Below are 60,948 nucleotides of genomic sequence, written 5' to 3' on the forward strand. Positions count from 1 at the left end.
AAAATGTCAGATAATGACTCCATGTGTGGAAAAAATATTTGGTCCCACAGGTAAGTGCTTGGAAATCCAGTAGCCTTTTATTTTTCATGAAAATGTATTTTGTCATTTATTGTTTAATCACGGTTAATAATTTAATGACATAAAACATGTGACTTAAAACATAATTCCGCACAAAAGCAGGAGAATTCAATTTGCCAAGAAACAAAATCAAAATGCAGTATAGTTCAAGCATACACACATTTATGTCTTGTGCCGAATAATAAATATGGTTGTTCAATGCAGAATATGTCCATGGAAATATTGTATTTACAATTTAACTTTATTATTATTTCTAAAGCAGCAGCAGTCCAAAAATATAGTTTTACTCATTTAATTTATATCTTGTTAAAATATAACATTCCGAGTATTGTTCATGGAACAAATGGAACAAAACAACAACCAAAAACATCTATCCAAGAAAAATATTAAATAGAATTGTTTGCACATTTGGCATTTTCTTGTCAGTAAATATGTTTTATTTGTGTAATATTATCAATTGGATTTGGAATTTCCTACAGCAGTGCAGTTTTGCCTTATAATGTCAATATGGTGTTTTTGCACCATTCCAGTGTTATTTTATTAATTCACTGGCAAAGCAATTTACCAAAGGTCATGCTGCAGGATATCTCGTTCCCAAAACCATTAAATAACCTTGTTAAACGAATGTTTAGCATATCAACTAATAAAATCCACTTTGCCACATAGACAGCTCTGCTGTAAGACTTAGAATCAGATTAATAAAAAAACACATCAGTACCGGCAAGTGTTGTATCAATTCTTTATGTCTAATTATTACTGTGATAACAATGGAGGCACAAAGGACAGTTCACAGTTATGAACTTGATGACCCGGGAGCACACACACACACACACACACACACACACACACACGTAACAGTCTTAAAGCAGCCCTGTATTACATGTATTCATCTGTTTTACCACTGCGACAACATGCGTTCCTCTCGCCCTCCGTGCAAATCATGTCATCTTTTAAATGTGATTGTGATTAACAGACAGTGGGGGGGGACTAGGTGGAGAACAGGCCATGCAGAAGGTGATCAATTAAAAGATTAAGCGTTTTACAACACATGGACGCATCTGCATCGGCCCTAATAGCAGGGCCATCAGCTCATTTTCAGGAAGCCTGCCGTCTGCTGAAAGCGTGCTTCTCACATCAAAGCCTCCTCGTCCGCCTTAGCTTCCCAATAGGCAGAAAGGGATGCTAATTTGACCCCCTTCATGTATAGCGGCAAGAGACTCTTTCAATTAACTGGATTTCAATGGCAAAAAATGAGTAGGTGGGACCCAAAAAAAGAAGCAAAGAGACTCAGTCTGGATAGGCGGCGTTTCTCATTAAATTAAAAAGGGCTGTCATTTGTTTCCAACCATGCATCTGAGGACTTAACACTAAAAACACAGGGCTTCAAAGAGTCCATGATGGGTTAAATAGAGACTATAATCTCATTAAAATATTGCACAGAGGTAAATAGTGCTTTGATAATGATCTGAGGGTTCAATTAGTAAAATGAGCTGCTTGAGAGAGTTTTGTGTTGGGGAGGAGTTACTACTTACAATCAGGACTGCGAGCAAATCAGGGAGCTTCAAAGTGTCATCTTCATTTGAGCAGGTTTTCTCCTCCGGAAAAAAAAAGGAAGACTGTGACCCACAACAAAGGCCGTGTGGAATATTCAAAGTTAAACATGATGGGGAGAGAGGAGACCAGCTGATAAGAGGGCAAAAACAACAATATGCGGGGAAATGAAAAATAGAGAGTGGGCATTAGTGCTGTGGGGTAGGAGGAGGAGGTCTGAATTATAAAAATGAAAAAGGCTTTGTGTGGTCAGCGACATACAACATCTGACTATTGAGACATACAGTTATGTCTGGTAATATTGCATAAGTACCCAAATCCAACAGTATACTTGCACCCATGTCTCTCTTCATGTAGATAAGGGTTCGTCCCATCAGGCATATAATGAGTGAGCTTCACTGACATGCAGCTTCTCAAATATCGAGTAACTTACCAGGTACCAGAGTCTCCAATAACTGTGACGGATTTGATTTGCCATATCTTTGGTAGCAGAAATGTTTGCGTATAGATAAGTCAATATCAAGATAATATAAAAATGCTATATTTTGGATTTTGCAACATAGCGTCGCCATTTCCGACATCACACTTGATTACTCAGTCAAAGCACTACACTGCCTGATCGTGCATGACAGGAGCATTAGTACAACTATACACAACGATAAGCCGGTCCTGCGCTGCAGACAAGTCAATGCAAACATGCCAATGAGGTTTCATTCACACCAAATGAGGCGATGAGCTGAGCAGGAGCCCGGAGCTACACCTAGAGAAGCAAATGCCAACATGCTTTAAACTGTGGCAGCAGACACCAGTTTCAAAAAAAGCTTAGATACAGTGTGAGTCCATCAAAGATGTTAGGATCTCAGAAGTTAATTCCTCTTCTCTTTATCGGCCTCGGTGGCTCCAGCAACAAATCTGAGCTTCAAAGCGACCGCTGTGAACCTCTCGGGCATCAATGAGTAACTGAGTCTTCTCAGAGATCTTTATTATGACTTAACTTTTCGCAATTATTATTTTATAAAAAAATGTGAAAACGTACGTGGGAATGCTGCGATACTGGGCCGAACAAATTGAAAGGTTGTGTCCTACATCTGGGAATCCGAATAGCTGTTTACGGGAAGTGCACCTTGCCTCAGACTTTTCCGAAGAGCGCCACAGCCTGCTTTTCTTCTTCATGCCGTCTTCGAAGGACTTCCAGTGTGTCCAGCTGGGAGAAGACCGAGTGAGAAGCGTGCTCAGGGAAGCCTTTGGACCGGTGTCTCTGTGCTTGAGACCGGACAGGGGGTTTGGCTATGGTCCTGGCATAGTCCAGGGCCTGAGAGAGAGAGAGAGGTTAATACTGGACAAACTGTTGAACTGCACATCAAACTCAAAGTATCAAACTGAAATCTCAAACTCAAAGTAAGGAATAAATAGATCTGGACCAGTGAACATCAGACGAGTGAAAGGTTTCTCACGGCCATCAGCTGCAGTTCATGATGTGCTTCACTTCTGTCGTTATTAATCCGACGACATTGTCCGGGTGAATATAATCATTAGAAAGAGAGTATCCCAAAGTCTGATTGGATGGATCACACAGTTGGATTATGTTCCGTTTGTGTACAGTGAGCTATGCGCTCCTCGTGGTTCATGGTCAGATTACTTCTGTTGCATGTCCCGTAACATTGTTAAATACCACTCTTCCAAGCCGTTCATGCTCCTGGAGTATGGTTGGTCCTAGAGAGTGTGATTCATTTCATGGTGAATAGCTACGTGGCTGATTATTTGGAAGAGAGAACGGCAAATTGGTAAATCGGTTAACGCCAGAGCCCACAAAAATGGAGGGAGGGAGTGGGAATGTTTAGTGTTGGCCGAGTTGAAACCAAACTTTGCACATATACTCCTAACATATAGAGATGCTGAATTTAATATATAACATTAAATTCAGCATTCATTAATATGGGTACGATAAGATAAATCTTCTTTTCTGTGTACAATCATAAACTAATAGACCACTTGCACATATATTAAACTTATTATCTATGTTCACAAGGGTATTCTGTATATTTTAGCTTTTTAAATTATTCAAATAGCCCTTGTGGTTGAGGAGATATTCTGTATTTAGTATGGATATGCAAACCATTCAGAATTTGAGCATCTGATAGCGCTGCGTAATATATTCAAGGTAACATGTGTCACGGGACCACATGTTCTCGCCGGAGAGGAACATGCACTGAAGGTTTTGGAGTTTTTATGGTGCGGAGAAAACATTCTGTGGTCTACATTGAAAGACTTAATTTAAAGTCTGTCACACATGTATTGCTGGAGTGTTGACTTTGTCACTGGGAATTTATTAAATTAAGTTACACATTACATGATGGTGATATTATTTCATTTTATTCAGTGGCCTTTTAGTGTATTGTAATCATTGTTTTTCCTATTGACTCGGTACCCTTTGACCTTTGAGACTTTAGGTTTTCAGACTTCAAGGTTTATCAATCCAAGCTTTCATCTGCTTTCTCTACACAACTTCCTAACTTTAAATCATCATTGTGTTTTGTGCATGTTCTATTTATTCACAATGAGTATGTCATTAAATACACATACAGTAAGAGCACAAATGTGAACGTATTCATTATTTTCTTTAATCAGTATTTCCCCTTAATGGATACTTACCGTAAACGTCGGGTTACAAGCCGCTACTACCTTCGGTCAGAGTCCCCGTTAGCTCCCCACTGTAGCCAGCTGGGGCTCCTGCTAGCGCTCCGTTACTTCCCCGCTAACTTCCGCTAGCTCCCCGAAAACCACCGAAGGTAGCGGGACCAGGCTCGACACCCGACTTGGGCAGAGGGGTCGTAGCAGCAGCAGCGGCCGGTGTTACGGATTAACAGGCGACCATGTTAACTGGCAACTTTCGGCCAAAAGCGTCTACTGTTGTCGTCGTTACAGCAGATGTTGAGAATAGCAAGAGAACACGCAGCTGTCCTCGTGAATGCCGCATTGTTTAATTCTGCAGTTCAATGTCTAACATTCTCGTCTAAAGTCTCTGGTCAAAACAAACCGGACTAGACGTTGTTGAGTCTTTTCTGGGAAATAATCCATGCGAGTGGAAACATCGCTTGTTGTTTATGTGTTGAAACAGGAAGTCAGCAAATTGCCTTTCCTTTGAAATAAAGTTGTTACAAATAACACATAATGACTGTGGAGTCTGTTTTGTGCAAATATCTGTCACGTAAATTATCTCTATAGTACACGAAAAAAGAAGAGACAAAAGATATAAGTTTAATTAACCGGATTCAAACTCATACCATTGGGTGGAAAAAGATCACAGGTCAGTGGCATTCCCACTACACCAGGATAGACACAGTGGATTTACAATGAAATCATGTACCACACAGTCAGCAGTCACATTTAAACGGCAGAGATCCACCAGATCAACTTGCGACCAACTGCGACTCCATGGAGCATGTTGACGTGACCTGGAGCGCTTTACAATATCGCTGCTTTCTCAAACTAATAGACAGCTGTTTAATATCAGACCATTCAAAACGTCTTGCTACAGCGGGGACACTGACCGGAGGCAGGAGCGTCTTGTAACCCGACTTTTACGATAATTTGCTAACCAGCTGTGACACCGGTTATCTAGGGTGACCAGACGTCCTCTTTTTCCCGGACATGTCCTCTTTTCGAGACCTAAAAAAAGCGTCCGGCAGGGATTCCAAAAACGTCCGGGACTTTGCCTCGTTGGATATTTGTGTTTCTCTGGGTCTTTCACAAACGAGTCATTACGCCCTTACAAGTTTTGGAAATGGTATCTCCCTCAAGCTCTGACTGTAGAGAGAACTGTCATTGGTCGCCAGATCTCAGTGTTGCCAGATGCACGATAATGATCCTCCAAATACGACCATTTTGAGCCTTTGGTACGATACTTCGCCATTTCCAATCTGGCAACACTGAGCACCTTGCCGCCTCCACTAGGTGCATCGTTTACAGCAGCACATGACATCTGCAGCCATGCCGAAACGTAAATGTAAGTCCACGAACGAACTAAAAAAAAAAAAAAACATGTTTTCGCCTCGGCCGTGATGCTTCGGAAGCTGAGTGCATGACTTGCAGAGCAGGTACAATTCCAAACACATGACCTGCAAGGACTTTCACACCTATTTGATAGGTAATCGCCGACTCTTGGGAAAGATTCAGTCTTCAGAGAAATATGCCCAACCACATGAGGAGGACTGAAAAGTGTCTTCATTTTCTTATTTTAATATGTGGCCATATTAAGAATTTATTATTTAGAATGTTTTATTTGTTATCATCATTGCTTCAATATATGGACAAGACACATTAAAGAAGCACTGGACTAAAGGCCACACATTTTTTTTTACATTTGCACTTTTGTTAAAGTTCAATAAACAGATGTTCATATAGTCATTTGTGTCATTTTTGTCATTTCATTTGTGACATTTGTATGCATTCACATATATTCATATGCAGCATGCTATACACACACCTTCATCCTGGGAACTTTCTTGTCATTGCCTTCCGGGTCCTTGGCGAGTAGAAAGGGAATCCTACTTATCTTTTTGTTCTGCTCGCGGATCACATTTGAATACAGCTTCTGTCGTTTCAGTTTCTCAGCCTGATGACGGTGAGAGAGCGAGAGAGAAATAGAAGCAGATTATAAAAGAGGGTTTTAATTAACTGAGCCATTTCTCCCTTAAGGCCCTTCTCTTTGTGCTCCCCGGCAGAGCCTCTCCACGCAGCCCAACAAAACCAAACACAGCCATTCAGCGGGGCCATCAACATTTACACATATCGTTCACTAATGGGCTCGGACCTGGAGATGCCCAGGGCTCAATCTAAGGTAAATTGGCCAAACATGCTCACTTTTTCCAACTGGGGATTAACAAAAGATATATCCCAGCATAAAGCACTTAACTTCTTAGAGGTATCCTCATTTGCTTTGTAGATGTCATGTTATCTGTGGAGCAGCATGGGAGCCTTTAAATGGAGGACTAGGACAAGAGGGTCAGTGGACACGGTGACACGAGTCATCAGGATGTTGTTTCTCTTACTGCTTACATCTGGTTTTGCCAAACGGCACATTCATATAACATCAAGCCAGCTTTTGTATTGTGCTCTTTTGTGTCACCTTCTATTTTTTTGCTAGGAAGAAAATATTAAAGAGCAGAGAGGCTTCGAAATAAAAAGCAGAAAATGTGTCTCATTAGCATAAATGCATATGAAACATGTAGCAGACAGATGACATGGAAGCTACAGGGGCAGATGTGTGACTTTCAATTTATATTATAGCTTCTACACGAAGATGTGAGGACATGAGGACATGAGGACATGAGGACATGAAAACATGAGGACATGAAGACATGAGGACATGAAGACATGAAAACATGAGGACATGAGGACATGAAAACATGAGGACATGAGGACATGAAAACATGAGGACATGAGGACATGAAAACATGAGGACATGAAGACATGAAGACATGAGGACATGAGGACATGAAGACATGAAAACATGAGGACATGAGGACATGAAAACATGAGGACATGAAGACATGAAAACATGAAGACATGAAAACATGAAGACATGAGGACATGAGGACATGAAGACATGAGGACATGAGGACATGAAAACATGAGGACATGAAGACATGAAGACATGAGGACATGAAGACATGAAGACATGAAAACATGAGGACATGAGGACATGAAAACATGAGGACATGAAGACATGAAAACATGAAGACATGAAGACATGAGGACATGAGGACATGAGGACATGAAGACATGAAGACATGAGGACATGAAAACATGAAGACATGAGGACATGAGGACATGAAAACATGAAGACATGAGAACATGAAGACATGAGGACAGATAACATGAAGACATGAAGACATGAGGACAGAGGACATGAGGACATGAAGACATGAGGACATGAAAACATGAAGACATGAAGACAGAGGATATGAGGACATGAAGACATGAGGACATGAAGACATGAGGACAGAGGACATGAGGACAGAGGACATGAGGACATGAAGACATGAGGACATGAGGACATGAAGACATGAGGACATGAAGACATGAAGACATGAGGACATGAGGACATGAAGACATGAAGACATGAAGACATGAGGACATGAAGACATGAGGACATGAAGACAGAGGACATGAAGACATGAGGACATGAAGACATGAAGACATGAGGACATGAGGACATGAGGACATGACGACAGAGGACATGAAGACAGAGGACATGAGGACATGAAGACATGAGCACATGAAGACATGAAGACAGAGGACATGAGGACATGAAGACATGAGCACATGAAGACATGAAAAGACAGAGGACATGAGGACATGAAGACAGAGGACATGAGGATATGAAGACATGAAGACATGGGGGACATGAAGACAGAGGACATGAGGACATGAGGACATGAGGACATGAATACATGAAGACATGAGGACATGAAGACATGAGGACATGAAGACATGAAGACAGAAGGACATGAAGACATGAGGACATGAAGACACGAAGACAGAGGACATGAAGACATGAAGACATGGGGACATGAAGACATGAGGACATGAGGACATGACGACATGAGGACATGAATACAGAAGACATGAATACAGAGGACATGAAGACATGAGGACATGAAGACATGAAGACAGAGGACATGAAGACATGAGGACATGAAGACATGAGGACATGAGGACATAGGACATGAAGACATGAAGACAGAGGACATGAAGACATGAGGACATGAAGACATGAGGACATAGGACATGAGGACATGAAGACATGAAGACATGAGGACATGAAGACATGAAGACAGAGGACATGAAGACAGAGGACATAGGACATGAGGACATGAAGACATGAAGACATGAAGACAGAGGACATGAAGACATGAAGACAGAGGACATGAGGACATGAGGACATGAAGACATGAAGACAGAGGACATGAAGACATGAAGACAGAGGACATGAGGACATGAAGACATGAAGACAGAGGACATGAATACAGAGGACATGAGGACATGAAGACATGAGGACATGAAGACATGAAGACAGAGGACATGAAGACATGAGGACATGAAGACATGAAGACATGAGGACATGAAGACATGAGGACATAGGACATGACGACATGAAGACATGAAGACATGAAGACAGAGGACATGAAGACATGAAGACAGAGGACATGAAGACAGAGGACATAGGACATGAGGACATGAAGACATGAAGACATGAAGACAGAGGACATGCAGACAGAGGACATGAGGACATGAAGACATGAGGACATGAAGACATGAAGACAGAGGACATGAAGACATGAGGACATGAAGACATGAGGACATGAAGACAGAGGACATGAGGACATGAAGACATGAGGACATGAAGACAGAGGACATGAGGATATGAAGACATGGGGGACATGAAGACATGAATACATGAGGACATGAAGACATGAGGACATGAGGACATGAGGACATGAAGACATGAGGACATGAAGACACGAAGACAGAGGACATGAAGACATGAAGACATGAAGACAGAGGACATGAAGACATGAAGACATGGGGACATGGGGACATGAAGACATGAGGACATGAGGACATGAAGACATGAAGACATGAAGACAGAGGACATGAAGACACGAAGACATGAGGACAGAGGACAGAGGACATGAGGACATGAAGACATGAAGACATGAGGACAGAGGACATGAAGACATGAAGACATGAGGACATGAAGACATGAAGACAGAGGACATGAACACATGAAGACAGAGGACATGAAGACATGAGGACATGAGGACATGAATACAGAGGACATGAAGACAGAGGACATGAAGACATGAAGACATGAGGACATGAATACAGAGGACATGAGGACATGAATACAGAGGACATGAATACAGAGGACATGAGGACATGAAGACATGAGGACATGAAGACATGAAGACAGAGGACATGAAGACATGAGGACATGAAGACATGAAGACATGAGGACATAGGACATGAAGACATGAAGACAGAGGACATGAAGACATGAGGACATGAAGACATGAGGACATAGGACATGAGGACATGAAGACATGAAGACATGAGGACATGAAGACATGAAGACAGAGGACATGAAGACATGAAGACAGAGGACATGAAGACAGAGGACATAGGACATGAGGACATGAAGACATGAAGACATGAAGACAGAGGACATGAAGACATGAAGACAGAGGACATGAGGACATGAAGACATGAGGACATGAAGACATGAAGACAGAGGACATGAAGACATGAAGACAGAGGACATGAAGACATGAGGACATGAAGACATGAAGACATGAAGACAGAGGACATGAAGACATGAGGACATGAAGACATGAGGACAGAGGACATGAGGACATGAGGACATGAAGACATGAAGACAGAGGACATGAGGACATGAAGACATGAAGACATGAGGACATGAAGGCATGAGGACATGAGGATAGAGGACAGAGGACAGAGGACATGAGGACATGATGAATTAATGATCCTGACAGGTGTCTGTGTTCTTCATTATTTATAAGCTTCACTCAGAAATGTTATTTATTCAACATTTTTGGTTAGTTTTTGGTTAGTTGTTTTCGTGAGTTATGAATGACTTTATATCGAGACTTTGTTGTTACTTTTGCTGCTCTAGAAACAATATTTAGATATATTTTAATCTATTATTATCATGTCATGTAGCACTCCGAGGCAAATTTGTAATTTGTGATTTTGGGCTATCCAAAATAAACTGAATTGAATGTAGAAGAACAGAGTATTGATCAGAGTACCTGAAGGCCACCGTAGTTCTCTGACACTCTTAGAAAGGGAGAGGGTGTTGGTTCCAACCTGCCACTAAGACTTAATACTCACTGTCTCTTCTATGGCTGTGTAGTCAGGACCCAGGCCTCGCAGATTTATATCTGACTCCAGCTGCTTGTAGCTTTTAAGACTGTATGCCTGAAAGAGAGAGAGAGAGAGAGAGAGAGAGAGAGAGAGAGAGAGAGAGAGAGAGAGAGAGAGAGAGAGAGAGAGAGAGGATGGCAGTCAAAGTGGCACCATGAACAATACCTTCCTGACTGCAATTTGGATCCTTTTTTATGTCATTGGGCACAAATGGCACACTGAGAAAATAATAATATTAATACACCAAATAATAGACAAAGGCCTGGCTGAAGACATAGCGGGACAGTCTTCACCAAACGTTCTGTAACACTTCTTGTGTGGCCTCCTCTAGCTGGCAGAAACAAACCCAGAGACATCCCACTGTAGTTCAGTGAGATCGCCTCTCAATCAAACAAGTTGTTCAGTCACGTGATTCTTCTTCTTAAAATGTTGATGGCAATTGTGTGTACGTGGTGTTTCGTCCGATAGTTGCTATCTAAGTCTTGCTAACCACCCAATTTGTTCCAAAGGAGCCAGAAACCTATTTCTCCTGTATGTTAGTTTGTGTGCATCAGAGGTTGTTAAATACCATGACACACACACACACACACACACACACACACACACACACACACACACACACACACACACACACACACACACACAGCAGCCACTATGATGGTGGTGTGTGTGTGTGTGTGTGTGTGTGTGTGTGGGTGTGTGTGTGTGTGTGTGTGGGGGTGTGTCTGTGCGTGTGTCTGTGCACATCTGCGTGTGTGTGTTTGCGTGTATGTGTGTGTGTGTCTGCGTGTATGTGTGTGTGTGTGTCTGTCTGTGTCTCTGTATGTGTATCGGTGTGTGTGTCTGTATGTGTGTGTGTTTGTGTGGGTCTGTGTGTATGTGCGTGTGTGTGCATGTGTATGTATGTGCGTGCGTGTGTGTCCGTGCGTGTGTGTGTGTCTGTGTGGGTCTGTGTGTATGTGCGTGTGTGTGCATGTGTATGTATGTGCGTGCGTGTGTGTCCGTGCGTGTGTGTGTGTCTGTGTGTGTCTGTGTATGTCTCTGTATGTGTGTGTGTCTGTGTGTGTCTCTGTATGTGTGTGTTTGTGTGCGTGTGTGTGTGTGCATGTGTATATGTGTGTGTGTGTGTGCATGTGGATATATGTGTGTGCGTGCGTGCGTGTGCGTGTATGTGTGTGTGCACGTGTATGTATGTGCGTGCGTGCGTGTTTCTGTGTGTGTCTCTGTGTGTGTGTTTCTGTGTGTGTGTGTGCATGTGTGTATATGAGTGTGCGTGTCCATATGCACATGGGCGCATGCAATCCACAAGCTGCTCCAGACAAAAGGGAGCTAATCATTCCAGATTTCACTGGCTGCTTTTCGGAAGGAGGATTTCAGTTTGCTTTGGCCATTGGCCGCGGACACAAAAGGGAACCTTTCTTTCCGAGCCCTCTCTCCTCTCACTCCACCTCTAAGTCACGCTCATCTGCTTTCATGCCCAGGACTGCTTTACAAACTGAGCCTGTAATCTCGTCAGACATGACGGCTCACACGGTGAGACGGAGGTCAGAGGGTGAGGCGTGCTGGGCACCGCAGGGCATATATGTGAAGTCTAAACCCCTCATCGTACTTCTAGCCTTCCTTGGGTCTAGCTAACTCAATTGTTCGTAACAAAACACATGATACACTCTACTAGCGGTGACCCAGACTAAGAATAGATACTCCAATTTGATTGGTCAAGTCTAGCCGGTCGTTGACTGATTTGCTCTTGATCCCTCTCTGTTTCAGCGTTATATATTTGATGGTAAAATCAATAAAATGATTGGCCGAGATACATGCGACCATCGTCTAGCTGTTGTTTCACAATGCCGTGCTGTTTATTGTACGTATCGTGCAAACCTGCTTGCCTTTCATGGGAGTAAATACAACTTTAATTTCTAATTACATCTCACTTCATTGTCTCAATCCAAAGACCGACGGGAAACAACAAGGAAGGGAAGGGACATTCGACGAGAGAGATAAGACGCTAACATCCATAACCCTATAGCCCCCTGCTGATTTTAGAGATCGTTCATGAATTCATCAAACGTCTAGAGCTCTCGAAGTACTCTGTTATTATGTGAGCACTCTGATTAATTCATATCTTCTTTGATTTTCAAACAGTAGCCTTACGTTGTTGATATTTTTGCCTTACTGAGGCCATGATTCTGCTACGATCGTCCTGCACATTTGAATAGTGTAACTTAGTCTAGATTTATTCACACACACTAAGAAGATTAATTAATACACTTTTTTGGCCACTTTTTACTATTATTATTATTATTATTATTATTATTAAGTATCAATAGACGGATAACTAAAGCAAGATAGAATATATCTCAGGATATAATGGGAGAAATTAAGTAAATGAAGTACCGTAAAAGTTGGGTTACAAACCGCTCCTACGGCTGGTCAGTGTCCCTGCTGTAGCAAGCTAGGAGCAGCGCTAGCGGGAGTGGGGAGCTAGTAGCAACGCTAGCTAGCGCTGTTACTAGCTTGCTACAGCGGGACACTGAACGGAGGTAGGAGCGGCTTGTAACCCGACTTTTACAGTATATACTGTATATCGCATATGCTCATCTGTTCTTTCAGTTTAATATGGTGTATCATTGCTTGTCAGTTTACATAAACATATAATAAAAGCATTCTTGGTTTGAAAAAAATATATATATAAATTAACTTAAAACTAACTAAATTAACTAAAAACACAGGAATGAAACTGGAATGGGTTCAAAGTATTGCCTCTGAGCTTCTTGCTGGTTCTCTGATATAAATTAAAAAAAACTGTCAAAAAGCATTTTGTTGCCAGAAATGTTTGTTTAAAAATAGCTATGGCTAGCTAGCGCTGCTGCTACTACCGGCCGCTGAAGCTGCTACTGCTCGTCCCCTCTGCCCAAGTCGGGTGTCGAGCCTGGTCCTGCTACCTTCGGTGGTTTTCAGGGAGCTAGCGGAAGTTAGCAGAGAGCTAGCGGAAGTTAGCGGTGAAGTAACGGAGCCCTAGCAGGAGCCCCAGCTGGCTACAGCGGGGAGCTAACGGGGACACTGACCGAAGCTAGTAGCGGCTTGTAACCCGACTTTTACGGTAAAATCCCCCAAATCCGGCTCCTCCTTAGATCAAATCATCGAACACCCAAACACTCTACGTATCACCAAGCTGTCTGTGTTTGTGCAGAGATCACATTGTCCTCTCGTAGTATGGCACAGAATCATTTGACAAGCGGTCATTGGAAGCGGTTTGGAAAAGGTAGGTGATTGGATGGAGCATCTGTCAATCAAACTCGTGCCGAAGTGAGTCCGGAGAAGAGCGAAAACACATTTCCATCAGAAAAAGCCCTCGGTGCCGTTCTTTGTTCCCGTTTCAATGAAGAAATCCTCTTGAGTTGTGATATAAGTGATAACTCTCAGCCCCGTCTCACACACCTAAACCTAAACCTCACATAATCTCGTGATATTGCGAATCCAGCTGCTGTGCAAGGTAAACTTAAAGCGAGGACAGCCATGTTTAAAATACCAAGCACCGATTCTGGGGTTAGTTTTAACAGTGAGTCTTGTCCCAAAGTATTTTTTGCAACAGTCACCTGTATTTAAATATATTCCCGACTGAGTAACATCAGGACCCATCTCAGCCTGGCCAACCAAAGGAGAGGGAAAAAAAACAACAGCCAAATCATTAAATGCAAATGGTCATCTTTAGTGGCCCTGCGCCTCACAGACGCTCTACCTTCTAATCACCTCATCCTCTAACACATCTTTAAATGGCTTTTCAGAGCCTGCAGCTCTGTGGTTTATATAGTCATCATCTTATGGCAATTAAGTGGAGCTTAGTGGAGCTAGACAATTAACCTGATGTTTTGTGCCCTTAGTCACCAGAACACTCCTGCTGGATTAAGCTGTCCCTGCATGGAGACAGCTGAGGGGATTATCTGGGACTTCAAAGGGGCATTTATTTGTGTAACCTCTCGTGTACGTGGGGATTAAAGGGGAATGCCACTCAATTGAAGAATTCATGTGTCACTTTTGTTCGGTGAAACCGCATAATGAGTTCTTATTTTTCTAACTGGAACGCAATTATTCAGTGTGTGTTGAGTGAGTTTGGTGGCCCTTGAGCCTTGTTTAACCACCGTTTTTAAATGCATGCATTTCAAACAAATACTCACGTGGTGTTTTTTATTATCTGTGTGACATCCCAGATTAGATGGCAGCCGTACTGAGATGCAATGAAACACTGATATAACCTCTAAAGGAGGTGAAAAAGCGGTCAACATTCAGTTTCCCTCGTTGTGGGACACAGATGCACCAACCTTGTAAGTGACTCTCGCCCTCAGTCGCTTCTGTTTCTCCATCTGATCCAGATAGCCGTTAGAGCTGCTTCTATTCACACCAGGGCTCGGCTCAGGCTCTTTTCCTGTCACGGACTTTTCTATAGCCGGCAGAACTGGGTAGGAGCCAGAGCCCAGTGACAAATTGGTGGTGTGTGTCCTGGGGAGGCTTTGTGGAAATTCCCTCGTGTGAACCTCACGCGGACAATCCTGGCCTTCCCCGCCACAGGTTATTGGCCACTTTAACGCAGTTGTCCTGAAACACACAGTTATTGGTGGATGAATACTGAGAACGGCCATGATGATTTTCATACCGTAAAAGTCGGGTTACACTACTACCTTCGGTCAGTGTCCCCTTTTACTCCCCGCTGTAGCCAGCTGGCGCTCATGCTAGTTGCCCGCTAACTTCCGCTAGCTCCCCGCTAGCTCCCGGACAACCACCGAAGGTAGCGGGACCATCCCCGGCTTGACACCCGACTTGGGCAGAGGGGATGCGGGCAGTGGTGGTAGCAGCGGGGAGCTAGCGGCAGCAGCGGGGAGCTAGCAGCAGCGCTAGCAGCAGCGCTAGCAGCAGCGCTAGCAGCAGCGGGACACTGACCGGAGGTAGGAGCGGCTTGTAACCCGACTTTTACTGTGTGTGTGTATATATATATATATATATATATATATATATATATATATATATATATATATATATATATATATATATCGCATATGCTTATCTGTTCTTTCAGTTTAATATGGTGTATCATTGCTTGTCAGTTTACATCAACATATAATTTGTGATTTAATTTAAATCATTGTGTTGTGGTTGCTCTGGTGTGTTTTTTATTTTATTTCTTCTATCTGACCGCTATTATTTGGTGCAGTAATGATCCAATTTTCACAAGGACGTTCTCAAAATGTGATATTTTTCTCACAAAATTGCATAAATGGTTCACCTTTGCCGTTGTTCGGAGCAACTGTCCAGGTCTCGGTGGTGCAGATGTACGTTTACGGCTCTCCAAGACATCTGGGAGGACCTTCCTGGATCTGTTTGTTGACTTCCAGGGGACAAGGCGAGTTCATGTTCAGATGCAGGCCTCCAATGTGGACAACCGTGAAGAGATGCTAAACTGATGATGTCATCCTGGCCTCTCTGCTGGATTAACGGAAGGAGATGGGACGAAGTGTTGAGGTTGATGCTGAGGTGGATGGTGGGCAGCAAAGGCTGCGATGACGGAGTCGTCTTCTGGGGGTTCGGCTGAGTTACGGCGGCCGGTCCTGCCGATGGGGAGCTCAGACAGTCTCCCCACTCGGCCTTGACCCCCGGGGCAGGAGGCTGCTGCCCCGGCGGAGGGGGGTTGTGGTATTCTTTCCGCTGGGCTTTCTTCTTTTCGCTGATCTGGGGGCCCTGGGGTTAGAGCGGGATTAACAGTCTGAGGATAACATTTTTTCATTGATGTAAAAAGTCAGAGCAACAAAAGGGTACTGATAGTGACAAACATACAATCTGAGCCTATAACATGATTTCCCACATAAAACCTCCGTATCCAAAGAGAAAATAGGCATGTAATAACAGACACAGTCACTAGCATAGCCAACTAGAATACGGCGTTTTAAATATACCAGCGAATAAAGTCTAATTGTGGATCTCATTTGTTCATCATCATAGGCAAGGACTGCTGCTATGAATGTTGACTTTCTGGATCCTCTGGAGTGAAATATGCTAACATGCAGAGTATAGCTTGGTCTGGAGCACAAAGCATCAACTCTGAATCTACCCATTCACATCCGAAAAACAACAACAGACAAACACGAGCTCTTTACAAGAGGCACATTTCATTCCCAAGTGTAAGAAGGGCTGGAGCTCTTCTTTGCATGATCTCACCAAATTATTTAGCAAGGAGGTCTATGAGCGAGTGAAAATGGTCCCTGTCCAAATAAAGAAACATAACATCATGCATCTAATGCCGCTGATTTAGCAACCATCAGCTTCGCCCGTTCCAGTGGGAAAATATTGATTCTCATCCGCTCGGCAGCGCCACGGTGGCTGCTCAAGTGCTCGAAATAATAATGCTTCTCAAAAATCCTCTCCTTTTCACTCTGGCTCCTCTTTTTTTCTTTTAAATCATGTCTGGCAAGCCCCAGTGTGACAACAGCATCCGCCATTGTGTTCATATTCCCTTAAGGAAAGTAGAAGACACGATGATAGGTGGCCATTGCAAGAACTTAGGCATCATACTGCAAAATAACTAGATATCACTACTTTTACCGATGCTGTTTGGGCTGACATGTCAACCACGTGAAAAGATCAAGGGTGTCCTACCCTCAACTGGTGTGTCTTCAGCTTGGGATTTGAACTGGCCGTCTCATTGGCAGTTTCATGCACAAAGAGAAAGCAACGTGCTGATAGTAAGGAATGTTGAAACAGTTCTTTATATTGTGTCTGTCTACACACTGGGGACTGAAGCCCATTGAAACCAACTAAACTAAACCTAGACTCAGTGGCATCAATACTGCATCTATTACTATCAATGCCTATCTTATTGGACCGCATCATAATACATCCATTTACTGTTTCAGTTGTTCCTAATGTACCCGTTTGTGGCATGGAAATATGTTCAGTTAATGCTGTAATGAAAATCATTTAGTTAAGTTCAGGACTCCCCTGCGTGGCAGAGGACCACCTGAGTGGATCGATGGTATTGACAGGCTGAAGACGTTTCCACTGAATGCCACCAATTCTGTGAGCTTGAATAGGTGAAGGTCACAAGGAATGAGTGGATCCAGTTGTAACATATCCATCAATAAGTGTGTTTGTGATGGCCTCTAATAGGCTGAGATGGCTGTATGGTCCTCTGTCTCCGGCTTTTGAAGACATTCTTTTGGTAATTAACTGTAGAAAAGTCATACATTAACTCACCAACTAAATAGGAGAATCTTTTTTGAAATGCCAGAGAGCCTTTTAGACATGTGGGTGCTGTTACGGATGATCAATAAGGATGGAGCAGGTGTCAGTGTCTACTTCATGTCCAGCAGTGTACACACTCGCACACACACCTTTACCCATTCCCCCTGCCTCCTTGCCTTTTGTCACCCATTATAAACATCCCAATCAGTTGGAGCAAATGATCAAGCCTGTATTGCATTTTGAGCATGCTAAACTGTGTAATATCTTTTTTACTAAATTGGGAGGCTCGTAATTGCTTCCCTGCGAGACGGTGGCACAACAAAGTCTGGCAATTGCAGCAAGTTGTATTACCTCCTGTTCCCAGGAAACATCTGCTTTTTTTTGCAATGATGACTTCAAAAGGGGCTCTGGATCTTGAATTGCATTTAGCTGCTATTGTGGCCAGCCCAGGTAATCTTGATTAGGTGTTTAGACTGAGGCAGGGTATACAGTGGCAGAGAGCTCCCCAGAGCTTTGGTCTAAAGCTATTAAAAGATTGTACATTATGTTGCCCTGGCTTTGAAGTGAGGGCCTGCACGAGGAGTAGGGACTCTAAGGGGTGAGTGCAATAGCAGAAGATTGATCTGCTACTTCTGTCTTTATCAAAGGAGGCCCGAGCCCCGATGAAGCCAATCATGGCTGCTGCCACTTGGCTGAGCTAAACATTTGCTGCATTAGGAAATTGTGTACATTTAATAGCACGTCTAATTATCACAAGTTGCCTTCAGATGGCCTGCGGTCTTCAAAAGACCAAATGGGCTATTTTAAAAGAAAGGACCTCGTAACAACTGGCTTGTCTGGACACATATTGAGTTGTGAAACTGATGTGATTTATACATGGAGTGTTGCTGTCTTTTGCAAGGAGCCACGGATATAAAGGGTGGGGGGAAGCACACATATGTTTGTGGGAGAACATGTGGTTATCCTCGTATGAGAAGTGGTTTCTGTGTCTCTATCTGACCTTTAAAATGACATTACCACAAATCAAATACTGAAGGTGGAAGATAACAATATTCTCATATGTTACTTCTTTGATCATTTAATAATATAATATTTCCTTCAGACCTATATTCCAAACCCCAGTCTGAGACGGGAGGCGCCAGAAGGTGCCGTCTTTATAACCAGAAACGGTGAATCTGTGGAATCAGTTCAATATTTGTGCATTTGATTTAACAGTGAAACAAAAATGTGCCTTGAGCATTTCCCACTGTGAGGTCAAAGAAAAGTCTAAAAAGACACCTGCTCTTGTTCCCATGTATGTTTATTCTGTTTTGGGGTGGATTGGCATGTTAATCACAATGCTGCAATGAACCGCAGCTGTTACGTAGATATCCCTTTATTTTGGTGAGTCTGTTTTAAAAATATGGTTTAAAATGACTTTACTTTAAGCCTTTTTCTGATCAGCTTTTGTTGATACGTTACACAATTGCCCGAACATACCCAATTCATAGATTAATCTTATGATGAAACAGGAAATAGACGATGTGCAAATTGGTGCCCCTTCTTTTGTGCCCCATGTCCCCCATTAAGTGAGACACGTCTTTTGGGAGACGGAGCAATGGAAAACTAATAAGCGAATTCAGAGGGAAATGACAAAACACAAGGGTTCCGGAGAGGGAAAGGCTGTGGCTCTGTTTACCATTGCACAAAGCTAACGGCTCTTGACTATGTAAATGGTGATGATATGAGACATTGTCGAGGGCTGGGGCTCAGATGGTTTGGGGGGGTATTATAGCCGGCTAACAGTCTTGTGGCCCAACAAATGGGGAATGCGGGCCATCCCTACCAATTATGCCACTGTGCCAGGTGCAGGGATGTCTAAGAGCCTATTGGTAACCATGCGTCTCTGATGTTCTTGTTGTACACATCAACTCATAATAAGCACTGCATTGCCAGACATGGCTCTTTTCATATGGTGGAGAAGAAGGCAGATGAAAACAGCTATGCTCCTCTGCCAAATTAATTTTCCAGACTGGGTCAGAGCAAACATCATAGGATATTCTCTTAGTTATCTGAGATGACAATAAAAGGCATATAGATACAAATAATGTTACTAAATGAGCACAAACGTGCAGAAAGGAAAGAAAACGAAGACGCAAACAAACAAGGCCTATATTCTGCTCCGGGGAAAAGATGCATTCAAGGAACCGCCCATTAACAGCGTCTCCAAGAGGAGTGAATATACTGACACTCACACTACTTCTCACCTGAGTGGACCGTAAATGCAGATCTCTGAAAGATATGAAAGACACAACAGCATGTGCTGTGCATGGGCACTAACAAGACCCAGAACTGACCTCTGTGTTTAACCACAGCGCTACCATCACCATCACTATCACTACAAAAGCTATACTTACTGCCTAAAATATACATCACAAACTATCTCCCTTTCCAAAACAAACTCAAATGTAGAAGGACAAAAAGGTCATTCAAGATCCAGTAGATGAATCTGGCCATCACAAAAACTCAAGCGGGTTTATTTTGTGATTCAAAGAATTCATATTGTATATTTCATCCCAATATTTCCGGTAGGCCCGTAAGACCTAACCTTCAGTCCTGTAAGTGTAAGAGACGCTCGACAGCCCAAGAATCATTATCAATGTTAGTGCAGCTCCTGCTGTCTGCTTCTGTAATTGCAACCTCTTTCCAGAGAGGCACTGCCTAAGAGAGGCCATTACTAGGCTGCCTGAAAGTTTATCACATGACAACAATCTCATCCTCATACAGAGGTTTTAACCGTCAGCATGTGTTGTTGGTTGACAATGATATACACACCTTATTGATGTTATGAGCGGTCTCCTGCTTACGTCCATGCACACTCGCATAGGAGCCACATTTGGGCGCTGGGCGTCCCAGGGTTGTTTTGTTGCGTTCCACTATGTCCTCTGACATTTTGTTGGATAAAACCATGGGAAATGTGCTCATTTGTTGTTTTTGAGCGGGTCTCCCTTGAGCCCCTCTCCGTTCTTGCAGGACGTGGGTCGTAGATTCGTGGATGTACATAGCATGTCCGCTCAGCATATCCTTGGCCAGCTCAGGTGACCTGCTAGCATTTCCCCCAGCATTGTCACAGCTACTCACACACATCTGTACACTTTTGTCACCTTCATTTTTAGCGGCACTGCCAGACAGCTTTGTATGGTCAGCCTCTGGTGATGGGAGTTGTAAGGCATTGTTGTGACTGCGGGGAGATGTCACTGCGCTGGTGTGGACATCTTGTGGGTGAAGGCGGTACGGCCGGTCAGGCACTATAACAGCTGGACTCGTGTTGACGACGTATCTGTATCCTCCCTTTGTTGCGGGTCCTTGGCTGTTGGCAGGTTCCTCTTTAGGGACCTGGTAGTCCTCAACAGAAGCGTGTGGACTCTTGTTGAAGCGGCCAGCTCCCCTCAGGTTGGTCCTCCAGTTGGGGTCATAGCGTAGGTCAGAATAGGCATCGCCAGTGAGCAGCTGGCTGCGAGGTTAGAAAAAGACAACGGCAATAGTGATCATATGTTCAATACATCTAGCCTTAGACTAATAGTTGCATCAGTAATGTATAATTCTATTGCTAAGTGCAATCAATTAAGAAAAAAGGAGAAAAGAAAGCAATTAATTATCAAAGAATATGTCAATATATGTAAAGTACAAGCTCAATCATATTGAATTCGTGGTAAGCAGCTTTATTAAATACATGTCCATATCCAAAGGAAGTTGTGCAGACACCTGAATGTCACATAGGCCTTTACTTCAGGTCAAAGGAACAAGAGGCATTAGACAATTATCAGAATGATGATGTCCTCAAACAAAGAGAGCCGGGCCTTATCAGAGACTTCTAAAATTGAAACAGATGAGGGAGATTATGTGCCTGTATTTACAGATAATTTTCGTATTTTCACCTCCAGGCTCACTAATGAGAGTGTGTTTGAGAGCTACTAGCGGGGGAATGGTTCACAAACGGCAATTTTCAGCTTATGAAATGGCTTGAAAATTGCGGGCTAAAATGCTCTTTCTGATGGTGATGAAAAGATCTCATTAAAATAAATAGCAGAGAGCCTCTTTGTTGTGCTTACGGGGAGGACGAGGAGAGCCTGATTCTCCTGCCGTTATGTTGTGCGTCGGGGGGAGGGTTGCCTAGGTGTAGGGCCCTTCAGTTCGATGAGGCCAAAAGGGTAAGGGATGTCTCTCTAATGACTCAGACTCAAACAAGTTGGAGAATGCATTACAGACATTGAACGTGATGCTTCCAACACTAGCGAGCCTAATATTTCTTGCCCGAGATACAGACACCTAAATACAAAAGCCCCAAGAAATATTGTGACACACACTGAATGGGAAAATGAAAAAAAAAGCTGACTATACTCAAATATCCTTTCACAATATTTCGAGCGAGCTGTAAAACATAGTTAAGAGGGATGAATGGAGTTGCTTCTATAGGAATCTTTTTTGCTTGAATGAGAAATGCCCATTGGGTTTGTAAACTATGCAATGGCACTGTGTGAAAAGGCTTACCCACTTTGAGGAGCGCTGTGAGAACACGGTGATGGGAATGGGACTGTGAAATGGAGCCTTTTGTGAGAATATGTCATGGTCATTTTCCCCTGAAACAATGTACTTTGTACACTTGGTGGGCATCAATCTGCACGGGTTAATGGCGGGGAAGAGGAGAATGCCCCTTCTCTATTTTGGAGGGAAATGACTGTGGCTGTGGAGCGAATAGAGTGCAGAAACAGATGTGGTGTTGTTCCCACCATAGATGCCTACCTCTGCTCCTTCAGAAGAGAGAAAGAGAGATCTCCTTTTCAGCTACAATGATCCTTGTTAATGGAGCATGAGTGACCACTTATTGTGATCCACCCAAACAAAACAAAAATCTAATTTACCTCAAATGAAAGCTGCTGAATTAGGCTGTTTTCACGACAATGTGCCATCGGTGCCTGCATCTCATTAAATAACTGACACCACTTCATTGTTAAGTGATGAATGAGGGCTATTTATCTTTCATCATCCATGTACTGTTTAAACGTAAAAGGTTTGATTGCTTCTGCCATTCTCCTTGCTGTATACCATCTAAACAGCCCTATTATCTGCTTAATTTCAATTAATTTGTCCCAGACACTGAACGTGACGGTCTAGTTCAATAGGCAAATTGAACAAGTACAGGCCCATCTCATTATCATCATGGTGAATAGCTTATATAATGCCACGTTTATGTTATTATTGGGATACACCAGGATACACAGCAAATATTGTGATAAAAACATAACAAAAAGGTATTTTCTACATTTTTATCACCAAGAAATGAAAGAGTGCCACTAACATAAACCACTGCCATCTGCTGGACAAAGATCATAACTCTATTGAGTCACATGTATTAATCTAGAGACGCTGGAAGGAGAAGCTGGCTGATATTCTTTATTTCTCTTCTTGTCAACAAATTCCATTAAAGGCTAAACCCAACAAGTATTCTGTGTGCATTAATGTCATGTACTCTTTTTCTCTCTCCTGTAATAATAGTTACTTTAACTCAATTAAATTATGTGGTATTAATATTTGAGATAAAAGACAGGAAGCTGTTTGTCTGCAGTTTACTGAGTGGTGAGACGGACCAGCTTGTTTAGCTGATGTCGTGATCAAGTTCCAGTAGTCACACTTGACATTGAAAGAGGAACAAGTTCATATTTAAATCTGCACACATTTTCATGCCGAGCTTCCATTTTCTTTTACCTATGACTGGTGGTCTCTGCTGTTCATCTTTATATTTTATTTAGGTTGTACTTTTTGCATTCTGTGCCTTTTAACGACAATCCTCAGATTTTCTTCTTTATGTCGGTCTTTTTTCAGTTTGTTATGCTTACAGTTTCAATCATGTGACGGTGGTTTTCACTTTGAATTTCTTGTCATTGATTTTGTGTTGAGATCAAGGGTTTGGGGGCCGAGGGTACGGAGTGTGATGTCCATGTAGTCTGCACACTAAGGACACACACTGTGGTCCATGTAGTCTGCACACTAAGGACACACACCGTGGTCCATGTAGCCTGCACACTAAGGACACACACCATGGTCCATGTAGCCTGCACACTAAGGACACACACCATGGTCCATGTAGTCTGCACACTAAGGACACACACCATGGTCCATGTAGCCTGCACACTAAGGACACACACTGTGGTCCATGTAGTCTGCACACTGAGGACACACACTGTGGTCCATGTAGCCTGCACACTAAGGACACACACCATGGTCCATGTAGCCTGCACACTAAGGACACATACTGTGGTCCATGTAGCCTGCACACTAAGGACACACACCATGGTCCATGTAGTCTGCATACTAAGGACACACACTGTGGTCCACGGTGGTTGCTAGTGCATCAAAGTTTGGTGTCAGAACACACCTCTTTCCACTGCTACCTGATGCTGCAATGAAATGATGGTATTCAAGGTAGCACATGTCCTCATGTTACTTTGAATGCCATCATTTCATTGCAGCATCAAATCATTTGCACTGTGTCCGACAAACAGAACGTAACGTGACGAAGAACCTTACCTTGTCGTCTCTCTTTCGTCCATTTGAGTGTCCAGGTATCCAGTCTGGAACACGGCGGGGGTCCGTTTGGCATGGGGGTGTGCTGCTGCATCAAGGCTGTCATAGATCTGAGGATCCTCCGCTTCCTCACCATCACCGCCTGCATTGTCATCTCCCTGCTGGTGAGCTCTCTCGTGCGCCATGCTCTCGGTGTCGGACTGCACAGAGTCCCGCTGGTTGGCCAGAACCGCCTGTCTGGGAGAAGGACGCCTCACTGGCTCAGTCTTCAACACTTGAGACATATGTTCATGTTTCAGTCCCTTAACCATGTTTATGATGGAGGCAGACCGTCTGCTTCATGAAGATCTGTTCATCTTACAAACTCTGCAACCAACACACAGATTTATTGTACTCGAAGAACAGCAGGCTGTAAAAGCAGCAGAAGTATGTTGAGCATTCATGTATTGATTTCAAGGCTTTGAACTGCACCATTCTGTCTGGGAACGTTGCAGGTCTAACTTCTTGCATGTATTATTCACCCCCTTTCTGTCAACAAGTTAGAATTAACCCAAGTTCACAAAATGCACTGGAATAACCTCCACTACCCGTGTGTCAGCGTTGTCTCAAGCATGAGGGTACTGGTCTGACTGAGGGAAATGACCCGGAGGTATCTAAGTGATCCTCTAAACACCGCGGTTGTCTTTTCCTAACGACCTCATGAATTCTCCTTCCCATCTTTCCTTGACCCCGTGACGTTGTCCACAGAGGTCAAGGACAAGTGGTCAGGGTTAGACGTTAGGAGGTACATGTTGACTATTCGTTGCAGAAGGCCAGGACCCTGAAACTGAAACACCTAAATGGCCATCTTTTTTCATTTCAATTTACACCTGTGTTTTATATGGAAGCCCGTTTCCACCACACACAAAAAAATCATAATTATGAGATAATAAAGTTGAAATTATGAGATAAAAGGTCATAATGATGAGATAGAAAGTCAAAATTATTAGATAAAAAGTCATAATTATGAGATAGAAAGTCGAAATTATGAGATAAAGTCATAATTCTGAGCTAGAAAGTCGAAATTCTGAGATAAAAAGTCATAATTCTGAGATAGAAAGTCGAAATTATTAGATAAAAAGTCATAATTATGAGATAAAAAGTCATAATTATGAGATAGAAAGTATTTTTATCTCATAATTATGACCTTTTATCTCATAATTTCGATTTAATTATCTCAGAATTATGACTTTTTATCTCTTTTTGTGGCGGAAACGGGCATTACCCACTGTGATTGTCAAAATGTCCACTCTGAAAAGGGTGAAAATAATGAAAAGGGTGAAAAAATTAATATAACAAAATCTGGAAGTCACGCATTTCAATAGAAAGCAGACATCACTAATGGCGGTGGTTACAGCAACACGGCTAAAAGGAACAACAGCAAACAGACGTTTAGTTTGAGGAACTATATATTTATAAAGCGTACCTTTATAAAGTCACCGCTCATTGTGTTCATGAAACACACGTTACTAGCTGTGGTCACTCTATTCCTACACGTCTGTACGGGACACACAGGCGTGTAGGCCTGAATGACGTCACGTCAAATGAAATAACGATAGAGAAACAGCTGTGGCGTTTTCCTCCAATAAGGCCGGTCCTCTAAAGAGGAAACTGATGCTACAGGTGAAACATAGCTTGTTGGTACGTCTCTTTGTTTCCCATAGCTTAACTACAACCTACTTAATCTAACGTGGTTAACTAGTACCACGTTAAAGCCCCGTGTCAGCTAGCTTAGCAGCTGTTTTGCCAGACGACAAGAGCGTTAAGGTAAAAACAGAAGAAACTTCAGTTCAGACCACGTGACAACGTCCACCGTGGTAATAGTGACGTCAGACAGCGGTGAAATGTGTCGTTCGAGAAATATTCAGAGGGAAAAGTGAACACGTTCAGATACTAACCTGTTCTCCTCCCGGTACTATGCAGCAACGCAACCATGGAAACGCAGACGCACACGTGCTGCGTTCAAGTGCCCCTTCTAAAAGCTCCGACTTTTGTGTTACGAGGTGTCAAATAAGTGTTGTCGTGTTGGAACGTCACATTAGTGACAACTAATGACCTCGTGGTTTCACCAGCATTAATGAGGATGAATGCTTCATTAGCGTGCATGATAAGTGCGGGTTCACGTCCTGGCTGAGGGTGCAGGACGCCGCTGAGACCAGTAGATGTCGCTATACACCCAAATTATCTCACACCAGCTGCTGTATTTAAAGCAGGGGTCATACACATTTTGACCAATGGATTTCCATGACTTATCATTTTGTGATGCATGAAAAAGTTGGAAAATGTAGTATTTAAACTAACAGAGTATTCCAAAGCATACAGTAAACCTTAAACTACACAAATGAGATAATATACTATAATAAACATGTATAGATATACATAGCTTATGCCTGCTTAAATTCTGAGCGTCTCTTTTAAAAGCATACCATTTCAAACTCAGCGTAAATGAACGACATGAACGGAACAAAAAAATTAGCATTTGCAAATTCCATGACCCTGATTAAATGACTGTCCCAAATATTAAAGAAAGTATAACTGGTCATTTTCTCGCCACACAATATTATAATCCTTGCTGCATACAAGACCAATAGTGGACTTTCGTTTACACTTTATTGTAGTTTCAATTTTACTAAGTCACCAAGCCCAATGCAGCCAATATGGAAACAGAATACACAGATTATCCTGATTATCCTTTCTATTATGTAAACTACTATGGGAGTCAGCGTCCGCTGGAAGTTGAAGGGTTCTACAGAGCATAAAAGGAAATTGTCAGCAGAGGGTTAACAAGATTAGTTTTATTGTCAAGGCAGTGACATCTCAGTATACAAAAACTATTTAGCACACATGAACCGACAGCTCAATTGTGCAAACAAAGTTGTTCCCAGTTGTGTCCCAAACCAGTCAATAAGCGATCCCTGAACCAGTTTTTTTATTTAATAAATTACACTCTTTAGCTCTTGCAACTTGTGCTAAAAGAGGGTTACTTTCTTAGAAAACATAACAGGAGTAGCGGCTGACGTTCAAATGTTTAGTCGACCTCCTCGATGGTCGGTCCGGAGGATCCACCGCCACCGGGTGCGGCGCCACCGGCTCCGGGGAAGCCACCGGCCATGCCTTCTGGGAAGCCGCCGGCCATGCCTTCTGGCATGCCGCCGGCACTCTGGTACAGCTTTGTGACGATGGGGTTGCACACCTTTTCCAGCTCCTTCTGTTGATGCTCATATTCTTCCTTCTCGGCAGTCTGCAAAAGAAAAAAAAAAAAAAAAACGACATTTAAGTTTTCTGGCCGATTTATTACAGCCTAAAAAATAAAGCCTACAAAAAGATAGATTTACCTGGTTCTTGTCCAGCCAGCTGATGACCTCCTTGCACTTGTCCAAAATCTTTGTTTTGTCGTCGTCACTGATCTTGCCTGCAAGCTTTTCATCCTCCACAGTGGACTTCATGTTGAAGGCATACGACTCCAGGGAGTTCTTAGAAGACACCTTGTCACGTTGAACGTCGTCTTCAACCTTGTACTTCTCAGCTTCCTGGACCATGCGTTCAATGTCCTCCTTGCTGAGGCGACCTGGGCGGCAAATTGCAAATTGTTAGTAATTGTGTCGCAGCACATTTGAGATTAGGTTTCAAGCCAGACTAAAAACCCACCTTTGTCATTGGTGATTGTGATCTTATTCTCTTTGCCGGTGCTCTTGTCTACAGCGGAGACATTCATGATGCCATTGGCGTCGATGTCAAAGGTCACCTCAATCTGGGGAACACCACGGGGCGCAGGAGGGATGCCCGTCAGCTCAAACTTGCCCAGCAGGTTGTTGTCCCTGGTCATGGCACGCTCACCCTCGTAGACCTGTTTCAAGTATGCGGGGTTAAGCAGACAATTTTGGAACGGTGCATCTACAGTTCTGACAACTTTGTTTCGCTCAGACATCCAAGGAAGGTCAGGGCCATCTTTGGTCTTTCAACCTCTGGTGGAAACTACGAATGGCAGGAATAAACGTCATCACTGCGAAATAAAAGACTGGTATAGTTTGTGTTGCGCTTGCCTGGATGAGAACACCAGGCTGGTTGTCCGAGTAGGTGGTGAAGGTCTGAGTCTGCTTTGTAGGAATGGTGGTGTTACGTTTGATCAGGACAGTCATGACGCCTCCAGCAGTCTCAATACCCAGGGACAGAGGGGTGACGTCAAGAAGCAGCAGGTCCTGGACGTTTTCAGACTTGTCACCAGACAGGATGGCAGCCTGGACAGCTGTAAAAACAAACAATGGAAAGAAAAGGTGAGAAATGTAGTATTTAAACTAACAATGAGAATTCCAAAGCATACAGTAAACCTTAAATAACAAATGAATGAGACAGTTTGATTAAAATAATAAACATGTATAGATAGAGCATATGCCTGCTTATATTTTGAGCGTCTTTCTTTTAAAAGCATATTCATTATTTCAAACTCAGCGTAAATGACCGACATGAACATAACAAATTTCCATGACTTTTCCAAAACTTTTGGGACTTTATCTTTTTCAAGAACTTTTCCAGGCCTGGAAATAACCATTTTAAATATTCCATGACTTTTCCAGGTTGTCCATGACCGTAAGAACCCTGCAAACAACTGAGAGAAGGACATCTGAACTGGTGTGTGCATCCATCTGGCTGAAGACACTTACCAGCTCCGTAAGCCACAGCTTCATCTGGATTGATGCTCTTGTTGAGCTCCTTTCCATTGAAGAAATCCTGGAGCAACTTCTGGATCTTGGGGATGCGGGTTGAGCCACCGACCAACACGATGTCATGAATCTGCGCCTTATCCATCTTTGCATCACGGAGTGACTTCTCCACGGGGTCCAAGGTGCCGCGGAAGAGGTCAGCGTTGAGCTCCTCAAAACGAGCCCTGGTGATTGAGGTGTAGAAATCGACTCCCTCATACAAAGAGTCGATTTCTATGCTGGCCTGGGTGCTGGAAGACAGGGTGCGCTTTGCCCTTTCGCAGGCGGTGCGTAGACGACGGACGGCTCTCTTGTTGTCGCTGATGTCCTTCTTGTGCTTGCGCTTGAACTCGGAAATGAAATGGTTGACCATGCGGTTGTCAAAATCTTCCCCGCCAAGATGTGTATCTCCAGCAGTGGACTTTACTTCAAAGATGCCATCCTCAATGGTCAAGATGGACACATCAAAGGTGCCACCACCAAGATCGAAGATGAGGACGTTCCTTTCAGCGCCAACCTGAAATTAAACTAGCGTTAACATTTCCCAAAGCTACTAAATGATGATTAACTTCCTCAAATTGGTCATACATTGGACTTAACTATAAAATATGTATACAATTAATTTGAATATTGATCGATACGGAATCGTTTCAAGTTTTCTACCTTCTTGTCCAACCCGTAGGCGATGGCAGCAGCAGTTGGTTCATTGATGATACGCAGGACATTGAGGCCAGAGATTGTCCCAGCATCCTTAGTGGCCTGTCGCTGCGAGTCGTTGAAGTAGGCAGGTACCGTAACTACAGCATTGTTGACAGTCTTAAAAGGAAACAAGGCAGACATTAGCATAATTTCCATCAAAGATTGCAAAGATTATTTTTTTGCCCTGGGCAATGCCAAATGACTTACTTTGCCAAGGTAGGCTTCAGCAATCTCCTTCATCTTTGTCAGCACCATAGACGAGACTTCCTCTGGGTAGAAAGACTTTGTCTCGCCCTTGTACTCAACTTGAACCTTAGGCCGAGTGTTGTCATTGATGACATTAAATGGCCAGTACTTCATATCTGACTGCACAACGGTGTCATCAAACCTGCGACCGATCAGTCGTTTGGCATCTGTAAAATTAAACATTTGGAAATGTATTTTAAAAAAAGGTGAAAAGAAATATACTTTAATGTCAGCTTCTATTAAAATCACTCGGACATCCCAGGAAGGAATTAAGCCATCATTGGTCTTTCAACCTCTGGTGGAAACTACGAATGGCAGGAACATAGTCATCATGGTGAGGAAGTGCTTTACCAAGGTCATCAAAGACCATTTATATTTCAGTCTGTTTTTCTTGTCACAAAAGGAGTAAACACTTCAACATAATCCATTGACAGGTACCAGGCAGTTAAAGGTGCAAAAAACATAACTTTTATAGAGTCAGAGAAAAAAATACGCAAAAAGTGTTACAAGAACGACTGACTACAATATCACTATTAATACAAAAAAGATGGAATTCGTACCAAAAACTGTGTTGGTGGGGTTCATGGCAACCTGATTCTTGGCTGCATCGCCGATCAGCCTCTCTGAATCCGTGAAGGCCACATAGCTGGGCGTGGTCCTGTTGCCCTGGTCATTGGCGATAATTTCAACTTTGCCATGCTGGAACACACCAACACAGGAGTAGGTGGTCCCAAGATCGATACCGACTGCTGGTCCCTTGGACATGTTTCCTACACAAATAAAAAAGGAAAGTTTTGATGTGTTAGTGTCATTGAGTCAGTTCATGAAATACTGAATTACAAATACTTGTTAAAACATAAATATGGCAAATTCAGGAGCTGAATAGACACAATTGGGGGGCTATTTAATGCATTTTAAATCGATTGAATATCCTATATTTTCGATTTGATCTGGTTGCAAAGTATTAACTCAAGAGTTAATGCCGCATTGTTTCATTTGTATATGATATATTATTATTATGTATACGAGAGGGTTTGATGCTGTATTCATACATTAAACAAAGCGGCATTCACGAGGACAGCTAGTTATACGTGTTATCGTTCCTATTTTACGACACTGCTGTCGTAAATACGACAACAGCGGACGCTTTCGGCTGAAAGGTCGCCAGCTAACAAGGTCGCCTGTTAAACCGGAACACCGGCCGTGACTACGTCATCGCCCTGACTTCACTGCAGCGAATATAAACTAGGCTTGGAAGGAGGCATCTTGACAACATAGCGCTAGCTCTGACACTAGCTTACGACCGGAAGTTGGACAAAACAAAACACTTTCTGGTTAATTTATTGCTACACAAAAGGGAACAATCCATCAAAAACATTAGCATAAAATCGTTTGATCATAAAATAGTAAAGACTGAACTGTAAGAGCATATACATAATCTCAAGCGAATGGCGATACAAATACTTTTGTTCTGAAAAATTAACCGGAAAGCTGTTCATAACAAGCTAGCTTGACAGTTGGTTTGAGAACATTCTCGAACGTCTCAGCATCTGTAACCCCCACCCTTCCCACGATGCTAAGTAGCTAACGTTAGCCGATGCTCGCGAAAAAGCGTTCCCGTCTTTACGAATATTTTACTTTATTGGTCGTCTTTGTTGATAAAACTCCGCACCAGTCATTAAAAACCAAAAGTACCATTCGTGCGTCAGCAAACGTAACGGTAAGTAACGTTACCAACAGACAGTTACCAACCGACAGCGCGCGAGCAAAACGTTAGGGCTAACAACACTCAAACGACCCACAATATATTTTCATAACACTTTGACTATTTAAAGAATAACTTACCGAATTGATTAATGTAATTTTAGGTGCCGTTGGAATGGGAAGCGGCTCGGCTTGCTTGTCCTTGCCGGTATGAGAGGGGAAAAGGAGGAGCCACCGATATCGGAGGTATATATATGGTCGTCAAGGCAACCAATGAGACGTCAAGTCGTTGAGTTTTTATCTAACGGTCCACCAATGACGCTGAGGATAGTTGATGACGTCAGCAACGACCCGGCTTACTTCCTGTTTCATGACCTGTATTAAATAATATAATCACAATAGCTGATACAGACAATAGCTGTATCTGGTGATGGATGTAGTTATGCAAACATTTGAGATTGTATCCATATCAACTATTTATCTATACAAGTAGTAGTGTACACTTCATATACACTACTACTACACCACACATACTTTGCATTTTTGCACTTCCTCTATTGTTTAAATGTAATCCCTGTTATTTTTATGTTTGTATACATCTTTCATCTCTGTTATTTTCATTTTTGTGTCTGTAAGCTGCTACTTTGACAACTAATTTCGCCTTGGGGATGAATAAAGTATATATCCATTCATCCTATCTATAAACAAAAGGGATACACAGTGAACACATCACTAAGGCATCAGTGCTAGCTCCATCCAGTCCTACAAAACCTCTGCTGGCTTCCTGTCCTGCTGGATCAACTACAAAATCCTGGTCTTTGCCTACAAAGCCCTTTCCCAACTGCCCCCCACCCCCAACCAACCCTCTCAGTCGCTTAGGTCCACCTCAGCGATCCTATCTGTTCATTCACAGCTTCTGATTTTGGGAATGTTGTCATTTCACATGTTTGATCAGTGTTTACTCGAGGAGAAGGAAGAATAAGAGGTAGGCAGACTGTCTAGGGAGGAGAATCGATACCCTACATAGGCAAGGAAAAGGCAGATGAGGAGTTTTAGTTTAGCTCTTTTACCTGAGGCAGCTTTGTATCTTTGAAATGAACTGATAACATTCAAGTTGTAAGAATCCAAGGTCCAAAAGGTACATTCAGTTACAACCATTTCCCTTAAAAATCCCTTATCCATGTCCAAACAAAGCAGTGTTCTAGCAAAACATAATTTATTGGTACATGTAAAGACAATATGTATACAATATTTACACAGTTATAAGCAAGTTCTCCACATCAATGTCTGTGTAAACATACACTCTTTCTTACAGTAAAAAGCGACCAGTTGAATCTGTGAGCATTCTAATGAAGCTCATATCACTGATATTGTACTTTATATTACAGATTGTCATAGCTCTGTCTCCTTTATGTCACACTTGGCTGAAGTTTGTCCCGGGGTTTGAGGTTCAGAAGGCTGCTCTTTATTGATCTCTGCTGCTGCCATCGCATTTGTGTTGATCACTGAGGTTAAAACTGCTGGTTTTTCAACGACGTACTGTGTGAATGCCGTGTTGAAGAACCCTGTGTGAGAGAGAGAGAGAGAGAGAGAGAGAGAGAGAGAGAGAGAGAGAGAGAGAGAGAGAGGTTACTGCCCCGTTTCTATGGAAAGACAAGTGTGTCACCGGTACTGCAAGTACAGAAACGGCACTAAAAGAAGGACTGACCATTGAACCTATAATTTCTGCTTGGGTTTCCTCATATGACCTTTATTCCCTAATTGGCAAGTGGAAAGCATGTGCATTCTTCTACAGTCAACAAACACTCTCCACCTAACATGTTTTACTGAGCTTCATTCCAATGTTTGCAGTTGTATTACAGTCTCTGCTGGCACCAATGTTTACCAGTACTTGTCCACGTTTCCTCTGGCTTTAAGAGTGCTGAATCATCTGCTCACCTCTTCGCCTCTGTCCTTGGGCGTTCCTCTCTTCTTGGCTCGATTTTGATTTAGTGCTCTCCTCTGACGGATCAGTGTCCTCATTCTCTGTAACAATGAAAACTGTTTTTAAATTCATCATTTCAGAAAGAAACTTGCGTCTTTGCGGTGTGATTACAAGATGCTCTGCAGAACTGTTACCTTTCTTCCAGGCGATGTGCGCTCTCCTCAGCTTGATGGCAAAGAAAATGACAACCACCAGTAGACAGAAGATCAGGCATGTGACCAGGAAGACCAGTATTGATGAACTTCCTCTGGTTCCTCTCTGCATATTTGGGTCATCGAAGCTCCCTGGGAATTGACACAATTCTAGTTAGTTCAGCAAAACCCAGGATCCCTTTTAAAGACGGTTGTCTCATTATCATTTCCATAGCTCTGTTTTCAGTGTGAACGTACCTGTGCGGTTAGTCCTGTTATTGGATGTGATGTCTTCTGTTGTCCCGTTTTGAAGGCCTGATGGAGAAGAAAGGTGGAATAATTAACACAGACTTAAATAAGCTGCTACAGTCAACCCGGTTTTCTAAAGGGAGCAACTCAGCTGTAGTGCTCAGACGTACCACTAGGTGGGGTCAGACATCTGCTAACAATAGATTTGAATAGAATCTTACACTCATATCATACCTGTTGTGCTGGTTGCATTACTGACGGTGTCGGTCCTCCTGGTCGAGCCTGATACCACAGAGGTTGTTGAGTCTTCTGTAAGAAATAAAGATAATTTGATGAATACGTCTCATGAGAAAATTTTTTTCATAAAAGCTACATTTAATTAATGTAAAAAAGCTGGAAACTGTAAGGTCCATGTGTCACTTGTAATGTCAACTTTTGTATTCATTTAAATATTTAAGAAAATGTAAACAGCAGTTGCTGTTTTTTAGCTCTGATGATACTCTGTATACTCAGTGTATCTGTATATGTACAACGCTGTACATCATATAACAGGGTCCACACTGTACGACATAGATGTAGTATCAGAACTACAGCCTGATCTAAATGCATTGTGAGAAAAAATAAGAGAAAGAGAAAAATATATTGATAAATAACAACTGATAAAACAAAATGTATTTCCACATTATTATTATTATTATTATTATTATTACTATTATTATTATTATTATTATTATTATTATTATTATTATATTTGATGAATTTTGAGTCTTTGGGGCATGCCATAATCTACCTGAATCTGATGTGCCATTTATTCTATCATGTTACATAAAAAAACCTGTTTCTTGTTGTTGTTAAAGACTCGTTTGGACTGTTGCTTTTGTGTCCCTCACCTCAAGTCTGCTTATCATCCGATGTGGAATATTTTGTCACTTAAGGTCCACATAACATAAAACATTTACATAAATGAAAACCGAGCCCCTCACCACCGGTGTGAAGATGTGAGCCGTTGGATTTGACAGGGACCGGAGGACGTCCACTGGCTGCTGTGACATCGGAGGACAACAGCTGACTGGAGGGAGCAGCTGACAATATTGAGCTCTCTGATGGAGGCCCCTCCAGGTCTCTGGCTGCCAGGTACACTGTTGTTCTCCCGTGTCTGAACCAGGCAGCTGTTCTTCCTGGCACCTCTGTTGACCCTCGAGAACGGGTCGTGGGGGAACTAGTCGTGGTTGTGCGCCGGGGCTTTGTTGCTGTGACAGAGAGGGGGATTATTATTATTATGATTATTACTAAGCAGCAGCAATGAGTACAAGGACAGTCTCAGTGAAAACCCTTGCTGACATTTTAACAATATGCACATAACACATCTGTATTTTTTTCTAATAGAATACAGGAAACCGGAGTATTTGCAGCACACAGAAGAGGAAATCACATGGGGCTGTTTTGTTTTTTGGTCAGTTTCACAGCCTGGTGCTGTGTCATGGAGAAGAAAATACCTCCCCAGTGCTTTCCATGCTTTGTGACGACATAACTACGTTGTCACTGTTCCTCAAATATCAGCCTTTATGCAGAAGTACTTCATGTAAACAAGTTTTGGTTCTCGCAAGCACCATTTTTAGGTATTGTCTCTGCTAGTGAAAGCTGGAAGTGAATACATTTTACTCACAGTCTGGTTTAATTTTGACAAAGTTCATCAGAGGTGAGAGCAGAGCTGGATGGTGAACAAGGCATTTGACAGTGATCCTGTTCTCCACCGAGTGAAGGTGTAGCATTTCCATAGAGACAAATTTCTTGTCTTCATATTTTCGAACGTCTTGGCCGTAAGCTGTTGAATGGGAAGGATGTCATTAGCATCACTTCTAATAGGTGAACCAGCAATCAATCAAAGAACAAACATCAAACATACACATATGACATTGCTGAGAACTGTCCAAAGAGTTTGAACTGCTAATCCAAAAAAATGTAATAACAACCGCCAATCCACTAACCCACCTAAGGTGGTAAAGATGATGTCATGGAAAGATGAGCCCACTCAGTGGTTGCTGGGTCTAACCTTCAAAAGTGCATTTGCAAATGCGAGTACAAAGGGCTGGCTGTTCAAAAACAATGACAATGTCCAAGTATTCCTGCTGTTTCCATTCATATATACAGTGCTAGGCACAAAACGATTGAATGACATCTACAGAGATTCAGAATAGCAGTGAGCAAAGATGCAACACCACCGACATGCAGCTAAAGATGGCAGATTCATGTTATTTTACCGTCTATCCCTCACTTTGGTTCACTTATTCATTACAGTGTAGCTTTTGCCGTTTATTCTAAGTCCACATCTTCTGTTTTTACAAACTTACCAAGCATTTCAGGTCCATTGTCTAATTTCCAGGAGATCTGGGGAGGATTGCGGTTCCCCTCTGCAGTGCATTTGATGACAAACGTTCCTTTATTCTTCGCTACTTCCATTTTGGGACGGCCTTTAAAGCAATCACCACCAGAGCAGATGTTATGACATTATTCTGACATGCTCATCACAGCATCAATGGTCAGGATGAGTCCCAGTGAAGGGCAGTACACATCATTGTTGCTGACTTTAACAATAATGCAATCTGTGACTCAGTCAATGATCCTCACCTAACACCGTCACCTCCACTTTCTTGTCTGTTGTGTGAGCGTCGTACTCAGAGCACGTGTAGACGCCTCCATCTCTGAAGGTGATGTCGGAAATACTGATGTTGAATTCTGACCGAGACAGTTTGTCGAGGCTGTAGCGCTTGTCCTTCAAAACTGGGAAAGGAAAATACATTTCTTTTTAATATCAGTAAATTGAAAGTCAGAGACTCTTTTCTTGCTGCTTATACACGTGTTGAGTGATTGCAGCACGAGACATGTCATATTCACCTTCCTTGTTGTTGAAGAACATAATATATCCTTCAGGGTTCTTCCAGTCGACATGGTTCTTGTGAGCGTCAGTGACTGGGCAGCTTAAGCGGAGTGTCTGACCTTCTTTCACAGTCACATGCTGCCACATTGCAAGTGAAACTGCAATCAAACAAATAGAAACATGAATTTCCTTGTAAATTCACACTGAGAGCACAATGTCATTTTTACTCCATGCAGTTTAATGATACACGGCAGCGACCCCGCTACTCCTCACAAGCCACCTACTATTGGAATTATTGTGTGTGTGTGTGTGTGTGTGTGTGTGTGTGTGTGTGTGGGTTGTGACAGGAAATACAAAATACTGTTCTTCACTGTACAGCAACTACAAAAGAATCAACCCCCCTCTGTCAAACACATAACGCATATTCTGATGTGACAGGAAGTCATGTGGTCAGTTGGTTCATGGTGAAAGAGAAAGTACAGGTGGGTGTTGGAGAAATGCTCAGGGGGCTTTGGGTGCTTTTTCTTTCCTATGGGGGAGAATAACGAGCTGTTTGGAAAACCCAGTGATGACACCAGCAGTGAGGACAGTGGGCTTGAAGAGTCAGAGGTCATGAGACGTGTTATAACACCATTTGTTGTTCAACTAATCTAATGTCATATGTTTTTTTGTTTTTTACTGGATGGCAACATGTTTTTTGAGAGTTATCTCTAGACTTTAGTTACTGGGCTTCAGAATTGTTTTCAATTCTTAAAACCTGATTTATAAAAAACATCTCATTTTACAGGAAATACTATGCGCAATGTAAATTAAAGGCATCACATGAGAGCAAATAAGCTGATATTTGCAGTAGACATACATGCATACATACATAATTAGTATTATTATGATCCAAAATATTAAAATAAAATGTAAAAACGTGAAATATAACATGGGGAAATTGGATAAAATTCCAAACGGGGGTGCAATTCATCAAAGGCAGTGTTATTTTACAAAACTTTACATGTAAAACAAATCTAATGTCTCAAAAAGCAGGAGCTCAGGCAACATGGCTTTTTACTGAAGACAAGTGCAACCATTTGATTTGTCAGAAGCATCAGAGTTCATAACTTGGCCCAAATATTCCCCGATAAACACTCACATTTTGAAACATCACACATTGCCATAGAAAGACGAGTACTGTAACTGTCATATGTTAGTCCGATTCAGCTCTTTGTCTCATTTATACTTTTAATGAAGAAGGACTCACCCTGTATGAGTAACACGGAGACGCAGAGCTGCAGCTTCAGTTCCATTTTACACTTCGACTCTGCTGCGTTTCCTCATCTCTCGATCTATTTGTACTACTGAGGGGCCTTCCATGACATCACAGCCCTGTGGTTTCCATAGACTTTTTGGTTTAAGGGACTCTCATGTGATACTTAGTAAAAGTACAAGGTTAAAAGTTCATGTTTCATACATAGCTGAGCGGAGGCCACAAGTGCTGTTCAGGTTGCAGAGACAATAGATCAGATGTATCAAAAACATTACACTTTCTAAAAATCTGACAATCCAAAAATTAAGAAAAAAGACAAAAAATATCAAACAGACAACAAGACAAAAATTCGTACGGACAACAATAGACTCATACAGACAACAATAGACACACTGCACAGCAGACAAAAAAATAAATAACACCAGAAAATGCCATATGAACCATGATTGACATGCTAAATCTAAAAACCACAACTGCTGTTGGAACAAAAGACCTCCTTGGTAATCAGTAGAACACTGAGGCCTCTGAGTCGCTCACTGAAAGAGCTTCTGGGTCCATTAAAAATACAGTGTAGTGGATGGCCTTAGAAAGAAACAGTAATTTTTAACTTGACCCTTGATCTCTTTTCTATAGTGACCTCTAGTGAGTCCGGGGGATCAGCCTTTCTGATCGTCTTATTCAACCTCCCGTTTATAGGCCAGGTCATTGCCATAGCACTGAGCTCCTCTCTCCTCTTCTTTATCTTCTTTTGTATGAATTAATGTCCCATTGATGTATATTACTAAGAGTTACTGTCAGACCGGACCACTCAATACATGGCACGCTGCCCACTCAATGCATCGCACGTCAGTCAGTGGCCTACTTGGAAAAATACCCATACACATTATTTTGGATGATTACAAAGAAATTACATCATATATCTTTTTTTTTCATAACATTTCATCCAGCAATTAGCCTGGATGGACACATGGAATACAATGATACTGGCTATTGTAACACTCCAAGGTATAGTTTGCTCGATGAATATGCTTAACTCTGGAATCAGATGGTCAGAACTACAGAGCCTTAAGGAATGAATGCCAGCAGAGAAAGACCACACAATAAAGAAATTAACAGAACAGAACATACGATGGGGTGTGAACATCAGTGGTATCAGTAGTGTTGCATGCTGGGTGTGTGATTGTGTGTGTGTGTGTGTGTGTGTGTGTGTGTGTGTGTGTGTGTAGGGGTGTTGAAGGTGCATAACACCTCGCGCTCAAAAACGGCTTTGTCTGCGAGCGAGTGACGCAAGTGTTGAGTAGGCTAGAGTGATTGACATTTAATAACACCGAAAACAAAGTTAGACTGACGGAAGGATCTCTTTTCTTAGTTTTTGTTAGTACACGAGCTGCAGCATTTTGGATCAACTGGAGAGATTTAAGGAACTTATTAGAGCAGCCTCATAATAAGGAATTACGTGTGTGAACTAATTTTTCTGCACCGCTTTGAGATAAGATGTGCCTGATTTTTAAAATGTTACGAAGGTGAAAAAAGGCAGTCCTTGAGATTTGTTTCACGTGGGAGTAAAAGGGCAAGTCCTGATCAAAGATAACTCTGAGATTCTTTACGGAGGTGCTGGATGCCAGGGCAATGCCATCAAGAGAAACTATATGATTAAATAATTGATTTCTGAGGTGTTCTGGGCCTAGTAGAATAACTTCAGTTTTGTCTGAGTTCTTATGTGTTTAAGACACGCTTGAAGTTTAGCGACCTGATTGGTTTCCTCTGGCTTGATCGAAAGATAAAATTGAGTATCATCTGCATGACGATGAAAGTGTATGGAGTGCTTTCTGATAATATTGCCTAAAAAGGAAGCATTTATATGCAAAATAATGATTGAAATTGGTCCTAGCACAGAACCTTGTGGAACTCCGTGACTAACGTTGGTGGTCATCGAAGCTTCACCGTTTACAAATACAATGTGAGATCGATCTGATGAACAGGACTTAAACCAGTTTAGTGCGGTACCTTCAACGCCAATCGACTGTTCTAATCTCTGTAATAGGACGGCACTAAGGTCTAACAAGACAAGAACAGAGACAAGTCTTTTATCTGAAGCAATGAGAAGTGATAGAAAAATGTACTCGACACCTGGTGGTAAAATCATTGATCAGGACATTTAATCTTTGCAAAGAGGAGCAGAGTCAGAAACACAACATGATGTCAATTGCGTATCCTGGACGGCTCAATGAATGAGCAGAGAGCTACCTCTTAAATACATTAATGACACAATCACAGAAGCTCTCATGACGTCTTCAGATTCGCTTGCATCGGCATGGTCATGATAACAAGGAACACCACGTTCTTCACACAGAGACATGTAGGCGTCCACAGTCTCAAGACTATCAGAAGGTCACTGTTAAAGCATACGTATGTTTTAACAGGAGAGGAGGTCACATGAGAAGCCACAAGCCTTTACACATTATATGATTAATAATATAACTGTGAAACAGTACTTGATTAAGAGTAAATGAGTTTTTCTTCTAACAAGAAGTTCATTAGTAATGTTCACCAGTGCTGTCTCTGTGCTATGATGATTTCTAAATCCTGACTGAAAGTCCTCGAATAAACTATTATTATGTAGAAAGTCACACAACTGATTTGCGACTACTTTCTCAAGGATCTTAGAGTGGAAGGAAAGGTTAGAGATTGGTCTGTAGTCAGCCAACACCTCTGGATCAAGAGTGGGCTTCTTGAGGAGAGGTTTAATTACATCTACTTTGAAGGACTGTGGTACATGACCTGTTAGTAAAGACCCATTGATAATATCTAGTAGAGATGTGCTAATTCAATTTAAAACTTATTTAATCAGCCTTGTTGGGATGGGGTCTAAGAGACAGGTAGAAAAGGTTTAGAAGTAGAAACCGTTGAAGACAATTGGTCAAGGTTGATGGGAGTCTAAATATATATCAGAGTCAACAGTTGTTTCTAAGGCTCCTTTTATTTGAGGATAGATCGGTACTGTTATGGCAGGGGATTATTAATCTTGGCTCTAATAGTTAGAATCTTATCATTGAAGAAGTTTATGAAGTCATTACTACTGCTGAAGAGAAACCTGGGGTTGTTCTTATTTTTCTCTATTATTGATAAGTAATAAGCTGCTCTGGCATTACGGATGGCCTTCTTATATGTTCTCAGACTATCCCGCCAAACTAAGGGAGATTCTTCTAAATTGTTGGAACGCCATATGCTTTCAAGCTTCCGTGATGTTCGCTTAAATTTGCGGGTCTGAGGGTTATACCATGGATACCTTTGTTTAACTATCATCTTTTTAGAGGGGCTATCGAGTCTAATGTCATTTTCAGTGAGCCTGTAGAACCATCGACAAGATGATCAATCTGGGACGGATAAAGTTAGCACAGGAGTCCTCCTGGCGTACACTCCGGTAGTATAAAGTCAAAAGTTCTAAGGCAATGGTCGGATAAAAGAGGGTTCTGTGGAAAGACTATTAAATGTTCTATGTTAATGCCATATGCAAGAACAGGGTCGAGGGTGTGGTTAAAGCAGTGAGTGGGTTTCTGTACTCTCTGGCAGAAGCCAATCAAATCTAACAATGAGATAAATGCAGCACTAAGTCTTACATTGCCGACATCAACATGAATATTGAAATCACCTACAATAATAACCGTAACAGTTATAAGGACTAAACTTGATAGTAACTCAGAAAATTCAGATAGAAATTCCAAATACGGGACCAGGTGCCCGGTACACTATAACAAATATAATTGGCTCATTGTTTTCCAGGTTGGATGTGAAAGATTAAGATCAAGGCTTTCAAATGAGTTGTAGTTTAATTTAGGTTGAGGAATTATTAATAGGCTTGAGTCAAAGATGGCAGCTACTCCACGTGCTCGGCTGGTGTCTGGAGGAATGTGAGTATTAATATGACTTGGAGGAGTTGATTCATTTAGGCTGATGTTCTTCAGTAAGACATATTATATCAATGTGATGTCTGATATTAAAGAAGGGTTTAAGACTACAACTTTTCTTCCTGATCTAAACTCTGGGTTGTCCTCCACCCAGGATGCAAATCCAAGCCACTCTCTGTCATAACCAACTCGTTTTTGGTACGGGACTAATGATGGCTGTCTTGAAGCGGGTGGGAACTTTCTCCCGTGACAGTGATATATCGAAAAAGTCAGAGATGACATGAGCTACCTGGTTGGCAGTGGTTCTTCGTACAAAACTAGGGATGTTATCAGGCCCAGCAGCTTTACTCACTCTCATCTGGGTTTTTCTCAAAGTGACTGGTCCTCTGGAGGAGGGGCAGACTTGATAGCTGCTTTTTTGTTGAGGAGATCAAAGCAAGCAAAAGGTTGTTTAGCTCATCTGGCAATGTGACCGCAAGTGAGCAACACTCTCCATCTTCAGGTGGTGTGCCTTTATAGCCGGTACTTCCACCAAGCTTAGGTGTGGCTCAACAGCTCGCAATGAACAGCCTGAAAGCCAAAGCCTGAAAGCCAAAGCAACAGCAAACAGGACCCAGACCCCTCGTGGAAGGGAGGGGTCGTAACTATAAGCACAGCTGGTGCCCTGTACCAATGGGGCCATGCCACTCCTATGCTCACTGTGGGCTTCTCATGTATTTGGGACAGCACGTCAATTGGCCAGCTAGACTTGTGCAAATTTTTAGTGGGCAAACTTGTGCTTGTGATTGGAGAAGAGTATATACCCAAAGAGTCCAGCTTCGCAAGTGCTTATAGAACTAGGGTTACAAAATCGTAACCTTTCTTACGACTGTGTAGATTACAATGGATACTGGAGGGATTCCACCCATGTATATATATCCATATTAAAGTGACCTTATTGAAGAATTATATATATAATTCCTCGTATTTGTAGAAAATATCGTATGACATGCATCATACTATAGTCATCTTTGTCCTGTCGGAGGATGCCTCTTTGAGACTTTAGTACTGTATCATATAATACGCCCATTTCAAATGTGGAGGTCTCATTTCACCGGCTGATGCAGGCACACCTTTTTTTCACCTCTTCTTTTGATTTCCATGCAGTGGGCCACAGTGCAGGATGGACAAAGGATGCGTATAATCTCGTGTGAATCAGCTGCACACAAGCTGAAGATGAGCACCAGGAGAAGTCGCTTTGCAGGTGATCAGTCTAAAAGAGCAAGACGATTCTGCTGCGCTTGAATCGATGACAATGCTGACGCTGTATGCTGCGCTGCGTGGTGGAGACATGCGTCACTCTTCAGTCCTCCGTCAAGTCACGCTGTAGTTACTGTTACACTCAGCCAGTCAGTCATAGAGACAGTCTAGATACTCTCTCCTCTCCTGCTGGGATTTGTCCTATCTGGGTGCCAGGATGGCTGCCTCTACTCTTGTCACATTTGTCTTTGGTAAGTTCCTTGCACGATCATTGATTTTATGCTGAGGAAGATTATTGAGAAATGTACACGTCAGAGTTCATGGAATTCAGATTAAAAGTGAAATGTGTGACATGTAATGTACAAAATATTGCAATACTGACATACTCATCCATTTGTTATTGCTAGTTTTGACTAAAAGGTCAAGTACCACGTGTCCAAATGGAAATGTGGAACATAGATATGAAAATAACATAACAATGAGATCACTTTAATATGATTCACGTTGGTATTTTATCCTAGAACAAGCAACTAAACATTTTACTTTAGAAATAGGCTATTATTGGAATGTGAATGATGTATTGTAAGTGTGTCATTATTGAAATGGGTATGCGTTCCCTAAAAATCTTACTGTCTTTAAGGTTGTGAATACCAAGCTGCTTGTTTAATGTTTCATTACGACAGCACTCATTGCATCTGGAGTTGGCTGCTGCTAACATTCATCGACAATTGTGCCTTCTGTTCTGAATGAATGAATGATATATTAAGTTCAATTACGTTCTTTTCTTCTGCAGTTCTTTAAGTCAAAGCCGCTCTTCATTTTAGAAATGGTCTATAAGATTAAGCTTCAAGATTTCCCTCAAAACTAGGATCAAGGTGAATAGTTTAATTGTGCTGGCTGCATATTTTTCTGCGATGATTTTTAATAGGAGTTACCAAATTAGTAAAATAGATTTAGCTGAATTTGTATGTGTTAGTGTAGAAATACAGTACATTTTAATTTGGTGATACTTATTTTTTTCATTAACTCTATAAAGTTGACCATGTTTGTCTACTTAGTTGTCAAAGCACATCATGAGTAGATCCATTATGAAATGTATGTTGTTGTGATTTTCCTCCTTTGAGTGTGTGAGTGTGTGTGTGTGTGTGTGTGTGTGTGTGTGTGTTAGTAAGCATGCATCAGACACATGTGACCACAGCTCACAGGGTCAAGACATTATAATTAGTCAATATGGTGTGACGGGAACTTTCATTAGTTGCATTATGGGAGTGAGGTTGACAGGCCATGGCAAAAACAGCATTTTCTATCTCATGGCACATTTGCTCTGCAGTTGAAAACATCAAAGTGAACATCTAATAAACAATTAGATGTTCACTTTGAATGCAAACTGTTGTATTTTCTCTAAGAGCGTACACACTAAGCTCTATATTTCATAATTAACATATTTGAGGATGGTCTGCCCTGAACATTTCCAAGGCATGCTGTGCTGAAAGCTGTTATCACCCAACAACTGCCAGTTCTTGTGACAATGAAAATGAAGGTAACTACAGTGTCTTCTAGGTAAATTGCATACAATTAAAAGCTTTTTTTAAAGGATTTATTTATCTAATCCATCATTCATGTCAAAAACAGCAACACTAGAGACTGAATGAATGAATATTACCTTAATGATACTCATTTGTTGTGACACCAGTACGAGTAGATCACCAGCGGCAGGCCAAACTATCTGTCAAGTGTGGAGCTGACAGACGTCTCCAATGCCAGAGGTTAGGATGTGACATCTTGCTGGGCTCTGGACTCAAATATCAGATCCGCCCTCCCTCATCTCCCCTTCATTTCTTTCTCTTTTCTTCTTGTCTCTTGTTCTCATCGCTTCTGTTTTGTGTCTTATAGGTGATTTAAACCGCCGAGAGACTCAAATAGGTAGACAACTTGATTTGTTGTTGTTCTTTGAATGAAGGACGAATGCCCTCAGCCCCCTCTCTCTCTCTCTCTGATGCACATGCCATCTCGAATCAGTCCAGATTCACCTTGGGTCTTACTGCATGCTCACCAGTATCATGCTCCGTGCCTATCATGTCAGACAAGTTAGGTGAGTCATAGCAGAGCACTGTCACATCATGTGCAACTTATACTAAAATACAATAAATACATATATATATATTTGAGAGTTCTTACACCCAAATTCCCAAAATCCTATTTTTTCAGGTATTTTCCAGTGTTTGTAGGTTTTTCTTTTATCATAATAATATGAACATAACATTCCCTGGACTGTGGCGACAGAGGAATCTGCCAGTAGCCGCTCAGTGTCCAGTCGGTCCAAGAGTTCATCGGGTACGCATCGAAACTTGACACATCATTCACCCACGATAGTGGGCGATAGTTCACGCAGAACCGCATGGACCCATCCTTCTTGACAACAAGAACAATGGGGCTACACCAGGTTATGTTGAACTCCACTATTCATACCTCATTTCGGCCACTTGTTTTTTAATTAAAATACAAGTTGGATAAAATCTCCACTTGTCCTCTCCTTATTTGTAGTTAGGTGTCGGTAGGTAGAACCGCCAGTGCTGCTGACTCGCCGCTCTCCTGCACCTGGATGATGCCACCACGCTGCCAGTAATTGCACTCGCTGTCTCTCCCAACAACGTTAGCTAACGTGTTAGCAAGCTGACTAGCTTGCCATTAAAAAACTGGTGGGAGGAAAATGAAGCCGCTTTAGACATCTTAACGCTGATTCGGCCAAGACTCAATACATCAAAGATGTTCTATTTGCGAAGATCACGACCTCAGCTTTTTTCCGTGTCTCACTCCAATCTCAGGAACGCTGGGCGGCCAGTTGACGTCACGCCCGAAGGGGGTCTCAATCTGGTGCATGATGAGGTTTGTGCGTCCTGGCAGGAGGGAGAACACGTCAGCAAACTGCTCTTGCAACTGGGCAACGTCTGTTCTCTGGGTCCTGGAGAGATGGTCTTCACAAAAGAATGAGACCGGTTTGGTGGATTTTGGGACCTCAGGCCCCAGCTCCTCTCTCTCAGATATGCGGACACCAGAGAGACAGACCCCGCCTCTCTCCATGCTTTTAAGATGTTGAGGTGGTAGATATCACCGTGTGACCACAACAGGCCCTTGCCACTTGGCGAGGAGTTTAGAGGTGGAAGAAGGAAGCAATACCTTTTGTCCTGAGGCAAATTGTTGCGTGACATCTGACCCAGTGAGTGGAGTTTTGCTCGCAGGTGAAGGACCTATTGGATTTCACTTTTACCGGTGCAAACAACAGAGAATTAAGTCATTTATCTCAATTACGTTAATCTTCATTAATACATTTACGGATCATGGACTTTAAAGTATTATTCAGATGCTCTACCAACCCATCGATCTGTGGGTGGTACACACTCGTCTGAATATATTTAATGCCCAGTAACCCCGTAAAGTTCTGTCAGTGTTCTCGACATGAACAAAGTCAGAATCTCTTTCGGGATTCGGACTCGGGAGATGTCCTGAAACTGAGCCTGCGCGACACTCTTTGCAGAAATGTTGCGCAATGGCACTGCCTCCGGTTGGTCAGGCAGTGCCAGTTAGTTACACTAACACAAAGCGATATCCACCCCTGTCCATCATGGACGCACCGCCGCAGCCTGCCCTAAGGGGGCCACGGGCCAATCGGTGCCCACTTCCATCAACGGACACTCCCACCGGAAGTGTCTGAGCTACCCGCACCGCCACCACTCCTGCCTTGATGTTTGAGCGACCCCCTGTGGGTTGGTAAGGAAAGGTCAGGGTGGTGTCCCAAAATTCCTCTGGGGTTTAATACGGACATGGCAAACTGTCTACCAATGCAGACATGGGGGTGACCGTCTGACATTTGAAAGACATTTGCTAGATTGTGTAATGAATGTAAAAAGGGAAGGGGAGGGTGCCAGGGTCTGCTGGGTTCGGCGGATTGGGGAACCCTATGGGGGGCACCGCAGGGGTGGTATGGGCGCTGCGGTGGGAGCTTCCTCTGCGGGCAGGCTGCAGCCGGTGTGCGATCGCTGTGCCCCTGACCGCAGGGATGAACCACCAATTGGTCCTCCGCCAGGGTGATGCCGGTCTCCAGCAACGTAGGGTGGTGGCAGCGGACCCAGGCCGAAGTTGAGTTTATATAGGGGAGAGACACAAAGCCAGGATCCATCACAAATTCAGAGGAAATCATTCAGATTCATTAGAAACTTCTTTTACTTGTGAATGCTTTTTTGCACTAACGAGCACTAACAACAGTAACGAGTGTATTTGCTATGAACTCGAGTAATGGTCACTTCAACTGGTTCACTTCACTGTCACCAACACACACTGTACTTGCTGACTTTGGCCTGTGTGTGCTTGTATGTTTGTATGTGTGTAGTAGGATGAACTCAGCCCCGACAGTGAGAGCAGAAGAGATGCTGGCACCTTAAAAATTACCAGCACCTGCAACGTTGGGGCTTATCAATACTCCGGTGTATAATACTTTTGCACGGGGGCCCATTTAGTGTCTAACGCAAAAACGAGAAAGGCTACAGTATTTGGTTTGTCCATTCTAGACTGCTGTAGAAACATAGCGCTGCAACACGGCAGACTCCATGGAAGGGAACCCAACCCGCTTTCTTCGTAGGTAAAATGTCTCTTTCTAAACAAATGGTAACACAATGATTCTTAGTTTCAGGTGGTTATACACTATTGGAAACCTAGCCATGAATGATCATTTTGATTTATGCCCACAAGTCCTTCTAAAAAATACACCCTGTTCCTGTAATACTAAAAAAGTAAAATGATAAATGTGTATCTTCAACCCAAATCAGCACAATGCTGTTATTGATAGCAGAAAGTCTTCTGAATTTAATAACAAATCTTAGTTGAAATACAACTATGATCCTTATAGTTTTATCTCTCTTACAAAATTACAAGTAAAAAAAACTTACAAGTTAAATTTAGTTTAGTTATGATAGCAGATAATGACGTAATCCCTTAAAACTAACTGCAGCTGTGCATGTGCGCGCACACAGGCATGTGCTAAGAGGGTGAGTTATAATTTGCTGAGCACAGCAGCAAGGGAAAACTTTCCCTTCCAGAGTGCCTCTTCAGCTAGCTGACAAAAATCATTGTGACAACCTTCATCCTTCTCTCCTCTCACCCCCTTCACATCTTCCATCCCTCACCCACACTCTCTCTCTTCTTTTCTGCCCACACTCAATGCACCCAATCAGCAAAACCATCCCTCTTTATCACTCAAAGCATAACTGGGGACTTTGAGGAGCAGCTATGCAATCCATACAAGCCGGTGGTTATTTATAAAATCAGCTGTGTCGCAGCCAAACCTTTAGGTGTTGTTTTTTATGACACGGAGAAAAAATGCTTACTGAAATGACAATATTTAAAAATGCCTTTCCCTCTAAATGTCAAAATTCAACAAATATCTCAAGCACTGGATTAAGGGCAGGAAGCATTGTTTCTGCCAGGCTTTTGAGAGAAGCTTCAGTTTCCTTTAATGTTCCATATATTTTCACTGATATTCATTTCAAAAATAGTTTTCTCACAATATTAAATCCAACTAAGCTCGCAGATGTATAGGCTGTGTAGTCATTCTGGCCTTTTGTAAATGACAAGGAGCAATACTGCTTTATTTGCTGTTCGCCACTTTGCTAAACCTTCTGTGAGCTGGGACAAGCTAGAAACACGAAACTTGGGCCAATAACGGAAAAGTGCTTTCCAAGACTCCAATTAGCCATTTTTATAGTAATAATCCCAGTAAGTCATTGTTATTACAGTACGGTAGTTCAAAAATACTGTACATCACAGTAACCGTGTAACCTAACCCCTTTTACAGCAAATCCTAGACTACTGTATTTATTTTAAAACTGTAAATGAATAACAGTAAAATAACTACATACTGTAAAATGAAGACACAATGTCAGCCTATGTTGTGTGTTGTCTAGTACTGGGACCTTACCAACATGCGGAGCCTTGGAGTGCTCGGCCTCAACATCAGCATGGGTGGAAGTTTCCTGTAACACAAAATAAACAGACAATAGTACCATATTTAATTAGGAGAGACATAAAAGAAACTGGGTCAAATAAAGGTGTATTTAGGGGGAAAGTGATAATATAAGAAGCATTGTTTAGTCTGGAAGGTGTGGTTCACGTGGGGAATCGGTTCCCATAACAAACACCTGATCTTTTGGTTTGAAGTTTGAAATGTGTACGACACAAGTGTGTGTGTGTGTGTGTGTGTGTGTGTGTGTGTGTGTGTGTGTGTGTATGTGTGTGTGTGTGTGTGTGTGTGTGTGTGTGTGTGTGTGTGTAATGTCATCAGCAGTTTTATATGTTCAAATGCCTAGTGTGGAGGATACCATACGGTCTTGAGGCAATCCAATGTAAAACACAAAATTTATGATTGATTAAAGTTGTAATCGGTCATATTAAACCCGAACACGATAAGCTAGCAACAATGGATCCAACTCTATACCAGCTGTTGCCGAGTCTGCCCTGCCATGTAGCTCAGAAAACACACGACATGTTGACATGTGCAAAAGTCTGACCTGTCGTGGCATTGTTTCGCCTTGGCCCTCTTCAGCGGTGCTCGGTAACGTTACTCGTGCCACGTTGTGCCACACGGTAGCTAGCAAGAGAGAAAAGAGTCAAAACTTCTCCAAAAGGAGCTAGCCTTAGCTAACGGGCGCACCAACACACACGGCGACGGCGTCACACATAAACAATTCCAATTAATTTACAAGTTACACTAAATGCATGCCATTTATAAACTATATGAAGCCAAACGATTTATATCACAATTTAAAGTGCAAATACTATATTTTGATAATTTTAGTAGCACTAACGTTAGCTTACTAGTGCAAGCAAGGTATTCCATACTTCTCTCTTAAATCATGTAGCGTTACACGGTGACTTTACTTGCGAAGACTTTGCTGTCTGTAATTAATATACTGTTGCAAAATGCCTGGCAAAAAGATAATATGAAGGAATAATAATGAGCTTTGTTAAGTTGAAGTGTGGACTCAAGAACAGAAAGGGCGATTACAGGGAGTTGACAGCCTTGATAATGAATGATACAGCATGAGCCATTCCAGCCCTCTTATCCCTCACAATCATAAACAACCTTCTGAAACAAAGAACTGTTTTGGTTACGTAAGATTATATTGAATTAAACTGTCTTTTTAGTGTTTATGTGAACTGGCAGCAGAGCCAGATGAGAGGTCTGCTTAGAATTCAAAGGCTTTTAATGAGGACAGATATGACATTTCACAAGCACTCTGGCATCACCATCATTACCGCGATCATCATCTCTGTTTCCCCATCGGTGCAGCAGTCACAGCCTTGTCACGTAACCCAACAAGAATATGCCCTTGGTCAGGGATCACAAGGACGGCCACCTTCAGTGATGATGAGCCTGCAATAAGGTTTGATAATAAAAGGGAGAACAACCCAGATAGCCAGCGGACTAGGCCCTATTGCGGCTGAGTGTCGGCTGAATCGTCTGTGTTCCGGCTCAATGCGGCCAAATGTAAGCCAGCTTTGGCCTATTTCATTTTTGCCATATCTGGCCCAGATTTAGCTGTTATGGACACCTATTACCCAATTAGCCTATTCTGGCTAATTCAATTCAATTCATATGTGGGCCCGATTGGGCGAGTCTGACATGGCTGAAACATGGTAGCCGGGCTAATCCGCAGCGAGCACTGAAACAAGTTCTGGCTCTGTTGATGGTTGGCGATATAGGTCTAAACTTGCTAATCACAGCCCAGCTGGGGTACGGGCCTAGGCTCAATTTAAACCGGTTTAGTGTCAAGGTGGCCTGACTCGGACTGCATTAGCTGCGATTGGCCTGTCGGCAAAAAGTCAGACACATTCCTGGTGGGTGTTGGCCCACACTTCAGCATGCATCTCTACCTGTGAGACCCAGACTACTGGACCACTTGGATCTTGGCTAAGTACATTCTTGAAAGAGGTTTCTCTGCAATATTACTATTGTATCTGCTGTATTAGGTCTACTAGATTGTTAGTCTGTAACAACGAATCACCACCTGATGGGGAGTTGGATCAGATCGCTTTTCTTAATCTGAATTGTTTGAGCCGGGACCTTGTTTTCACTCAAGTGACTGAACGCAAAGGAAACCAGCTAGGGTTAAAGTGTTTGTTCTGTATTCCAATTCTACTAGGGATTAAGCTCTATTTTACTTTCTACCTTTGAGGTAAATAGACCTTTGTCCTTAATCAGTTTTGGCAAGAATAGGAGATTCTTGTCAAACTTGAACTTAATTTATTCAAGGGAAGACCTGCTATTGTCCTGAGCCTAGTAGTTTATATTAGTGGCCATTCTAACGAGCTGGGGGCATGGTTGACACAGCTGTAGCTAATCATCGTCAACTCTGTGTAAAACCAGGTGGGGGTTTGAAGCGTCAGTGAAAACTCATTGTATGAAGACTCGGAGGATAAAGACATAGGAGTCTTTCGTTGGAGTCTTTTGTTGGAGTCTTCGGGAGTGGCTGAGTATAATATTGCCCTGGCATATGTACCTTCCATACCTGTGCACATATCTACTCCAAGAGACGTTAGGCCTCGGACTCAATCACACATTTATAAAATGCCCTCCTCTGTTATCTATCCCAACACCTCGTCATATGGGGCCTCTGGAATCAAGCAATCTCTGGACTTCCTGGCTCTCACTGAGACTTGGATCAGCTCTAAGTTCAATGGGTCCGGATCTCCGAGATGTTTGGAGATCTGTTTAAACTGGTGGTCAAGGAAACTCGCCTGGCTGTCTGTCTCACTGCCATCCCTCCTGACGTCTACCCTGCTTCCACTCACAACTCCACTCGACCGGGAGGCCCTCTTGGCTGAATGCAGCTGCAGCTTCCCTCTAATGGACCTAAGCTCTTGGTAAGGTGCCTGGATAGGTTTAAATAGCTTTGATTTCAGCTCTTAACACTTTAAAAAAAATATTTTTAGGCCCTTTCTCCTCTCGAAAATTGCATACCCAAACTAAAAAGGGTGTATTTCTCCAGCTACTAGGGCTATTTGAATCATTTTGGTTATAATAAAAGGTACACGTGTGAGAATGAGTTCAGATGTGTAAATATCAGTCTGTATTACTGGTTAAGAGTAAATGAAGATGAGACAAAATGAAAAGGTTTCAGGTCCACCGAGAAAAAAAAATCACTTTCAGGATGATTATTTCTTTTAAATGATGCAGCTGTAAGGTCCAACTCTAACCCAAATCATAACACAATATGTGAACATCCTCTAACCCAAATCATAGCAATATGTGAACATTCTCTCTGCAAAGGTTGACTTTGATAAAGTGAAGCAGAACTAAGTTAAAGAGGGTTTAGTACAGAGAAAATTCAGACGAGGTCCCCAACATTTGCATTGGGGCACATTTGCGCACTGTTTCCCAGCCGTTTCCCAGCCCTTGCTGATGCCTCAAACTGACTACCTTTTAAAGAAAGCGCCTGTGGCTCAGTGGTAGAGCAGGGTTATCCTTCAATCAGAGAATCGGCGGTTCGATCCGCTGCTCCATGTCAATGTGTCCTCGGGATCAACCCCAAGCTGCTCCCATGGCTGTGCCTACTGTGTGTGAATGTTGTATTAATTTGAGATAGTCCTGATGGTCAGCTGGCGCCTTGCATGGTAGCCCCTGTCATCAGTGTATGAATGGGTGAATGATGACAAGTAGTGCACAGTCCATTTACCATCTACAATTTCCTTCTTATCACATGCTCCACCAAACACCAAATTCTCTCCCAACTACAACTTTGCCGCACCCATCATTCTCCAAGGACAAGCCTTTATCTCTCACTTAAAAGGTATCAATTGCATCTTCATGATCTGTTTTGCTGCTTTTGCCTATTCTGTGATATCCATAAAATAAAAAGATTTGTTTGAGTGCTGTGGCGGATTCCCTGTCAACAAAGCAGATGAGCTACAAGCAGTTGAAGCACATAACTAATGTCCTTTCTTTAATAAATGATTGAATGCATCTTGTTTATGATATGAATTAAAGCTACCTAGCTAAATTTCTTTTTTTCTAAAATCTCAACCAGCCACTTCCATAAATCCCTACCTAACCCTTCTTCTATTCTGCTGAATTATCTTGGAGGGAAGTTGCCTCCTTTCTTTTTTAAATTCTTTATCTATTCATTATTTATTATTCTTCCCAAGATCAGAGTGTTCTATGGTACTAGCCTCAGAGCTCAATTGATGTGCTGACTTTCATATGAGAAACATGCAGAAGATACTGTGACTTACAATGGTTTGGAGATTAACTGGTCCCTCTGCATCCCTCTGCTCTCACTGCCACAATATCTGTCTGTTTGTGTAACCTTCATCTGTCTGTCTGTTTCTGTGTGAGTGACATATTTCTTTATTGCTGGTGGTGACTCTGTAAGGTATTGTATTCATAGGTGTGGTGGCACTCCTGGAGGAAAGTATTGCTCGTGAATATTTACTTTCGGTGAAATGTCCTCCAATCAGTTTAATCTCCTGAACAATGCATTTATTTTTCCTCATTTGACAATCATTATTAAATGTGTGTTAGTGTGAAAAGGAAAAGTGCAGCTGTGCTGCAACATTAAAACCAAGTTCCACAGAGTTGTTTGTGCTGTTTGATGTCTTATTTATAATTGTAACTTTACTTTTTATCATTGTATTATTAATATCTCTCTCTGATGTAGTGAACACCACTGTTCACTACAATAGTCTTGGATGTATCTGTCTTTCTACAGTTCTACTGGGCTTGTGGACGACATGCGCCCTTACGGAGACCAAAAGGGTTGTTGGAGACAATGCTACACTGCCCTGCTACCATCAATTCTCGGTGGGTGATGACCCCACTCTTGACATTGAGTGGCTGCTTCTCAAGCCAACCAACAAGCAAAGAGTGGTGAGTGTCTCTCCATACAAGAGCTTAAAGGATGGAACACACTAGATCACACGCAAATATTCATTTGATCCACATGTGCATAGCTAGAATTAAACAAAACTACGTTAATGTTAGACATTGGTTGTTGAGATTTGGAGGGAAGTGTAATTATAATTAGTTAGGTATATTAAGGGCATGAGAATCAACAGTGTCATATAAAGCACACCTCTGCTGGCCTAAACGGAATCACGAAGTTATAGCTATTTTATAATTTAATTGTTTTTCACAAATACACTACATGTATTACAATTATTTCTCCCTATTAGCTTATTTTCTCATTGCACATCTCCTGTCTTCCTCTGTTGCTCTGCTTCCAGCCTGCAGCGCTGCTTCAATTGCAGCTTCTTTTAAGGAGAGCTCTTATCCCATCAGATTTCACCTCTATGTCTCTATGGAAGCAGAGCACTTCAAGATGGCCTTTGCAAATTAAAGTTCATGGGGATGTTATCGTTGATTGTCATAGTCTTCAACCAATCAGATCTTTAGTTTGACATGCTGGGCGTATTCTTTGACGTGCCAGCGCCAGCAAGATGGCCCTGGACGTATGATTGGTCAGTGGGCCAGCGTGACCATTAACATGCGCTGTGATTGGTCAGTGGACCAGCGTGACTTCTGTCAACAGGAAGCTACCTGTTTAGTGTATTTATGTACACGATATCAGACGGCACAGAAGGCCCAGGTCGAAAATGCATGGCCCGCCACTGCTGTACACTATATTTATTCAAACTTGAAAGACTGGAATCTGCCATTTTGACACATATTTCATATAAAAAAACCTAGCTTGAATAATTAGCTTAATTAAAATGACAGCATTAGAATCCTTTTTTGGAGCTGGCCATACCAACAACTTTAAACTCTTTTTCTCAACTTCACTGCTTCTGTAGTTACGCTTTTTTATCTCTGGGCTTCACTCAGACAGCAGCAGCAAGGCTATCAAATCAGTTTGCAGGTAATCCTGCTCTGGCAGTGTTATTTAATAAATAGTCAAGTTAATGTTCAATTGAATAGCATTACATTTGACATTTTCATTTATTTGGTCTCCTGCACGCAACACTGATGAGCTTTATGGTTTTCCGTACACAGGTGGAGGCCATGAGTCAAATATACTATAATGACCACACAAACATGAGAGTGCTTGCTGGAATGTGCTTTATTAGTCTACTTACTTACTAAATATTTGTTTAACTATGTGGGCACACCAGTAAACAACAACAATATCAAACCTTAAACTGTTAAATAGGGTTGCGTAGTTATTTTGATATAAGTGTCAACCTAAAATAAATTAAGTCTAAATATGTAAACAAGTAAAGGTAAAACAGGCAGATATTGCCAAATATTGATTACTATTCATGGTTCAAGTTCCACCGTAATAGATTATTATGCAAATGTAAATTTACGATGTAAGTCTGTAAGTCTAATGTTAAGAAGTAACAAACAGGCAAACCCAATAAGGTTATAATTAAGGTTATTATTCTTATATATAATATATCTTCTCCCTGGCCTTTTGTACAAATACAATTGCTAGTTATAGAGAACATTGTTGCATCTACTGTATGTGTCTTATCTTGTTTACTGCATCATAAACCTGTTTCACCTCCCCCACCAGGTGATCACCTACTTTGCTGGACGGGTTTTTGACCCAAATGCAGCCGAGCATAGCCGTGTAGCCTTCGCTGGAGAGTACTTAAAAGGTGATGCCTCCCTGCTGATCAGTGACCTGTCTCTACCAGACTCAGGAGAGTACAGCTGCAAAGTCAAGACTGGCTCACAATACCACTGGAGCACAATCAGCCTCATAGTGCTGAGTAAGTGACCGACAGCACTTGAACTAGGAAAGAGTCAATTGATTTTCTGTCTGGAAATTCTGTCACTGATTAAAGCTTGTTGCCCTTTAAGCACATGCTATGCTAACAATATATTTATTTAGAACGGTTAAGAGTGCAGAGGAAGTACAGCAACCCGTTTCAAATGTAGTTGGAAGACGCCCACATTAGCTGAATCTTAGCTTACTATCCAATAAACAAACCTCTCAAGATTTTACAACCCCTTTTTTAATTAAGTATTGCCCCTCATTTCATAGAGGCAGCTGGACCTTCACACATTAGGCATCAAGTCAGTTCTCATGCTGTGTAGCAAATAATTGGTACAACGTTAGCTAAACCTCTCAAAGTTGTTTGCTTGCCTGTCGTCTTGCAGACAGATCTTACAAAGCATTAATTCAAACTTTTTACAAATTTTGGCATTGTTTTTATCATAGCAAAATTGTTTATTTGGGTTCCAGACAGTTGTAGGAAACCAGACGACGTGTGGCTTGCAATATACAATGAATACAGCTTAGTGCAATTCACTGAGCACCCCTGCATGATAGTATGAACCCAGACGCATTAGTTTCCTGGATATCTGGGACTTCCTTGTAGAAAGCAGCAATAGTGGTTATTTCCGCCATGATAGATGAAACGTTGCCTCCCGTCCGGTGTGTTTAGTATGAGTGACTAAACACAAATGATCCGGCGAGTAACGTAAAAATGTGCTTTGCGTTTGGTGTTACACAGCCAATTCCAGTCCTAAGTAATATTGAAAATATTCTCTCGATCACCATGACTGGACATTTATGATTAATACAACGATAGTCTATCGTGAGTTAAGTAGATTTACATGGCAAGTGCCGGGTAATTACATACTAAGGACTGTATTAATAAGTGTTACCCAATCTCTTGACAATGGTTTGATTAGGTTACGGAAAATATAGTATCCATCTGCACTGGAGAACGGTCATATTTATTGAGACATTTCTTCAGGTAGTTCCCACTATTAACAGGTAGCCAAGTGTAAATCTAGTGTTTAAAATACACTGTATACAATAATGTACTGCAACATAATTATTTTACACTCAAATTCACATTTGTACAGTTGGAAAATCCCCAAATCTTCTTCTGAAAAAGTGTTTGAGGAAACAACGTGTAAGAATATCTGCGTTTGTATCCACAGTGAAGCCGTCCGATCCGCGGTGCTGGACGGAGGGCAAACTGTTGGAGGGCGGTGATGTTAAGATGAGCTGCAAGTCTGCAGATGGCTCTGATCCCATCCACTACAAATGGGAGAGGGTGCTAGACGAGGGCAAGTATGTTGGCAAGCTGCCGCCACTGGCCCTGCTAGGTAAGTCTACTCACACACAGGAGGACGTGTCAGTTATACAACTATTGAATGTACGCTTTAAGAATTAAGAATGAATACAAAGATGCTATTGCCAGAATAAAACATTTCAACTTTAAAAGCATTTGGCATCTTTTAAAGAAACAGTGTGTCATATTTAGTGGACTGTATTGTCAGAAATAGAACATAATGTTCATTACTGAGTTTTCATTATGGAACTAAGAATTGTTGGCTTTTTTGTTAGCTTAGAAAAGGCTGTTTATAGCTCCATAGAGAGCGGGCTGTCCACCATGATGTCCGCCATGTTGCATCGCCATGTTTTTACAGCAGCCCAGAACTAGCAAGAGCCCGGGTACGAAATCATTTAAAGATCAGAGTATTGACAAGCTCCACGATATTGGTGCATTTTAGTGGTTATTTTTTATGTTTTAGTGTATTTTATTATGATCTTTTCTTCTCTCTGTCTGGGCTGAGCTTCTCCAACTACTGTAAAAGTCGGGTTATGCGCCGCTACCTTCGGTCAGTGTCCCCTTTTGCTCCCCGCTGTAGCTAGCTGGCGCTCATGCTAGTTCTGCGCTAACTTCTGCTAGCTCTCCGCTAGCTCTCCGCTAACCTCCGCTAGCTCCCCGACAACCACCGAAGGTAGCGGGACCAGCCCCGGCTTGACACCCGACTTGGGCAAAGGGGACACGGACAGTAGTAGCAGCAGCAGCAGCGCTAGCTAGCTTGCTACAGCGGGACACTAGGAGCGGCTTGTAACCCGACTTTTACGGTACACGCACACAAATGACACAAGCATTGGAGACAGAGAAGTGAACCAGATGAAATGAAGATAGCTGCTTGACAACAACTACGGATTTAGTATTGATACACACACCATCTAACCTAAATAAATAAATGAAAGTATTCATACATTTTGTTACACCTATTAAATATATTATTTTGTAATGTATATATTTGAATAAATCAAACAATATTTAAATGCCACCTCTAAGAAAGGCTTGAATATGTTTTATTTAAGTGTATTTAGTTGGTTGCAATCTTCAACACACCACTAGATATCACAACACCGTACACTGTTTCTTTAAAAGATTGCAAAGCGTTGTTCACAATTGGTTTGTAATTTCTCTTTACTCAATAGTACACTCATGTATTTCAATGCAAATGCGGTGTCCACAATTCATAGACTTCATCTTCACTCTTGTCAGATCTGAAAAACCCAGAGGTTGTGACGTTGAAAAACCTGACCAAGGACAGCACTGGTGTCTACAAATGCACAGCCAGCAACGATGTGGGAGAAGGGAGCTGCACAGTTGAGGTCAAGTTGCACTGTGAGTGGGAAATCCTTGTTGAACACTGAATTAAAAGAAAAGAAAAATTGGATTGAGATTAGGCCAGCTGCATCGGAAATCCCAGAAATGATTTTCACACCATAGACCAGGGGTCTCAAACTCAATTTGGCTTGGGGCCACCGCTGGTATTGTGATCTCATCGAAGGGCCACACAGAAAGTGCAATATTTTTTTTTACATTCATAACCTATTTTCGTCATTAAAAAAAGACAACCAGCAGTTTCTATACATTTTTATAATAGTTTTTAACAGTGCTAATATATATATTTTTAAAATGACTTATTGAAACTGCACCGAACCAACAAATGCAAAACCTGAATACATTTGTACTTTATTATATTTCTTGCCAGACACCTGGCACCGCTTCTGCTCACACAGCTGAGCCACATTGACCCTGATCCAGGTCACAGTAGTAACCCTGATCCAGGTCACAGTGGAAACCCTAATCCAGGTCACAGTGAAACCCTGATCCAGGTCACAGTAGTAACCCTGATCCAGGTCACAGTGGAAACCCTGAGTACAGCTTCACGATAGGCATCACTAAGCCTGGACCTGTACTTGTATTTATGAAAGTTCATAGTCGAGAAAGGTTTCTCACAGATATGTGCTTCCAAAAAGGTGCATTACCCGACTGATCACTTTTGTCTGCTCAGGGAGACCCCTGCCATAGACATTCAGTAGAACCATCACAAACTGTTCTTAACCAAAAGAATATGCGGATGACTTAAAGTAATGTTTTAGATGCAGTATTAAAAATCATTGACCTCAAATACATTGGAGTTCGCCATCTTTTGTCATACTTGCAAGAGAGTTTAAAGGATAAGGCTGACAACGGTCTATAATCCTTGAGAAAGCCCAAGATCCAAACCAACAATGCATTAGGTCATCTCTCAATGCTGTCTGACTTCCCTCTCAGTAAATCTGGCTATTTCACTTTTAAGGTCAATATCAGTATGCTTTTTATTACACAACTGTATGTGAGTGTATGTGTGTTTGTATATGTTTTGTAATTTGTGTGTTGGGTGTAGATATAAGAGGAATTGGTGTGGTAGCAGGGGCAGTGGTTGGCGTGTCCTTCGGAGTCCTCCTTATCTTCCTCATCATCTGGTTGGTGTTCCGCAAAAAGAAGATGAAGAAATATGAAGAAGAGACCCCAAATGAAATCAGGTATACAATGGAGAACACACTTTCTCTGCCAGTCATAACCATACAGTCATTACTGAACTCTTCAGTCTCATGATAACAAATTAAACCATCAATGTTTGTTTCAAATGTACTGGGACATTTTACTCTGTCAATACATGTTGATTGGATCTGTTGAGGCCACCCTTTAAACTTTTCGGAATCATGTTCTCATTTCAGGGAGGATGCAGAGGCTCCCAGAGCCAAACTGGCAAAGCCCAACTCTATCTCTTCATCTCTCTCTGGCAGCTTTCGCTCAGGCACCTCCTCCACTCGGTCCATGGTGCACAACATTGCGCTCCAATGCCAACACGCCTGTATTCCTGCTGGGACAGTCTTCAAGGAAAGCTGCCAAGCCTTCTCTTTCACTCAGTCGCCACCCGGCTACAATCAGTCAGTTACCAAGTCTCCTGAACTCTGTTCAGCACCAACCTCCATGTCTACCTCCAACTGCAAGCCCAGCCCTTGCCCTAAACTAAGTCCTGGAAACCTGACCCGCATGGGAGCCACTCCTGTTATGATCCCTGCCCAAACCAAGGCCTTCCAGACTGTGTAGAATATGTAATCAGACAGAAGCCACGGCAGCCTCAGGACACAGCAACAAGCTGAACCCAAGAGTTAGGCTCTGATGAAGATCCAATGATGATATGTTTTCACCATTCACTATCTAGTGCAGGAGTAGGCAATTATCTTGGTGTCACATGAGTAATAGGGTCTGTTGACGAGGGCCGGACCAATAGACTGATCTCAATCCTGCTCAATATTATTCCACCTCTTTATAAAAAGCAGAAATTGTATGTTTGATAAGCTGCCAGTAATACGAGTAACTAGTATGATCAGTGGTGGAATGTAACCAAGTATATGTGCTTAAATACTGTGCAAAGTATTTCCATTTTTATCA

At 42.2% G+C, this 60,948-nt stretch overlaps 3 protein-coding genes across 3 annotated transcripts; 1 reads left to right on the forward strand and 2 right to left on the reverse strand.

Moving 5' to 3' along the window:
• Positions 1 to 27,186: 27,186 nt before the first annotated feature.
• hspa8 (heat shock protein 8) lies at positions 27,187 to 31,978 on the reverse strand. Its single transcript, XM_079237286.1, has 9 exons — positions 31,902 to 31,978; positions 30,617 to 30,826; positions 30,018 to 30,223; positions 29,775 to 29,927; positions 29,073 to 29,628; positions 28,455 to 28,657; positions 28,060 to 28,258; positions 27,747 to 27,979; positions 27,187 to 27,652 (listed from the first exon to the last, which is right to left on the reverse strand). Exons 2-9 carry the CDS (start codon positions 30,819 to 30,821, stop codon positions 27,440 to 27,442), a joined length of 1,968 nt encoding a protein of 655 aa, XP_079093412.1. The 5' UTR covers positions 30,822 to 30,826; positions 31,902 to 31,978; the 3' UTR covers positions 27,187 to 27,439.
• Positions 31,979 to 33,124: 1,146 nt separating this feature from the next.
• Positions 33,125 to 38,297, reverse strand: crtam (cytotoxic and regulatory T cell molecule; the record flags this gene model as incomplete). The annotated part of the gene is made up of 10 exons (XM_079237938.1): positions 33,125 to 33,325; positions 33,699 to 33,785; positions 33,879 to 34,028; positions 34,134 to 34,190; positions 35,108 to 35,374; positions 35,791 to 35,949; positions 36,476 to 36,595; positions 36,753 to 36,905; positions 37,020 to 37,160; positions 38,252 to 38,297. The coding sequence occupies 10 exons, from the start codon at positions 38,295 to 38,297 to the stop codon at positions 33,153 to 33,155; spliced, it is 1,353 nt and encodes a 450-aa protein (XP_079094064.1). The 3' UTR covers positions 33,125 to 33,152.
• A 9,065-nt stretch (positions 38,298 to 47,362) lies between these two features.
• LOC306754027 (CXADR-like membrane protein) lies at positions 47,363 to 60,603 on the forward strand (the record flags this gene model as incomplete). The annotated part of the gene is made up of 7 exons (XM_079237939.1): positions 47,363 to 47,510; positions 54,165 to 54,322; positions 55,968 to 56,166; positions 57,350 to 57,517; positions 58,723 to 58,845; positions 59,894 to 60,032; positions 60,228 to 60,603. The coding sequence occupies 7 exons, from the start codon at positions 47,363 to 47,365 to the stop codon at positions 60,601 to 60,603; spliced, it is 1,311 nt and encodes a 436-aa protein (XP_079094065.1).
• Between the last annotated feature and the right edge of the window lie 345 nt (positions 60,604 to 60,948).

The sequence above is a fragment of the Taurulus bubalis genome, assembly GCF_910589615.1.
Source record: "Taurulus bubalis genome assembly, chromosome: 2".
Lineage (NCBI taxonomy): Eukaryota > Metazoa > Chordata > Actinopteri > Perciformes > Cottidae > Taurulus > Taurulus bubalis.

Bases quoted from the DNA above. Each gene is read 5' to 3' on its own strand.
- hspa8 (XM_079237286.1), bottom strand. From the start codon at position 30,821: ATGTCCAAGGGACCAGCAGTCGGTATCGATCTTGGGACCACCTACTCC. The intron at 30,224-30,616 runs GTACGAATTCCA...TTAATTTTACAG, and splicing joins CCCCACCAACACAGTTTTTG to ATGCCAAACGACTGATCGGT. The intron at 28,259-28,454 runs GCAAGCGCAACA...TACTTGAAACAG, and splicing joins AGCCTGGTGTTCTCATCCAG to GTCTACGAGGGTGAGCGTGC.